Source organism: Prunus avium, chromosome 8 (assembly GCF_965620075.1).
Source record: "Prunus avium chromosome 8, drPruAviu1.hap1.1, whole genome shotgun sequence".
NCBI lineage: Eukaryota > Viridiplantae > Streptophyta > Magnoliopsida > Rosales > Rosaceae > Prunus > Prunus avium.
In genome coordinates, this window is record NC_142291.1 from 29,190,823 (window position 1) to 29,256,202 (window position 65,380).

The following is a 65,380-nucleotide window of genomic DNA, read 5'->3' on the forward strand; positions in this document are numbered from 1 at the left end:
GGTTATTTTTCTGAGCTAGATATATGTTTGCTTTTGTTCTGAGAATCAACAAACTTTTCATAACAAAACCAAACCTAAAAACTCAAACCCTAAAGAAAATAACCAAAAATTGCATCATACCTAAATTGCTTGATAAGTTTCTTTAACAAATAGAATCTGTCATGTAATTTATTTTTGATGGCACAAGATAACATGTAATTTGTGTAAGCTATAAGTAATCTCTTGCCACAAAGGTGTGATACTTAATTAAGGACGCTTGCATGTATTATTTGTTAGTTTTGTGAATGAAGTTAAACTGTTTCTCTTAACAAATTGAGAATCGGTTTCTAGGAAAGTAATATGTAATATGCTTTCGTTTGCAAATCCTTACAGTTATGAACACTCCCTCACTCCCTCGATCAATTTCTCGCGAAATTGAAACACTCACTAGTCAAACCTTCAAAAGATGGAAGTTTGATTTTAAGGATATTCTCGGAATGAATGAGATCAATTATGATTTCACTCATGTTTTGTTCGTTTATATATCTTGTAGAACAACTCCAAAAGTTTGGGAAAAAGGAGAAACATTTGGCTTTTGATAGGTGTCACTCGTGTCAACTTGTCACGAATGGTATTCTAGTAAAGAATTTAGTAGAGCTAATTAAGAAGCGGCACGAAGATGAGCTGGAGCGGAAAAGGGTTAAGGCGCAGTGAAATCGTCGACCATATGGAGGACCCATAAGGATATACACGGCTACAAAGGACAGTCTCAGAAGTCTTAGGATCGCCATGAAGCTTGGTGTATGCGCTTATGGGAGAGGAAGAAATATCAATAAGCTACTTCGATACAAGAATCTTCTAGTGCATTCAGTGAAACCTGCGCCCAACCTGAATCATATGTTGAGTTTTTTGATGCCACCACTAATAGGGAGATAGCGATACTTGACCCATTCCCTGCTAAGGAGAACAACACTTTCATGGCGGCGGCGGCACGTTGTGACAAGGAGGATTAGATAGCTGCATGTTGTTTTAATTGAATAGTTGATTAGGTGTAGTAGATTTATTTTAGAGTTGAATGATGCAGTTTATATACCCTAAATAAAGAGAAATTTATTTTCTATTTCAAGATTATTAAGACTTGGTTTTATTTTGGATTCAATTAAAAATGGTTTCATCTCAGAATTCAAGGACAATAAAGGAGGATTATATTGTCATAATTACAATAAAGATGGTGAAGTTTTAAATAGCTAAATCGAGTGAGAAAAGATTAGAAGTAAAGGAACATCCACTAGGTTATGGCATAGACATTTAGGGCACATTTCAAAAGAGAGAATGAAAATTCTGGTTAAGGAACAAATCTTGCCATCACTAACTTTTGGTGATGATGAAATTTGTATTGAATGTGTTAAAGGAAAGCTCACTAAGACTAAGAAGAAGGGTGCAACTCGTAGTAATGATCTCTTAGAAATCATCCACACAGTTTTTTGTGGACCGTTCCCTCATCAAACAATTGATGGAAATCATTATTTCATCACCTTTATAGATGATCATTCTCGTTTTGGTTATCTGTATCTCATAGCAGAAAAGTCTCAAGCTTTTGAGATGTTTAAGATTTTCCAAACTGAAGTAAAAGGCAGCTTGAGAAAAAGATAAAGATTGTGAGGTCGGACAGAGGGGGTGAATATTGTGGACGTTTTGATGAAGGAGGACGACTTGCTGCACTACAAGAAAAAACCTTTTCTGCGACCAAAGTTTTGGCGACCAACGTAACTTTGGTTGCCCAATAGAGTTATTAGCGAGGACATTTTGTAATTTTGTCGCCAAATATTTCGTGAGATTTAGGCATGGGTTAAGACTTCAACCAAGTAATTGGCGACAAAATATTTTCGAAGGGCGACCAAACTATTTTGACGCTGTTCAATGAATTTGCGACCAAATGCAATTTTGGTCGCCCCTTTTTCAATTTTTTTTACCCGCGAAATCTAAATTTAAATGCGACCAAAATATTTGGTCCCTAAGTTTACTTGGTTCGTCTGCAAATGAAAGTTGCCGCCCAAATATTTCGTCAGATTTAGCGACCAACAAATTGGTCGCTGATCATTGATCGGTAAGCATCTAAAGTATTAAAACTACATCGTTTTACTTGTTTGGCCTTTTGGTTGTTGTGGCTGATTTTTAGACTAAGTTCCCCAAACCCATCGATTCCCCCAATTCCTTTCTCTGGTACCCACTCTCTTCATCTCCCACACAACACAACCGACGCCTTCAAGTCAATCCATCGACGCTCGCAGCGCAATCCTTCGTCGTCGATGACCAATCACTCATATACCTACCCTCTCTTCCTCCTCTCTCCAGATTTCTCATGCCATGAGTTATTTCCCATTCTCTCTTCCCCTCCAAATTTCTCTTCTCCACTTACTGCTACATCAACACTCTCTGACTCACGCAAATACCAGAGATTCTCTACAATCTCTTCACCCACAGACCAACTCTGAATCAATGGTGTGTTCATTTAATTATTTTGTTTATTTAATCAATTTTCTGTAATTATTTGATTTTGATTCTATAAAAATACATCTGGTTTGTTTTTGTGATAATAACGAGGTCGTATACAGCCCCTCAATCACTGAGCTGGCGAAGTCCTCCTTCACCACTTCTTCATCTGCTGCTTCTATGTTAGGTATTGGTATGACAACTAGTTTCTCTGTTTTTAATTTTTTTAATTTTTTTAATTTTTTGAGTTGTGAGTTTTGTAACATGTTAATATTTATGAAATTTAATCAAGGGTCATTGAATTATCAAATAGCTCGAAACTGAAACAAGTTTTTTTTCTTTTTCTTTTCGTCCCTCTTGCTTCTGTCATCTCTCTTCATTTTAGTTTATGGTTCTTTGTATGTGGATAATATCAGTGACCAACTTAATAAATAGCACTTGCCTTTTATTTTTTATTTAATATTCTTAATTTGAAATGAGGAACCTGTACCTTTTACATAGGTGTCGATTTTTTCATGTTTTGTGTAAATTGTTGGGTTTATACATGTTGTTTTACCTCATTTTAAGATTTTTTGTGCTTCCCTTGTTTTAATACCTTTTACCTAAAAATAATTTCTTTCTACCTTTGGACTTGGGAGACACCACAACCCAGTTTTGGGCCATTTGGTTTTATCTTGGGGCTTTCTCTCGAATATTTGGTGCTTTTTGTGATTGGTTTTATTATGTTGTTGTTTTGGGTTAAATGAGCAAAAGAATAATGCTTTTGGCATTTGCTTGGATTATGATGATTAGTTAAACTTAGGAAGGCGGAGACATATACTATTTTGAGTTTGAAGTGTAATTTGATCTAAAGCTCTCTCAAATTAAGTGATTTGCTATGTTTATATTTTCTAAAATTAGTTTTCTTGGTTTAGACCGTGCATAAACATTCCCCTATAGATCCATTTCTTTTTGTTGGAGAGAGAGAGGAGATCTTATCTTATTTTTATTGTCTTTTTGAACAGAGAGAAATAAATTTGATTATACAAAGGGGGCACTTACAGCTGTTTAACAGGTTGTTGTTTTTTGTTTGTCAGTTTTAATCTTGTTTATGAGTAGTTCTCAAATTTTTAGGTTGGCAATATGTAGAAGGTTGAAGTTACTACTTACGTTATCTGGTAATGCATCCATGATTTTAAGACCAGAGGGCTACCTTTTGCAGCAGAATTCTGTAGTGAGTTTTCTTTTTCTTTTTCATTTTTTGATGTACTTCTTGCTTGTTTTATCCCCTGATTTTCTGTATGCTTAGACCTGCTAGTCAATGATGATAGCACAGGAGATGCATATTGTAGTACCATCAATGGAAGGAATATGAATTGCTATATCGGACTGCCACAAGGAATATGATTTAAGTCTACTTATTTATTATTAGGCACCAAAACTTTCACTGCTCTTTCTATCCTTATGGTTTTAACTTTCCTGTTTTTTACCTCCCAGACAGCCCTTTTCCTCCCAAAAATAATAAGGCTCAGATCACTGAAAGCAGGGCCAAAGATATGCAAGAGTAAGTTTTCTTTCTTCAGTTTAAGTTAAAGTGCATTAACTTATATGAGCTCAATTTTTATAAGGAAATTAGTCTGCTTTGAGTTTAAGTTTTTCTTTTCTTGATGGTATGTGTATGTAAGTTGGAGATTTTAAATTGGGCTTGTATGTACTTCTGCTCATCTGCATATATAGCAATAAAAGGATTGATGGTTCCAATGGAACAGATCAAAGATGTACCACATTAATACCAATTTGTCTTTTGTTCCAGTTTTGTTTTTTTTTGCAAGTAATGGTTGTATACCAATCTAAAATTAACTATAAAACATTAAGTGTGATTGTTTTACTTCACAGGTTTTCAATAGGTGATTTGAGCCCCTGCATACTCACTCAATAAATAGAGTTTTAGTGTGTATTCTTCTATATTGGTTTGGATGTTTATTGATTTGTATTTCTGGAATTTGACTTATTGTTTTTTGTTCTATTTTTTCAAGTTTTACTGCACGTTCTTGGATGATTACAAATGAGTATTCTCATTCTCACATGCCATCTTGATAATTCAATATATTGACTTTGAAGCCAACAGTCTTGGTGCAAAGTATAGTTGCTTGCTTTATGTTTTTATCAGTAAGCACAAATATAAGAATGGCCTTAATTGAAAATTAGTTTGGAAGCATTGACTGCTTGGTTTCATAATTGCAGAGCTGGGTTCTAGTTGTAAATCAGCATGACTGGAATTAGTTAGAATGAATTTATGTGGTTTGGTTTTGGTTATGTTTGTAGGTTGTGAATTTGACATGGCGTTTTGCTTGGTTTCATTTCAGAATATTGGCCTTGTTTTGGTTGGTTTGGCTTGAGCAGCTGCGAGAGTAAAAGGGATGATGTTTCATGTTGATTCAATAAGTAGATAGGTGTTTATTGTTTTCAAGTTGTTAATCCGCTCGGTATATATGGATGCATATGTTCCTCTTCCTTGTGAGGCAATGTTGCTGGTCGAAAGAGACTTGAAATGATTATGAAGTAGGTTTGTGTGTTTTTGGAAGAAAAAAGAGGTACATGTGTAATCTGTAAGTTTTATTTTTCTTTATAAGACATGACTTTGAACTTAGGTGCTATGATTATGGTGATTTGTTAATTATGGTATGTTACTATTTTGCCAAGAAGCCCTTTTCCTTTTCAAAAGAAAATTTCTGTGTAGTATGGTATGTTTTTATGGTGAATGTATGTTATGTACTTGTAAAAATGTTAGTTGGGTAAGTTATGCTATTTTTATTTGAGACATTTAGTAATTTTTTTAATTAAAACTATATGAATTTAAGAAGAAAAAAAAAAAAAAACATTCTCCGCGATGAAATAACTCGATATTGGCGACCAAGTAATTCAACTATTTTAGACAAAAACTTGGAACTAGGCAATCTTCCACGACCAAATTTTTATTTTGTCAAGGTCTGCTCATACCTTCTGCGACTAAAGTGGAGACCAAAACTCTAGGACACCAAAGGTTAATTGCGACCAAATTGTTTATTTGGTCGCGCATCCCTTGTAATTTCGCGCCAATGATTCAAGGGCTCAACGACGAAATTGGGAGACATTAGCGACAAGATTTATTGGTTGCTGATGAATATGAACGACCAAAGTTGTTTTTGGTCGCTGTTTCGAGTATCAACGACGTGCCTTCAGCGACGACTGGATTGCGACCAAAATTTGGTCGTCGATCGTCATGAGTGACCAAAAACGTACAATAGGCGACAAAATATTTTTTGTCGCTAAAAGGGTTTTTCCTTGTAGTGCTGGACCTTTTGCAAGGTATTTACAAAAAAAAAATGGAATAGTTGCTCAGTACACAACGCCAAGGATTCCGCAACAGAATGGCGTGGCTAAGAGAAGAAATCGAACTTTGAAGGACATGGTTCTTAGCGAGATTTCTAAATCTGATTTGCCTACATTTTTTAGAGAGGCGATCAAAACAACAAACTATAGAGTACCTAGTAACTCCGTATCTAAGACACTTTTTCGAAATTTGGACTACCAGAAAGCCTAGCCTAAGACATCTTCATGTATAGGGTTGCAAGGCTGAAGCTAGAATCTATAACCATCAAGAGAATGAGCTTGATCCTAAAACGATTAGCTGCCATTTTATAGGTTATCCCGCAAGGTCCAAGGGTTTTAGATTTTATTAACCAAATTATGGTGCCCGAATTGTTGAGACTGATTGTACAAGTTTTAAAATAGAGAATCAGAATGCAGACAAATGGAGGGAAGCGATGTTGAATGAACTTGAAAGCATGAAGAATAATCAAGTATGTGAATTAGTTGAACCTCATAAGAGCCAGAAATTGGTAGGCTCGAAATGGGTATTTAAGATAAAGAAGGATAAAGATGGAAGAATCGAAAGATTTAAGGCTAGATTGGTAGCCAAAGGATTTACCCAAAGGGAGGGAATTGACTACACTGAGACGTTTTCTCCAGTTTCCACAAAAGATTCTTTGCACATTATGACCTACTTTTGCATCAAAAGGATGTCAAAACTGGCTTCATGAATGGTGATCTCGAAGAAGAAATTATATGAGGCAACCTGAAAGGTTTGCAAAGGAGGGAAAAGAGCATATGTTTTGCAAACTTGGTAAGGCAATTTATGGACTAAAGCAAGCAAGCATGAGGTGGTATTTCAAAATTCACCAAACTGTTTCATCTTATGGTTTTGAAGAGAACATAGCTGACCAGTGCATTTATTTGAAGAAGTGTGGGAGCCGATTTATCTAGTGCTGTATGTCAACGACATACTCTTGGCTACAAATGACCACAATTTACTAAAGGACACCAAGGAGCTACTTTCAAATAATTTTGAGATGAAGGATTTGGGAGAAGCTGCTTTTGTGTTGGGCATTGAGATTCAGAGAGACCGAGCTCGAGGCCTTCTGGGACTATCACAGAAAACATACATTGAGAGGGTACTCAAGTGTTTTGACATGAGTATGTGTTCTGGACAGAAAGTTTCGTTAGCTAAAGGAGATTTAAAGAAAGAGCATTGCCCTAAGAATGAAGAAGAAGAAAATGAGATGAGGAACAAGCCATACGCTTCTCTAGTTGGAAGCATTATGTATGCACAAGTGTGTACAAGGCCAAACCTAGCCTTGTGCATTAGCAAGATGGGGAGATTTCAGTCAAATCCGGGAATGCAACATTGGATAGCTGGAAAGAAGGTTCTAAGGTACCTACAGAGAACAAAGGCTTATATGTTGATTTACAGACGCACAGAGAATTTAGAGCTTGTTGGTTATGCTGATGCAAATCTTGGAAAAGCAGAGGATGATTACATCTCTACTTCAGGTTTTCTTTTCAAGATGGCAGGAGCAGCTGTTGCTTGGAAGAGTGCTAAACAAGCTGGTGTTTCGAGTTCAACCATGTTTTCAGAATACATAGCTTGCTATGAAGCCACTTCTCATGCAGTATGGCTAAGGAATTTTATTAAAGACATTAAGGTGGTGGACTCGATCTCTAGACCAATATAGATATATAATGACAACACTGCGACTGTTTTTCATTGCATGAACAAAAGGATGTCGTCTGGACTTCAGCATATTGACAGGAAATATTTAATAGTGAGGGAGAAGGTGGCGGACAAACTAGTCAGGTTTGATCATATCAGAACTCAAGACATGATTGCAGATCCGTTCACAAAGTTTTTGCCTTCAGAAGCTTTTCTGAGACATGTTGAGAGTATGAGAATTTTTCCTAGCTTTGATGCTGCAATCTAGTGGGAGTCTTGTTCCCATTATGATATTTTACTAGTTTGTTTGTTGTTGTTCGTTTTGCTGTTTTCTGGATTGAGGGATTTGCATTTATGGTTGTTAATTTGGTTGACAGTTTTATTAAATTCTACCATTTTGACTATTTAGCTGTTTAAACTTATTATGCAATTTTGTTTATGCATGTGAGTTTAAGGTCTCTTTTGAGATACTGTTGTTTTAATTAACATTGCGGATTGACTCTTGCTAAGTCGTAAAGGGGTACTTGTACTGAAATTGCATAAAGATTCACATTAAAGATCAGTACATATTAAGGTTCACGTTGTAGGTGCTTCATGTGTTTTGAGATTGCATTATGTGATTATAGATGGGCTGTTTTTAATAAAGAGAACAGTGTTTGTCTATAGTTCGTTTTGTCTAATCACTCTTCACGGTAGCTTGAGGGGAAGGACTTAACTGTTTTAAACTCATGGCCAATAAAGATTATCAAACCTTTCGGAATACAGAAGCTTAGTATTCTAGTGCTTGATCTAGTGGGAGAATGTTATGTTTTCCTAATTAGATCGGTGCACTAGATACTAAGTCACATCAAGTTTGATAAGGGTTTAAATTAAGTTGTACCTTGAGGCCCAAAACCTTGTGAAATAAGGAAAGGTTTTAGGGCCTATTAAGGAGTCCTATTTTTGTTTCCTTTTTGCGTGAACCGATTAAGTGGGCTTGGAAGATTAGTCAAGTCGGCTCTCGGTGATGAGTAGAGACGACTTGACCTAGCCCTATATAAGCTTAAGGCCCTGCTCTCATCAGACACGTTCTCAAAACCTATTCTCATCATAAAGAGAGAGCTGAAACAGATTCTGAGAGAGAGCAGAAGTTCTTGAGCCGTCCTTGATAAATTGCTAGGATTGCTGCGCAACGGATAGGATGAGTTCAAAAGCTGTGTACTCAAGGAAGATGGCTCCAGGTATGTCTTCCATGTCTTTATACGTATTACATGTTTGTGTGAAAGATCGAGATTATTTACTAAAGAAATCTAACAGTAGGGTCATAGTGTAAAAGTTCAAATTTTCCCTACAACAATGGAGGAGTTGGGGCTTAAAGGCTTGGTGGGGGAGAGGGTTAAAGGTTTGTGGGAGGTGGAGATTGGGGATTTAGGTTTGAGGTTTAGGAAATGGGGGTTTTGGAGCTCTGAGGGTATGTCTGGTCGAAGAGGATCTGTTATACAATCTGTTTTTTTTTTTTTTCAAAGATTTGGACCAAAACGACGTCGTTTTGGCCAGGTTTTTTAAAAAAAAATTAGTTGCAGCTGGTCTAAAACGACGGCGTTTTGGCCAGCGCATTTTAAAAAAAAATTCGCTGGGCTTCTCCAAAACGACGCCGTTTTGGCGTCAGCGGTTTTAAAAAAAAAATTAGAAGCTGGGCCAAAACGACGCCGTTTTGGTCAGCTTCTTTTAAAAAAACAAAACAGATCCCCTGTTCAGCTTCTTCTTCCTCAGGTTCTGCAGCTTCCTCTTTCACCCATTCATGGGGTCACATACCATTTCAAAGGGACCTTCTACCTTGCGTTCATGGAGTCCATAGGGTCGTTTGACCCCATTGACCCCACTGTGGGTCCGTCCCTGCTTAGAGGTCCATTGGAGCTGCTGGTGCGACCTCTTGGAGCTGCACACCATATGGTCGACGAAATGTCTGAAAGAACGATGGGTAACAGGCTGAAGAAGAAGGCTGGCGCGCGCCAGTTTTTTTTCTTAAAACAACCTGACCAAAACGACGTCGTTTTGGGCCAGGTTTGAACAAATTGGAAAAGCCCAGCGTATCCTCTCCAGCCACTGCTTCTCCACAACACAACTTGACAGAATTTGTCCTCAAGCCAAAGTTCAAATGTATTTTACATATTCTTGGCCACACAGAAGACTTTGCTCCTAAGCCAAGAGTCGCCTACTGAGCCCGGAAAACGTAGTAGGTTGTGGTTTCATAAGGATGTTTACCATGTTTTAACAGAAAACACAGTAAGTAGAATATATAATTTAAAACATTTTATTTTTATTTCACAAAAAAATTGTCCTTTGCTAATAGTATTGCTTTTCATACTAGGGAACGGATAAGATCATAGGTATTATGGTGAAGTTGCCTGCTGGGCTTGAGTCAGATGAGGTATGTTTGAATGCTGAAAGCTTCTCAAAGATGAAAAATCTTCGACTTTTTATAAATCATAATGCGCGCTTGTCTGGAGAAGTTCATTATCTTCCCAATGAGTTGAGGCTCCTCAGCCACTGGTAGGTGACATTGGAGAATTGCGGCCTAATGGAGCAATGAAAATTGTTTACACCCAAAATAAACAGCTAATAAGAGCAAGACACGTGGAGAAAACTGGGCATGGTCAGAGGCGCCCTTGGCACTCTACCTACCGATCTCTCCATTAGGGCAACGCCCTCTCCTGGGACACGTGGCACGCTCCCAAGCGACGCCCACAGTTCCACATCGAAATTATCAACAAATGCACACCTCCCAAGACCTATAAAAGGAGGCCAACTATCCCAAAATAGAGGTAATCAGAACTTACGGCATACAAGCCTATTGATCTGTCAGTTGAACTTTCTATTCCCGAACTTACTTAAGCATCGGAGAGCCTTCGGCCGGTACCACACCGGTGCCCTAGGTCTTACCGTGCGTTTGCTCATATTGCAAATCGCGTAGACTACCGAGGCATCAAGGATACCGAAGGCATAAAATTACTAAGTTGACCCTCTAAGTCAAAGAACCACTTTTTGGCGTCAACAAAAATTATAGATAGGAAAAAGAATATATTTAAACTGTCTCAAGGTGAATATGTTGCTGTGGAAAACATTGAAAGCAAATACCTGCAATGCCCTCTTATCACATCGGTACGTTGCTTGTTACTACATCCAATAGAAGTAGAACTATTTCCATATATTTAGGACTCGCCTCTGTTTTCCTCCATTGACGAGTTTGTATTTTTGGTTTAATTTGTGAAAATTTCCTTTTGGTTGTTTTCCTGTTTTCTAAAGTTGTGGATATCTGAACTTTCCTCTGGTTTGCAGATTTGGGTTTATGGGAACAGCTTTGAGTCGTTTCTTGTTGCTGTGGTGGTCCCTGACAGAAAGGCATTGGAGGAGTGGGCAGCAGAGCATCATTTGACCGATGATTTTAAATCATTATGTCAAAACCTGAAGGCAAGAAAGTACATTTTGGATGAGCTCAATAGTGTTGGTCAGAAGCAGCAAGTATGTAGATAATTGTCTCAACTCACTGTTTCTAATTCGATGCTTTGTTAATGTCAACTCAATCTGACTTGGGTGACCTTCCTGCAGCTTCGAGGTTTTGAGCTGTTAAAAGCAGTTCACTTGGAACCAAATCCCTTTGACATGGAGAGGGATCTTATAACTCCAACATTCAAACTGATGAGACCACACCTACTTAAATATTACAAGGTAGGCCTCCTGCTCTCTCTTTCTAGTGTTTTCTTAAGTCTCCTCACTGTAACTCTGTGCCTTCCTTTTTCAAGCACCTGGTAAGTCTTCAGTTTGCCACTCACTAAATACCCTGCCTCCACCTGATCAATATCCCACGACCGATGACACCTAAAAGTATGTACTTTTTAAGGGTCAACCTACTTCGAGGTTTTGAGCTAGGGGTAGGCACGATACGGTATGGTACGGTATTAAGCTAGTACCGCTACCGATACTGGAAATTTAAATCGGTATGGTACGGTATGGGATTATCGTTTGTCAAAATTGGTACTGTACCATACCGTACCGTGTCGGTATCGGTACGGTATCGGTACCATTTCGGTACAAAAATGGCACAACTAAAAAATGAACCAATTCAATATTCAACATATTCATTTACCAAAATAAGTGATGCCTAAGTTACAAATTCAAAGATTCAACATATTCAATTATCAATATCCAAATCCTAATCAACATATTCAATATCCATTGAATATAACATATTCAATATCCATCAACATATTCAATATCCAAATCAACCAAATCCTAATCAACATATGCAATATCCATCAACATATTCAATAGAAAATTATATATCTGAATAGTATTCGGTACGGTACGGTATTGATCGGTACCAAATACTTGATACCGCTACCATACCATACTCTATTGGTACGGTACGGTACGGTACCGAATATTGATCGGTACCGAATGAAACGGTATGAAATCGGTATGGTACGGTTCGGTTAGGGTACGATTTCGGTATTTCGGTTTTAGATGCCCACCCCTATTTTGAGTTGTTAAAAGCAGTTCACTTGGACCCTAAACCTTTTAACAACCCAACCCAATCATAAATATTCATTTCATGATCATATAAATCCATAGTAAATTTCATGGTAATTTAATCAATGAGAATAATATTATTTTAAACCAACGATCGTTCACATGAGCATAAATTTCATAAAGATCCTTAAACAATTTAAATAAAAATCAACACTTGTTTTCACATAAATTCCATATTAAAAGAACTAAACACTCTTAAAGACAAACGTCCACTTAAATACTAATACTCAAAGCCGAGACCCTAGACTCGCTTTCAAAACCCATCCATCAAGTGTCTCATACTCAACCATTCCACCACTTCAATTATCAAACTAATAATCTAAAAATTCATACGATATTATAAAACCATCTCAAAAACCCGACATAGTCAACAAAACTCAAATAACAATTATGACTTGTATTATAAGGTTATCCTAATACTTTTCGAAAGATGAAACTACCGTGGAAGACTCAACCGGGCTCACGGGGCCCACGACCTCCATTTTATGATCCGAATGTTCCTATGGATTCCACAAGATTTAGAAAATACGTCCTGTAAGTTTCGTTCGGATCGGACGGTCGGATTGTTCGCAATCGCACAATCGGACGGTTATCATAAAACACAAACTTTAAGATATTGAATCGGAACATCCGGGGCTCCGATTCACGATCCGTCAAATCCTATACGATCCTAGAAATACGGGGAACAACATACGTTAAGCCATGTCTAGTTGCTATATGACGTTATTGTTATTACTTTTATCATTTGGTTATTTATCCATGTGGCATAATTAATCCATGTTATTATATGATTTTTATTTCATATGAAATCCTAGGGCAAATCTTTTTCTTTGGAGAATACAAAAAAGTTGTAAGTGAATCATAAGAAAATCATGTAATCACAATCTATTAAAATCATAAGTAAAATCTTGTAATTATCAAATCCTGCTGAAATCCATTACATTAAAATCATGTGATTGCAATCTATTAAAATCGCAATTGAATACACCTCCCTTAGGTTTTCTTTTTTCCTTCTTCGATTTCATTTCCTCTCTCTCTCTCAGTCTGAGCCGCCGAACCTCTCTGTCGCTCTACCTCTCTCTCAGCCATCCTCGTTCTCCTTCAGCCATCGCGCCGCCGAAGCTCTCTGTCAGCGGTCGCGCCGTCGTCATGCAAGCAGGTCCTATTCTGGCTCTCTCTCTTTTCTTTCCTTTTTTTTTTCTTTTCCCCCTTCGATTCTCTGTCTGACCATCTCTCTGTCCTCCAGCAGCAGTTCGTGCAGATCAGCAGGAAATTTTTGGAGCAGGTCGCAGCTTACAGCAGCAGCTCTCTCTCTCTCTCTCTCTCTCTCTCTCTCATTGTGAGCAATGAGTATATTTGGAATTTGATGTTTGCAACTGAAATTTGATGTTTTGCAACTGAATTTGATGTTCTGCTGAAATTCTGCAGATTTTTGACCGTGTATTGTTTGGTTACTACTGATTCCTTAATGCTTTGATTCACAGGTATTCAATCTGTTGGAATAAGGCTGGTTTGCATGAAGTCATTCTTGGAACCACTAGAAGAAAGCAAGGCACCGCTGCCAAAGGAGCACATTATCCGTCTACTGTGTCATCTTTATGCAAGTAGGGTGATAAGTATGCTCCAACTTTTATTTAGAAATGCATTTTATTACAATTTTGTCATATTGTTTTTATTGTTTGACAGAAAGCGGCTATTGCAGATTTTCTTGTCCCTAAGACATGAATGCCCCGCCAAAATCCCAGTCAATCAAGGTAGTCAATATTATGGATACTGATTTTGTAGACAACTTTTGGTCAAATTCTATTTATCCGTAAAGTTGTGATTTTGGTAGCTAATAAGGTAATTTTGGGATTTTGGTTTACAATGTGATGACTAGAGTTCATGACAGTAAATTATGCACCCGCAAAGTTGTGCAAGTGGTTTATATTTTGGAAGTATCTCTTTGTGCTTTGATTGACAAAAAGTACTTCAAACCATGTGTAGGGATTGTGGCTTATGTGTAAATGAAAGCTTTTTCGTTGCATTTTTTTTAGTACAATCAGTGTCTTGTGTAGTATCAGATATCTGTAGATTTAGCTTCTGTTTAGTATCTGCTGGTACAAAATTTATGGATTAGTTATGTAACTACTGGTTCTTACTAGTGGCAAGGTGTCAACTGGATATGACTTTTCATCTATTAGCTAATTTCACCTGGTTACCTTATGCATGAAATGGCGCAGGAATTCAATTTAACCTCAAAAATTCTAAAAAGAAGACCTCCCTTTAGTAATTGGCCTCTGACATTCCCACATTTTGAGGCATTCTCTGCCATGATATAGTGAGGCCAGTGGATGCTTAGAGTGAATACTCTGGTCTGTGCATATTATGATCTTCATTGTGAAATTAATATGGTAATCGAGGAATACTTTGCACTAATTATTCAGAGCTTTTCTATATCTATGTGGTTCGAGAAGGACGGTTCCGCCAGCTTCAAGAATGTAATATAAAGGGAAGGGTCTGTAATATAACAACATTTTGAGCAGGTCAGTAATATAATAACATTTTGGACAGGTCTGTAAAAAATTTATATAATAAAATTTTGGGCTTAGGCCCAAACTAGAAACCGCAAGAACCGAACTGGAATTGGACAGGTTCGGGTTGGTTTGGATTTACCTATGAATTTTTAGCAAAATTGGTGCAAACCGAACCGGTCTTCATTTTCGGTTCAGGCTACAATTGTTTTGAGAAAACCAGTCCAAACTGGACCGTGTCCACCCCTAAATTGTACAGTGAAAAGACTATGGAGAAAACCTTTTTACCATTGGTATGACAGCAATGTCGACCGGAAGCCACTGGAGAAAACCTTTTTACCACAATTTCCCAAAGATGTGACCACTTATAGTGGGCATTTGCTACCCACAAAGACTCTGGATTCGGATCTCCGTGAGTCTGTCCAAGTTAGTTTGTGTAAAAATAAAGATAATATGAAAAGTTCTGGTTTGAGAAACCATATATATATATATATATTGGTCCCAATGTCAGTTATTTGTGCTTGCAAATACACACAGAATTGCTATATTCATTCACTCTTTCAGTATGAATGTCAGATATCATATTTGACAAGAAATTATTTGCTTCCCAAACCATTTGTATGGAAGTTAAAGACGATAAAGAATTAATGGCTACTTTACTTCTGATCTCTCAGGTACCAATTGCTTGTATCTACATTGCTATAACCCCAAAATCAATGATTAACTGATTCTCAATAGATCTTGGTCTATGCAATGTAAAATAATCTTTTGTGGATTTCTTAGTTGTCTTTATCACCAACAAATCCACCCAAAAAGAAAAAGAAAAAGAAAAAGTTGCCAACAGGATCTCAGGTTTGAGCTCCCGCGATTCCTTGCTCGTGTGTGAGCAAAAACTCTGCTCCCTCTAGCTTAGATTATTGACTCTATTCAAAATAGAAAAACAAAAAGTTTAAAGTAGAATTAAAAGACAATATTGAAACACACCACCGACTACGCGTATGAGCTTTTGTCGTTTTGGACTTCTCCACTACCGTAATTGGACTGGAAAAGACGTTTGAAGTTTCAACGGAAGCACACTGGCCTTTCTGCTTTTCCTTTCCTTTCATCGTCTTCCCTTCACCTTCATAGATGATGGTCTTAAGAGAGGCTGATTTTTCAACTCCACAAAAACAGCCCACGCCAAAGAAACCCAAGGCGCCGAAAGCACAAGCAACTCTCCTATTTTCCTTCTCCTTTTCAGCCATCAATTTTTGACTATGCATGCGTATCCCATACATGCATCCGTGTGCTTTGTGAGGGAAAAATAACAGCGGCACATCTCGACTTCACACTAAGGAGGGATTTCCAACACACTAGCCCTTCCTCTTTCTTTGTTTCCTTTCCTTTCCTCGTCTTCCCTTCACCTTCATTGAGTTCGCAGTGTTCTCACAAAGGAGGTTGAAGCTCGCAGCTAACTTCCTCGCAGCTTCCCTCGCTCATAAGATGCTTTCTTATTAAAAGAAAAGAAACCCAGAGGCCATGCCCTTCCCAGCTCTTTGATCAGCCTGTTTACTTCTCCGGCACGCAATCAAACGACGGTCATTCAATGACATACGACGTCTTCCTGAGTTTCAGAGGCGAGGACACGCGATTCAACTTTACTGATCATCTGCACAGTAATTTGACTCGGAAGGGAATTAGAACCTTCATAGATGATGGTCTTAAGAGAGGGGAAGACATATCACCTGCCCTTCTCAGAGCGATCGAAGAGTCGAAGATTTCCATCATCGTGTTCTCCGAAAACTATGCATCTTCGAAGTGGTGCTTGGATGAACTCGTCAAGATCCTTGAGAGTAAAGAAACAAGGGAGCAAATAGTTTGGCCTGTTTTTTACAAGGTGGATCCGTCGGATGTACGGCATCAAAGGGGCAGTTTCGGTAAGGCACTTGCTAACTATGAATGCGAGTTCAAAGATGACATGGAGAAGGTGCAAAGATGGAGGAGAAGTCTTACGAAAGCAGCCAATCTGTCCGGATGGTGTTTGTGCAAAGATGGGTATATATTTACTTTCAACCACGCACCTTAGCTGCTTACTAAACTTGTTTATTTCTGATCTTTTAATAGAAATTGAAACTGTTAGAATAGGATCAGGACCGATATACAAAGGCATTGTTTTTAATGTCAAATGCTTTTGAACATCCAAGGTTTAAAGATGTGGCTTTTGTGTGTCCTTTGAACCTGATCCTTATACATACAAACTGTCTAGTTTTTCGATCCCCAAATTAAGAATTATCCCTGCAAAAAATTAGCAAAATCTGAAATCGTACCATTTGATTATCACCATGAACATCTTGTAGAGGAAAAGTTGTATTAATCTATTTGTTGCCGCATTTCTAGATGACTAAATATTTCGGATTTTGGTAATTTTTTATAAGTCCTTGAATAATGTCCTTAAATATAAATGGTTCATGTTATCCGAACTTGTGATCCATTTTTGTAAATAGTCAAAAGGGGATTCCTTTTAGAAGGGAGTTGTACACATACACACACACACACATATATATATAGGCTTTTTATCACAAATGGTCCTTCAGGTTTACGAAATTATCACCTTTCATACCTAACGTTTTTTTGTGACACTAATGGTCCTTTGGTTACCCTCCACACATCAAAATGGTCTCTACCGTTAGCTTCCATCAAATTTTTTGTTAAATTGCTGATGTGGCACATGTGTAGAGCCCACACATCCAATGGTATAGAGCCACGTAGTTTTAAATATAATATAATATATTTTTAATATTTTTAAAACTTAAAATTCATAAATAAAAAAATTAAAAGCAATTTAAATCTTTTTATACATTTTTAAATATATTTCATGCTTTGTTTTGAGAGAGAGAGAGAGAGAGAGAGAGAGAGAAGTGGGTATGCGAGGGGGGGAGGGAGAGAGGAGTGGGCTTGCGAGGGGAAATGGAAAGAGAACATGAGGAGAGGGAAGGAGAGGGAGAGAGAAATATATTTAAAAATATATTAAAAAAGATTTAACTTGCTTTTAATTTATTTTTTTTTATGGATTTTAAGTTTTAAAAATATGTTATATTATATTTAAATCCACGTGGCAATATACCATTGGATGTGTGGGCTTCACACATATGCCACGTCATCAATTTAATAGAAAAAATTTGACGGAAGCTAACAGCATGGACCATTAGTGTAAAAACAAACATTATTGACAAAATTTGATAATTTCGCAAACCTCAGGGACTATTTGTGATAAAAAAAACCTATATATATAATATTACAAAATGTTATTCATCGTTAATCTTTCGCATATTGTATAACCTTGCAGGCATGAATCAAAATTTATTGACAACATCGTTGAAACGATTTCATTACAAGTATTAAACGATGCGTATTTGGATGTAGCAAAGTACCCAGTTGGAATAGAGTCTCGTGTGCGCGAGATACATAAGCTTTTGGGCGTTGGAGGAAACGATGTTCGCATGGTAGGGATATGGGGCACTGGTGGAATAGGTAAGACAACAATTGCTAAAGCTGTTTATAATTCCATCGCCCGTATGTTTGGAGGGAGCTGTTTTCTAAAAGATGTTAGAGAAAGATCAATGCCGTGTGGAGGCTTAGTCGAACTACAAAGTATTCTTCTTTCTGAGATTCTAGGGGTGAAAGAAGTAAAGTTGACCAATGTTGACAAAGGAGTCAATGTGATAAAGAAAATGTTGAATGGTAAGAAGCTTCTCTTAATTCTTGACGATGTGAATCATTTGGACCAATTAAACAAATTAGTTGGAGGGTCTGATTGGTTTGGTTCAGGCAGCAGAATTGTTCTAACGACAAGAGATAAGCATTTGCTAATTGCTCATCAAGTCAATCTAATATATGAGGTTGAGAAGTTAGATCATAATGAGTCCTTAAAGCTCTTCACCAGTTGGAATTCATTTTCAAGAAATGGACACTTAGAAGATGATTATGTGAAACTTGCAAACGATGTAGTAGACTATGCTGACGGTCTTCCATTAGCTCTGATGGTTTTGGGTTCACAACTATGTGGTAGAAGTATTGATCAGTGGAAATATGCATTAGATGGTTACAGAAGAGTTCCTAACCGAGAGATTCAAGAAATTCTCAAAATAAGTTATAGTGCACTAGAAGATGCGGTGAAGGAAGTTTTCCTTGATATTGCATTTTTCTATAAAGGTCTAGGCGAGGATTATGTGATACAAATGCTAGAAGGTTGTGACCTCAACCCTAAGTATGATCTTGAAGTACTTGTGGAAAAGGCTCTTATAAATATTACGGAAGATGGCTGCATTTGGATGCATGACTTGATACAAGAAATGGGCAAAGAAGTAGTTCGCCAAGAGTCACCAACTGAGCCCGGAAAACGTAGTAGGTTGTGGTTTCACGAGGATGTTTACCATGTTTTAACAGAAAACACAGTAAGTAGAATATATAATTTAAAACATTTTATTTTTATTTCACAAAAAGATTGTCCTTTGCTAATAGTATTGCTTTTTCATACTAGGGAACGGATAAGATCAAAGGTATTATGGTGAAGTTGCCTGCTGGGCTTGAGTCAGAAGAGGTATGTTTGAATGCTGAAAGCTTCTCAAAGATGAAAAATCTTCGACTTTTTATAAATCATAATGCGCGCTTGTCTGGAAAAGTTGATAATCTTCCCAATGAGTTGAGGCTCCTTAGCTGGCCTGAATATCCGTCACAATCTTTGCCAGCCAATTTTAATCCAAAGAAACTTGTTGGTCTTACTTTGCCTCGCAGCCGCATTTTACGACTGGATTTGCAATTCAAGGTATTTGAAATGACTGGTATTTTCAAGAGTTCATTTTTTTCTCTCTCTTCTTAGCATGTTGTAAGTTTCTTTAAAGCTTCTGATGCGATCTTCTCTCTTTTTCTCCCTGTTTTGTGGGACAGAGTTTGAAATTTATAAATGTGGAGCACAGCGAATTCCTACGAAAAACCCCTGACTTCTCTAGAGTCCCAAACTTGGAGGAGTTGTATCTAAACTATTGTACAAGTTTAGTTGAGCTTCATCCTTCTGCTGGATTCCTTCATAAGCTTGTTAAGTTGAGTCTTACGGGATGCCGTAGTCTTACTCTGTTTCCAAGAATTGTGAACTTGAAATCTCTGCTGGAGTTGAATCTTGAAGGTTGCATAAGTCTTGAGAATTTTCCTGAAATTAAGGGGAAGATGGAATCTTTGAAATACCTGGATCTATCAAAGACTTCCATCAAAGAATTGCCTTCATCGTCAATTCGACATTTCACTCGTCTCGAGTATTTAATTTTAGCCGGATGTGAAAACCTTACAAATCTGCCATGCAGCATTTATGAGTTGAAGCACCTACTGAGAATTTCTGTCCATAAATGCTCAAAATTGGTTTCATTTCCTAAAATGGCGAAGTCTGAAGATTCAAGGAGTGCAGAATCACTTGTGACTGTTCATGGAGGCAATTTAGCGTTTCCCAAGCTATCTAGATTCTCTGTGGGGGGATCCAATCTTTCAGACATTACCGATTTCCTTCCGACTTTTGATTGCATGACCACATTAACTAAACTTGATCTATCAGGAAGCAATTTCGTTAGTCTTCCCGTATGCATTAATAACTTTGTCAACTTGGATGAACTTCGGTTGGATAGTTGCAAGAGACTTAGAGAAATTCCAGATCTTCCACAAGCATTGAAATTTTTAAATGTGAGTGATTGCTTATCATTGGAAAGAGTTTCAAAATTGTCCAACATTTTGGAAGGTGAAGAGTCTCAAATGTTCAGTGGAATGAGGTTGGCTAATTGTTGGAGACTGCGTAACAATCTGGTTCGAATTGCAAAGAAGAAAAATATGTTCATAAATCAAGTCAATCTCTTCTCTCTCTTTCTCTCGTCTCAGCGATCTGGTTTTGAGGTTGAATTTCCAGGAAGTGGAATTCCAAAGTGGTTCAGTTATCGTAAGGATTTGAAGGATCTTCAGGAATGTCAATTCTCTATTAAAATCCCTCAAAATTGGGAGAACAAAGGAATTTCTATGTGTGCTCTTTTAAAAAAGACCAAAAATAGTATAGTTCTTAAAGCTATACTCAGCATCAGGGAGTTTGCTATTGATATTTACCTCCAAGAAGTATGCCGTTATAAAATTCGTTCAGCAAGTAGAGGCTCGAGTGTAAGCATTTCTACGTGGCTGTTATATATCCCTTTCCATGAATTGATTGCTGTAAAGGAAAACTTGTGGGAGCGTGAACGCATGAAAGGAAATGTGAAAAGAACATGGGTGATGCCGCCTTATTTGCCTACAATCCGAGTTCATTTTGTGCCTATTAGCAAAGCTGTGAAAAGCTGCGGAGTCCACCTTGTAATGCCACCAGGATGAAGACCTCAGTATAGAGGCATGGGTATGTCCAGGAAGATACCAATCGATCAACCCTCCAAAGGGAAAGGACAGTAGCATTCAAATGTGATTGGGATGATAAGGATTTGCATCCTTCTTACAAGCTGACATTCTCAAGCCCGTGGGTAGAATTCAGTGATCTATATTTGTGATTGTTTGTGTTAATTCAACATGATTGGTTTCTTAGACTTCAATTGAGTTTTGAATGGTGGATGTTGGAATGGTGCAGTCTTGCTCTATGCAAGATGAGATAAGAGGAGAGGAGACTGGTTTGCACCCTATTGTTTCAGAGTAGATGATGTCCACTATGATATACCGTATAAAGTTGTACTTCCAGAGCACTACTGTTTACAGCTTAGCAGTTGTGCCATGGAACTCCGAGTTTGTGATCCCGTAGTGTTCTGGTGCTGCTATTCCTGGTGGCTCACATGGTCTTGCTTTTCTTTTCGGGCAGCTGCTCTAATGGTTTCCTGGCTGTCTTTACTTCTTTCTGCTTGGTTTTGTAAATGATTTGTTACTGGTGTGGTGATTCTACTGTCCTTCCTTCAGTTTGGGGTTGCTAGTATTGCAGTCAGAGCCGGTCCATTGATTTTGGAGGCCCTGTGCAAATATGGATGTCGAGGCCCTACGTATACAAGTAGAAAAAAAAAATCCATATAGAAACAAAATTTCCTGACACGGGAAGAACACCTTCAGAAGGAGCTTCCCAGAAATATTTCTTTAGTCCCTCTTCCAAATCACAGAGCTGATAAATTGATTTTCCAATTTCAATGGTTGGTGAATTCTCATGTGAATGAGGGAGGGAGAAAAGAACATTGATTTTGGGGAAAGGGCTAAAGCTTGGGTAGGGCTTTATTTTGATGGAGGATGTAGAAAAACTAAAAACCAACACCAGCAAACTCACAGACAAACAAACCAACCACCACAGCAAGCACGCAGATGAAACCCAAAGAAATTCAAGCAAGAAAACACTCACTCACACAGACACGAAAGAGAATAGAAGGAAGAAGACTAAAGCTAAAACTCATAAGCTTCGTACTATGAATTCAAACAACAACAACAGCACAAAATACGAATAGAGGCAACCCCTCTTTCAGAGAGAGAGACCTTTCAGCAGAAACAATAAAAACATTCTAGAGACAAGAGAGCACACTGCCGACAGCATGCCTAATACAAAATTAGCCACAGTAGCATCACTCCTTGAGCCAATAAACAAAACATATCCTACATAAAGCATGGGCATGCTTTTACAAAGTGAATAGAATATTAAATGTGGCTTTGAATTCGGTGGACTTGGTTTAAGTTAACTCTCAACACAGGAGAGTTTAATATGAGAGAGAGAGAGAGAGAGAGAGAGAGAGAGAGAGAGAGAGAGAGAGAGAGAGAGGAGAGATGCACACAACACGGCAGAATCAAGAAGGAACAAATATCTGACAGTTAGGAAATAATAATAATATTTTTGGAATAAAAAATACATAATATATTGCTGGGCTTCTAAAAACATTTGGGGGCCCCTAAATTTTGGGGACCCTGTGCAGTCGCACAGCCCGCACTCTGCACAGCCCGCACATGCTATGGGCCGACTCTGATTGCAGTCCCTATGGGTTGGTCTCCCCTTGGTGTGCCACCGTTTTTGGCTAGTTGCTCTTCACAGTTCCTGTCTTTTGACCTGCTTTTATGGTTAGTGCTGCCTTGCTGTATTATTAAAGAGTGTTGCTGGCTGTAGACTTTGTTCTTCCTGCGGCTGCGTTTTATAGCAGAACAGATTGCTGTTTGGCTCAGCCTTATTTTCTCCTTGGTGTTGCTGCATTAGTTCTCCTATTTGTTGTTGGTTAGGGCTTTGCATGTTGCCTCATGTTGGGGAGAGAAAGACGGAAATTAATGAAGCTGTTGTTCCAGAAGAAATTGAAAGCCTGTCCTTCATTCGATGTAGATACTAGTGGACTTAAAGAAAGGGGGTGCAGTCATCAACCCCAACAATGCTGTCCAAGTTCAGGAGTTGTTTTCGCACGTTTAAGAGGGGCTTTCACAAATGCAACTACTGCTAATGAGAGCTCCGGTCTTGGCCCCCTACCACACAGGCGAGACAATCCCTAGCGATTATTCCTGCCCCCGCATCACAAGCACCATCCAAGTCGATATTTTTCACTGATTCCTCTTGTAGGAGCAAAGTGCATTTATTTATGGGTTTCCTCAAGTCTTCTTCCGGCTTTGATTTAACCACTGATTCTTGTACTTCCAAAAAACTTTGTGGCTCCAGTTGAGGCTTGTGTTATGACAGGCATTGGATTCACTTGCAGACCTCAGAATACACTTTCAGAATGGCCTTCCAGATAGCCCAACACACACAGGAGATAATGGTCAGCTCTTTCTTCTCTGTTTGCCCCTGAATTTCCTGTGATGATATATAACTGTCAAGGCCATTGGTTAAACCTGGTCACCTCACCTGTGATTTAAGTAGTCCTGAATATAGCCTAGAAAACTATTTTAGCTATTTTAGCTAATTTTGAATATTTTATCGTTGCTCCAACAAGCTACCAAAGTACAGTTCTGTTTCATTTTTGGTACACTATTGTAGGGCGAGCTCAAGAATTTTTCCTAATAACCATTTTGCATAAGTTAATTTATCCATCAATTTAAAAAAGTTTATTCACATTACGTACTTGATCACTTCTTATGGACTCATTTGAGGATAATTCTAATCTCGTTCATGAAAGATAATGATGTTTTTAATGCAGATGACATTGGTCAGCCAGATAGGCAATGAAATCATGCAGAGGAAGAAGAATGAATCAAATTTAACTGTCTCAAGGTGAATATGTCGTGGATAGCATTGAATACAAACCCCTGCCCTCTCATCTCATCTCTATCTATTTGCCTCAGTACATGAGATTCTGTTTGTTGGGGTCTTAGCACTAATTTCCACTTGCTTTATTCGAATCTTCTGAAGTTTTGAATATGTTGATTTCCCAATTGGTTCACAGGTTTGGTATTTTGGAAACAACTTTGAGTCTTTTCTTATTGCTGCGGTGGTGCTTGACAGAGGCATTGGGGGACTTGGGACCAGAGCATGCTTCGACCTGTTATTATGTCTAAACCAAAAGCCAAGAAAAAAACATTTTTGATGAGCACAAAAGTAATGGTCAGAAACACCATACTCAATGCCCTTTTGCTAATTGCATGCTTGCTGATGGCTGATGTTTACTCGTCAGAATTCAGAAACACCATGGCTGAGCTTCGAATTTTCTAGATGTATAGGGTCTTCATTTGGAACCAAACAGTCCAAATCCCTTTGAGACGTTAAATTTCGAAACACATCAATAGCCGTGTCATCATCCTTGATAGTGCTCCCAGCTGGGGTGTTGCAACTTTGTGACTCGCATATGATTGGTTGGATGAACCTGTCTAATTGTCAGAGACTCCGTGACAATCTGGTCGGTGTGGCAAAGATGAAAAAGATTGTATTGTGTGTCTGATTGTTCTGTCCTCTGTTTCTCTCCCAACAATCTGTGTTTGAGGTTGTGTTTCCAGGAAATGAGGTTCCAAAGTGGTTCAGCTATTGTAGGGATTTGAAGGAGCGTAGTGAATGTGAAGTTTCTGTTGAAATCCCTCCCAATTTCAAATGGTCAAAAACAGGGTTGGCTCTCTGTGCTGCTGTTGAAATTAAGCAAAACAGTTCTGGCAATTGTTGCTTGATAGCCAGAGTTTACATGGATGAAGAATGTTCCCATGAACATGCGGTTGAAATTAAGCAAAACAGTTCTGGCAATTGTTGCTTGATAGCCAGAGTTTACATGGATGAAGAATGTTCCCATGAACATGCGGTTGAAATTAAGCAAAACAGTTCTGGCAATTGTTGCTTGATAGCCAGAGTTTACATGGATGAAGAATGTTCCCATGAACATGCGGTTTATTTCGAAAGAGAAGAGTCAGCTCACCTGTGGCTGTATTATATCCCATTCCATACAATGATAGCCAAGACAAGAAGTGGCTTGCCACCTTATAAGTGCAAAGTTAGTTTTGACCTTACCATCAAAGGTTCAGTCTTTTTTGAAAGCTGCGGAGTCCACCTAGTGATCAAGGATGATTTGCCAGTGCCCAAAACAAAGTTTTTCCCTAATCATTGCCTTCAAATGTAATGCTGGGTAAAGTCGCATTTGATTCTCTCCTTGTTTTTTGTCTTCCTTCTAATTAAGTTGTATTTCTTTCTTTTGTTGTTGAAGAAATGAGTCGATGTTTATTACATAAGATAATAAGAAAGGTCCTTCAAGAATCATTGAACAAATACTGAGCTCTCTACATCAATGAGAAATAAGTCTCTTGCACAAGGTTTCTGCTCACATTTTCATAAATACAAACTATAAGACTCGTATGTAAACACAACGAAAATACAAATTTTGTAGGGGTCTACATGAATTAAATACAAAAAAGGAATTTAACACAATGTCCAAATCACAGAAGACTCCATATGATGGCAAGAATGGTTGTAAAGTCTATAGGATGTCAAGCACCAATGCCCAAACAGGGTAGACGAACAGAATAACTATGCCAACGGTATTCGATACGCCATTGGCTTTTGTGAAAGCATTTCTGAACCCACCGGCTGCCCGGATGTGTTCTTGCAGCAAATAACCAGCGATGACGAGACATATTACAACGCCAATCCAGTCGCCCCTCGCGGTGTTTGCAATTAAACTAGGAGCAACGACTATAAGAAGAATCAATGCAGCCGGCAATTCAAGCCACTCTGGAGGTTACCATCATAACCAGTAAGCACAAACAGAAAACAAAGGATCAATTTCTAGGTAACATAATATGAATCAACTTCCCAAGCTAACATAAACATTATAACTCAGCACTGGGAATCAAATTTGCATTTTACCTGGGAAATGTTTAGGAAAGAAAATCCGTAAGATGACAGCAACTAAAGCAATCCATCTTCCAATCTGTCCCCTGTGAAATTAACCATTTAGAAGAGTTTAGAGGGAGAGAAAAGAATGAACAGATAATAGGAAATATGCAACTGATAATACACACAGTATAGAAAATAACCTGAAGAAGTTGAACAATATTGAAGGAAGGGTAAAGAAAATGTAGGGGATTAAGAGCCCTGTAAGGATGTTTGATTTCCAGTTTGTTCGATCCAAGACCAACAGATAGCTGCAGTAAGCACAGATAGAAATAGGTAAGGTCGTGCATATTTTCTCAAATCAAATCACTTTACATCAGAAAAAAGGTGATAAATTGACAATCTGTGCCACTGTCAATGACTGTGCACTCACTCAGAAGTCTATATATTCGCAATGATATTACTAACACCATTAAAACCACTCAAAAAGTTTGCATCACAAATCTGTAAAAGAAATAACTGACAAAAAAAATTCCACTTTAGCCATCCATCAAACATACAAATGAAAAATCTTAGTCACAGAGCAATCACAATCAAAACTTTGATAAACCAATGTCAGAATTTTTTTTCCTCATCCAAACGGAGGGTAAATGAGATGAAATCGAGGAGATTTACTAGGAATCTGATCCTTGATTTAGGGAGATATTCTTATCATAAATCGAGTTTAATTAACACAATTATTTGACCTAAGGAATCTTCCCCTATCCACGTGTCACCCTGTGATTAGATGCCAAAACTCATGTTCCTACAATTTAATAGATGCCAACTGGTTTTGAGTTGGAGATCGACAAAACTCTATAGAAAATCTGGTCCCATCTCTATCATCAAAATCAAGAGAATAAAAAAACACAACACATGGATGAAAGGAAAAGGTCATTGATAAACACCTTTGAACTCTGAAAGTTGCACAGACAGGCAACGCACTGGCATTTCTTTTCTCTTTTTCCTTTTGCTTGATCTTATTATTGCCTTCACTTCAAATTCACATCCACCTTGATCAAACGACATATATTATTCCCAACTCTTTCAGCCTATTATTACTTCTCCTTCTCAGGCATATATGCAACATAATCAAACGACATGGATCCAATGACCACTCAGATATTAGGAGCCTCTTCCTCCTCTTCTTTCAACCATTGTTGGACATACCATGTCTTTCTGAGTTTTAGAGGTGACGATACGCGCTACAATTTTACAGACCATTTGTACAGCAATTTGGTTCAGAAGGGAATTAAAACGTTCGTAGATGAGGAGGAGCTTAGACGAGGAGAAGAGATATCACCAGCCCTTCTTAAAGCAATTGAAGAGTCGAGGATTTGTATTATCATATTTTCCCAAAACTATGCATGGTCAAGGTGGTGCTTGGATGAGCTAGTTAAGATCTTGCAATGTAAAGAATCAAAAGGGCAAATGGTTTTTCCAATTTTTACAAAGTGGATCCTTCGGATGTGCGAAATCAGAAAGGTAATTTTGGTGAAGCACTTGCCAACCATGAAGGTCAGTTCAAGAATAACATAGAGAACGTGGCCAAGTGGAGGATAGCTCTTACAGAAGCAGCAAATTTGTCAGGCTGGGCTTTTTGGGAAGGGTATATTTCTAACCACTATAGCGGCTTACCAGCTTTTATTATAGGCTTGAGGGTTTTTTTACATTTATATTATTTTTTTTATAATAGTTGAAAATTAGTTTAGGTTCCAAAATCCTAATATCTATAAAATAGTGCTCAATGATTATCTAAAAAATGAATGACTTTGATCAGATGACATTGTAGTATGTGTAATGAAAGCTAGTAAGCCATAATATCTTAAGGGAAATTTAATGAAACTAGTATTGTAGGAATTTAAGGGGTGGTGTGATGTGTGTTGCTCTGATACCACTTGTTGGATTGTTAGGGGAAACAAAGTGATTTTATTAGATTGGAGGAGAATAGTACATAGGTGAGGTATAGGCTAATTGGCCTTCTTCATAGCTTATTGGCTTATTGGCCTCCTTAGTATTTTGGCTAATTGGCCATCACACTTGACTTAGAATAGTTTGGGCTATTTGGCCCTTACACTTTAATTGGTGAGCTTATTGGCTCCTCAACATTATGGCTTGGTTTGGGTAGCTCTTGGCTCCCACATAGTTTGGGAGTTTGCTTCTTTACTCCCACATGAATTGGGAGTTGATTGGTTCACTCCTTACCTATTCACTTGATTCATTACATTGGATGGCTTGATGCCTATTTATAATTGTTCCTAACCGACATGGCCCAAGTTCCACCGACTTGGCTTCTTCATTTACAGCCACTAGCATATACAACTTTCTAGACTTAACTATATTACTCTAGTATAATATCTAGTTAATGTAGTCTTGCTCTAGAGAATTCCTCCATAGATATTTATCCTTAGCCATATGAGTCTTGCAAGTTGCGGCCATGCTTTAGTCCCACCGATTTGCTCTCTTTTATCCAGCCACAAGTGTGGCTTCATCTAGAATATTCTTTGCATATTTATTTTTGTGTTGCCGACATTCCATCATCTAGTTTGTAGGTTCTTGAGTTTTCTAGAATTGTGTAGTTACATCTACACAAATATGCATTACTTTTTCAACACTCCTCCTTAATGCATATTTGTGTTTCTCCACGCATGCTCCTCATGAAGCTGATATTGATGAAGCTCTTGTTGATGCTGCAACTCCGTGCTTGTGTGGCACTTTCCTCGTTCGTAGGTAGCTTGGTAGTTTTTCGCCGACAATATTCTTCATTCTTCACAACGCCCAAGTTTTAGTTTCAACATTTGGGCTTCTTTTTTTCACACCCTACATGGAGGAAAGTTTTTCCTCTCATGTCATCTCTCTTTTATTTTCACTATCTCCTCCTCTAGAACTTTCTCTAGATTTCCTTCCCCTTCTCTAGATTTTTTGAAACCTTGAATTGAGTATTGATAGCACGTACCTTGCTTCCTTTGCTTCCTTAGAATTGGTCCATGCTCCCATAGTTGATCGAACACGGCTCTCGAGTCGGCCCTTATGCCCAAAGCGATCGAACCAGCTCTGACGCCCAATGCAATCGAACTAGCTCTGACGCCCATGTTAGTTTGTAGTGGGCGAAGTGTGTTGCTCTGATACCACTTGTTGGATTGTTAGGGGAAACAAAGTGATTTTATTAGATTGGAGGAGAATAGTACATAGGTGAGGTATAGGCTAATTGGCCTTCTTCATAGCTTATTGGCTTATTGGCCTCCTTAGTATTTTGGCTAATTGGCCATCACACTTAACTTAGAATAGTTTGGGCTATTTGGCCCTTACACTTTAATTGGTGAGCTTATTGGCTCCCCAACATGGCTTGATTTGGATAGCTCTTAGCTCCCACATAGTTTGGGAGTTTGCTTCTTTACTCCCACATGAATTGGGAGTTGATTGGTTCACTCCTTACCTATTCACTTGATTCATTACATTGGATGGCTTGATGCCTATTTATAATTGTTCCTAACCGACATGGCCCAAGTTCCACCGACTTGGCTTCTTCATTTACAGCCACTAGCATATACAACTTTCTATACTTAACTATATTACTCTAGTATAATATCTAGTTAATGTAGTCTTGCTCTAGAGAATTCCTCCATAGATATTTGTCTTTAGCCATATGTGTCTTGCAAGTTGCGGCCATGCTTTAGTCCCACCGATTTGTTCTCTTTTATCCAGCCACAAGTGTGGCTTCATCTAGAATATTCTTTGCATATTTATTTTTGTGTTGCCGACATTCACTACAAGAAAAACAAGTATTAGTGGCCACCCACTTGGTCACAGAAACTACCCTTTTTAGTCACTGAATGCAATAAGTGTCCAAATATTGGTGGTCACTGGGTGGTCACTAGAAGCTCGTCACAAATTCTACTTAGTGGCCAATATCAACTATTGGTCACTACAACACAAAGAATTAGTGGCTATCCCTGTCTGGTCACTAATAAAAACGCTATTAGGGACCACAACTTTGGTCACTAAAGGGCTTACAATTTGGTCACCAAAACATGCAATTTGGTCACTGAAACTGAGTCACGTGCCCACATTAGTGACCTGCTTGCTTGGTCACTAATGTATTTCAAAAAATTGGTAACTAATTAGGTTTACCTCTCCATGTTCTTTATTTATTGTATTACAATATGAAATCACTATTAATTTCTTTTAAACAGTGCTGTAGATAAAATTTATAGCATCAAATAATTCATTGCGTTCAAAAGCAATCCATATATCTAACATTCTTCCAACAAATTCACAAGATGTCTCAAAAACAAAATACTAGATGTTTAAGTTCAACATAAATGTCAAGTGATTCCCAAAAACAAATAACATAAGATTCATCACTAGTAGATTGTCTTCTACCCTTTATCCATCAGATCTGCATCAAACAAAGAATAATATCAGTTCTTACTTGGGATGCACTAAACTGGGAATTAAGTATATTGTGCAGTTTGCAAAATTATATTGTAGTAAGATGAGAGTTATAAGCTAACCTCATTGATGACGAAGTCGAGGATAACTGCTACAGCAATCTTTTTACTAGTTCATCCGTCTCATTTTGCCTTGTCTGTAAACCTGCTAACTGATACTTTTGTGCAGCAGAATTCTCCTTCATTTCTGTTAACTCATTTGCTAGAAGCATACATTGTTTCTCTGCATCATCAGCCCTTTTAGTTGCCTCATCTGCCCTTCTTTTAGCCTCCTCAACTGTTACATGACTGCATTGTCCAGCTTTAAATGTTTTGGGTTTCGAACCTGCTCCTAGGCCACGTATATAACCCGACTTAGGTGGACCAACAACTTTAGAAAGAACTGAGTCATATATTTCATCCTCATACATCAATACAATAGATTCCTCATCTGTTTGTGGCAGGTTCTTCAGCTTTTTCATCTCATCCTACATAGTACATTTACATCATGTTTATGTACAATAAAGCTCAAAGGATCTGAAAAAGTTCAAAAGCAATAAAGACTTACAAAAGCATTCTTGGCATCTTCGCCAACCCATGTTGTTTTCTTTGTGCTAAATCTGGTGAGCTGAAACAAGTCTATGCGGCTAGGTTCTTCTCCAGTTTCAGAATTTCTCTATTTCATGTAGTCATAGACCACCATCATGTTATTTAGAAGTTCCATAAATTATAACTAAAAAAATTCAATGTAAGAAGATTGGAAGGGTCAAATGAAGCTTACATTTTCATATCTAATACGACTAAAGGCCTTTGTCCCAGCACAATGTGTGATCTTCAATTTCTTTCTATTTTCCTTATTTTTTGCACTACTTTTCTGCAAAAATAAGTATTAAAAGTAATAAGGAGCATTAGATGTATAACTAAACTAAAAGTAATGAACACCAATAGGAGGAACTAGATACCTTCCACTCATCTTTTTGCCATAATTGAACTAGATAGTTCCAATCATCCTCTCCCACTGTTTGAGGTCGATTTTCAAGTGCCTCCTCGGATCCATATGCTAGAAATTTCTGATGCAAATTGTAACGCCAAGTGTAGTATCTTCTCTTCATGTGATCCTCAATAGCCATATTCACATGAGGTTCATTGCTCAAATTGAATTTCTCCTAAAATTTTAAAGTTAACCATAAAAAAAATTAAACATGATTTAGGAGCCAAATACCTCACAGAAAACATAAGCAATGGACAAACAAACAAACAAACAAAGTTATTATGAAACCCACCAGCAAGTTTAAACAGGCAAGTTAGCTTAAAAAATAGAGAATGTATAAATAGCAATTGCATACTTGTAGTGTTGATGTCCTCTTCCAAAGTAGGAAAGTGAGCTACTTGAGAAGACTCCGATAGTTCAGTATCCTGTGGAATCACTAACTTATCACGGTGGGAGGAAGATGACCCATACTGACTTGAAGTTGATGGCCTGGGACGTTTGCATAGAGGTGTAGGTGAAGATGGAGGCGTTGATCGACATGTATTTTGGTTAGGATTGATGTTTGCAAGTCGGGGAGACTTTCGCAATTGATGCAATACCTTCGTAGCTCGTCCTCTACCAGCCATAGCAATTTAAAACCTGTATAAATAAATAAAAATTAGAAACTGAAATATAAAAAGAAACTAAAATAAAACTGAAACTGAAATAGAAACTTAAACATAAACATAAACAAAACCATAGCAATCTAAAACCTGTATAAAAAAAAACTTAGAAACTGAAATATAAAAAGAAATGGAAACTGAAATAGAGACTTAAACATAAACATAAACAGAACCAATATCATTATCATTAGAATTGTTTTCATTTCAAAAAACCTACATAACAATATCATTATCACTATCACTAGCATAGCTTAAATCTTCCTCAATGTCCTCATTGCTATGGGCACCATCTTCTGCATCGCTTTCAACATGTTCAACAGGAATCATGTCCATGTCATCTCTATGTAACAACACCTCATCATCATTAACTTCCACAAAACTGACAAACTCATGTGACTCTTGCTGATATGGATCCTCGCCCTCTTCTACAACATAATTCACTTCCTTCTCTTCTACAAAATCATAATTCCCTCGAGGTTGTGACCTCTCTACAACTCGCCAACTATTACCAAGCTTTGTATCCTTTAAATAGAATATTTGTTGTACTTGGCATGCGAGAACAAATGGATCGTTCTCATACCAAGTCTTAGTGATATTAACACTTTGGAATTTGTATTCATCTATACGTATTCCCTTTTTCTCATTGAGGTCAAACCAATCACACTTGAAAATGATAACCTCGTTGCTCCCAAGGTAAGATAAGGCAATGATCTCTTTCAAAACACCATAGAAGTCAACATTCTTGCCTTGATGTTCTCCTTTAACAACCACTCCACAATTTTGAGTTCTATGATTCATCTCTCGATCTTGAGTGTGAAACCTAACCCCATTCATGACACAACTGCTGTATAGAGCTTCTAATTTTTTTAAAAAACAATACAGGTCATGCTTACCAGAGAAGCAGAGCATGTTTTGAATGCTCTGTATCTCTGGTTTTTTATTTTGGATCATTAATTGGTAAGACATCAAAGTGAAGGCTAATAAAAGCCAACTACATGCTACCAAATGTATCTCTTTTTTCACCCCTCTAAGACAAGGCACTACTAACGGTAATGTATAATATTCCAAGACCCAAAATCCTTCTTTGATACTTAATCTCAGAATCCTCAGAAACAAACATGAACACACCAAGAAGGAACTAACAGAACCCACTTTGACTCATATCTCCATTTTGATTGATGCCAAAAGAATGTTTCAATGAACTAGATCTAATTCCCTACATAAACTATGAAAACATTACTGAATTTCTGAAAGCATACAAGAGTAATGCAATAATATTTTCATCAAGTAAACACAAAACAAAATCATAGTTAGGAAAATTGATATCACAGTGGAACTCAAAATCACAGTGAATAGAGAATTAGGGAATAGAGAATAGAGAATCATAATCAGAGTCACAATCGTACTCAAATCAAACTCAAATGAATTCAAAACTTACATTGAAACCAAAGAGAAATAGAAAGCTCACTTGATATTGGGAGAAAACCTAGAAATCGAAACCACGGAGACGAAAAGGACGACGAAGAGACGCTCGCTCGACGAAGAAGATGGTCCCGCTCGCTATGAGCTCGCGCTGGTCTCCTTCAGATTTCGCTCGTCTCGCTCTGAGCCAGCCAGCGCGTTTTGAAAAATATAAATAAAGAAGTTTTAAAAAAGTTAATCGGTCTGATGTATTAAATGAGAGAAGTAAGGCTGCCTTGGCATATGTGTTCGTCACTAACTATATAATTTCAGTTGTTTTCAGTGACTAAATTAAATAAGGCTTTTTATCACAAATAGTCCTTTACGTTTACGAAATTATCACGAATGGTCCTTGAGATTTTTTTGTGACACTAATAGTCCTTAACGTTTGGGCTTTTTATCACAAATGGTCCCTGCCGTTATAAATTCTGTTAAGTGTGATGTGGAAGATAAGTGGAGCCCACATGTCCAATCACATTGTGACATGTGGACAAAAAAAAAATTAATTAAAAATGGAAAAATAATTATATATATTTTTAAAAGCTTAAATGTAAAAATGGCTGAGGGTTAAATGCAAAAAGCTAAGTTTTCCATTTTTAACATATTGGCCAATTTTAAAAACTTATCAGACAAAAATAAATTAAAATAAAACATTAGAGAAAGGAAAAAAACTTGAAAAAAAAGGATGGGGGTTGTCGGGGAGGGAAGGACCCAGCAACGGAGAGGTGGGAAAGAGGGGCATGGCCAAAGGGGAGAGATGGAGACAAAGAAGTGAGGTGACCCCTGAATGGGCAAAGCTTGGCTGGAATGGGGTAAATGGCTAGGGATAGTGGGGTAGGGGTTGTTCTTGTGAGAGGAAGAGAGAGATATATATTTAGGGGTGAGGTGGATCGGAGTTGGGGTGGTGGGGAGAAAGAGAAGAGAGAACAATGGTGGTTGGCAGTTGGGATTGGAGAGCAACTTTTTCTTGCAGGTGGCAGTGGGAAAGAAAAAAAGCAGAGGGAGAAGAGATGGAGAGTGTGGGCAGAGGGGGAGAGAGACTGAGTAAGGAAGGGAGATGAAAAGTTGCAGAAAAAAAAAAAAAAGAATTTTCATTAAAAAATTATTTAATTATTTTTTATCCACATGTCACAATATGATTGGACATGTGGGCTCCACTTATCTTCCATGTCACACTTAACAGAATTTATAACGGCAGGGACCATTTGTGATAAAAAGTCCAAACGTTAAGGACTATTAGTGTCACAAAAAAACCTCAAGGACCATTCGTGATAATTTCGTAAATGTGAAGGACCATTTGTGATAAAAAGTCTTTAAATAATGGTCAGAAAATTTGGTCATTAAAAATTAAAAAATAGGGGTAAATTATTTTAGTGACCACGTAGTATTATTAGTCATTAAATTCACTGTATTTGTGACCATTATTCATGTGGTCACAAGGAAATTGGTCACTACTGACCTTTTTTCTTGTAGTGATTCCATCATCTAGTTTGTAGGTTCTTGAGTTTTCTAGAATTGTGTAGTTACATCTATACAAATATGCATTACTTTTTCAACAAATATTAAGGGAAATTTAATGAAACTAGTATTAATTAAGGTGGTTTTTTTTGGTTAATCGTGCGAAATTCTCTTGTTTTTGTGTTTTATTTTAATTCAATGCCTTTCTTTTAAACATTCATGGAAATATACCCTTACATTAAAGGCTTCTTATGCTTCTAACATGCAGGCATGAATCAAAATTCATTCATGACGTGGTGGAAGAGATTTCAATGCGGCTATTAAATCGAACCTATTTGAATGTGGCGAAGTACCCAGTTGGAATCGAATCTCGTGTTCAAGAGATGGATAAGCTTTTAGATGTTGGGAGAAATATAGTTCGTATGGTAGGGATATGGGGAACTGGTGGAATAGGTAAGACAACACTTGCTAAAGCCGTTTATAACTCAATTTCCTATAAGTTCGAAGGTAGCTGTTTTTTAGCAAATGTTAGAGAAACCACAATGAGACATGGAGGTGTCGTCCAACTACAAAACGTTCTTCTTTCTGAGGTGATAGGGGGAACAGAATTGAAGGTGACTAATGTTGATAAAGGAATGAATGTGATAAAGCAAAGGTTGAGCCATAAAAGGGTTCTCTTAATTCTTGATGACGTGAATCATTTGGACCAGTTAAACAAATTAGCTGGAGGGTCTGATTGGTTTGGTTTGGGCAGTAGAATTATCATAACCACAAGGGATAAGCATTTGCTAGTTGCTCACCAAGTTAATCACATATACAAGGTCACAGAATTGGATCATCATGAAGCTTCGAAGCTCTTTACTTGGAATGCCTTCAGAGATAGACGTCTGGATGATAATTATGTGAAACTTGTAATGAGTGTAGTACAATATGCTCATGGCCTTCCATTAGCTTTGATTGTTTTAGGTTCACTTCTATGTGGTAGAAGTATACATCAGTGGCAAGCAGCATTAGATAATTACAGAAGAGTTCCTAACCAAGAGATTCAAGAAATTCTCAAAGTAAGTTATTATGCACTAGAAGATCCGGTGAAAGAAATTTTCCTTGATATTGCATGTTTTTATAAAGGTGAAAATAAGGACTATGTGATGCGAATACTGGAATGTTGTGAGCTGAACCCTAAGTATGGTATTGAAGTACTCATAGAGAAGGCTCTTATAAATATTGAGGGTGATCATATTGGGATGCATGACTTGCTAGAAGAAATGGGTAAAGAAATCGTTCGCCAAGAGTCACCAACTGAGCCTGGTAATCGTAGCAGATTGTGGTTTCACGAGGATATTTACCATGTTCTAACGGAAAACACAGTAAGTATGATTTATACACACTCAACACTTTTCTGATTCTACTCTGTGATTGATTTGAACATTTCCCTTTTCAGGTTTCCCTTGATGGATCATCCCAAGAGAAAAGAAAAGAAAAATCGAAATTTGTTTAGTGTTTTATTAATTTACTTGTCAGTTAGTGTTTGAATGCTTCTATATATGCGTACAGTGTTTATTCAATTCAATAAAGCAACAGCTTATGCAGGATATAGTTTTCTTGTTAAAATCCTTAATAGAATAAATTTGAACACTTGCATTCTTATTTGATGAACTTACTTTCTTCGGGCTATTGATTTTTCATACTAGGGAACAAGTAAAATTAAAGGAATCGTGGTAAAGTTGCCCGAGTCATATGAAATATGCTTGAATGCTCAAAGTTTTTCACAAATGAAGAATCTTCAAGTTTTTATCAACTGCAATGCTCGTTTTTCTGGAGATATCGATTATCTGCCCAATGAGCTAAGGTTCCTTGACTGGCCTGAATGTCCGTGTCAATCTCTGCCATCAAATTTTAATCCAAGGAAACTTGTTCAACTCAATATGCCTCGCAGCGGCCTGTTACGACTAGGGGAGGGATTCAAGGTATATAAAGCTTGTTCAACTCAATATGCTTTCTTTAAAGCTTATCATTTGATCCCATCTTTCTTTTTTGTGGTTGTTGTCTCACAGAGTTCGCAACATCTGAAATCTATAAATTTCGAAAGCTGTAAGTTCCTAACGAAAATTCCCAACTTCTCTCGAATCCCGAACTTAGAGGAATTGAATCTGAAGTACTGTGGAAGTTTAGTTGAGGTTGATCCTTCTGTTGGGTTCCTTGATAAACTTGTTCACTTGAGGCTTAATGGGTGCTATAACCTTAGAGTTTTTCCAAGAAGAATGAACTTGAAATCTCTGCGAAGGATGAATCTTGAAGGCTGCACAAGGCTTGAGAATTTCCCTGAAATAGAGGGGAATATGAAATCCTTAATATGGATGGATCTATCCCGAACTGCCATCAAACAATTGCCTTCGTCAATTGGAAATCTCATTGGTCTTGAAAAGTTATATATACATGGATGTGAGAACCTTACAAGTCTTCCATGCAGCATTTATCGGTTGCAGCATCTAAAGATGGTTTCCATCTATCAATGCCAAAAACTTGTTACATTTCCGAATAAGGTTAACCCTGAACCTTCATGCAGTGCAGAAGCACTTTCCTTAGTGCTTCCAACTAAGTCTTCAAACATTTCACGTGGAAAAAACGGCTCCTTAGCATTTCCCAAGCTCTGGAAATTCGATGTGGGAAGATGCAATTTATCAGAAAGTAATTTCCTGCAGACTCTCGATTGCGGGTCCACTTTAGAAGTACTTGATCTCTCAGGAAGCGATTTTGTTAATCTTCCCTTGTGCATTAGAAAATTTGTCAACTTGCGGATGCTTAACTTGCGTGGCTGTAAGAGGCTTGGAGAAATTCCCCAACTCCCATCCGGAATAGAACGAGTGGATGCAACTGATTGCATATCATTGGAAGAATTTTCGAACTTGTCAAACATTCTGGAAGGCAGAGACTCGCATATGATTGGTTGGATGAACTTGACTAATTGCCGGAGACTGTGTGACAATCTGGCCGGTGTGGCAAAGATGAAAAAGATTGTGCTGTGTCCGGTTGTTCTGTCCTCTCTGTTTCTCGCCCAACAATCTGTGGTTGAGGTTGTGTTTCCAGGAAGTGAGGTTCCAAAGTGGTTCAGCTGTTGTAGGGATTTGAAGGAGCGTCGTGAATGTGAAGTTTCTGTTGAAGTCCCTCCCAATTTCAAATGGTCAAAAACAGGGTTGGCTCTCTGTGCTGCTGTTGAAATCAAGCAACACAGTTTTGGCAATTGTGGCTTGATAGCCAGAGTTTACATGGATGAAGAATGTTCTCATGAACATGTGGTTTATTTCGATTCGAAAGAGATGGAGTCAGCTCATCTGTGGCTGTATTATATCCCATTCCATACAATGATAGCCAAGACAAGAACTGGCTCGCCACCTTATAAGTGCCAAGTTAGTTTTGACCTTACCAGTGAAGGTTCAGTGTTTTTCGAAAGCTGCGGAGTCCACCTAGTGATAAAAGATGATTTGCCAGTGCCCAAAACAAAGTTTCTCCCTAATTATTGCATTCAAATGTAATGCTGGATAAGTCGCATTTGATTTTCGCTCACTCCTTGTTTTTTGTCTTCCTTCTAATTAAGTTGTATTTCTTTCTTCTTTTGTTGTCGAAGAAAAGAGTTCCAGTAACATATGATGTTTATCACATAAGATAATAAGAAAAGGTCCTTCAAGAATCATTGAACAAATACTGAGCTCTCTCTACATCAAAGAAAAATAAGTCTCTTCCACAAGGTTTCTGCTCACATTTTCATAAATACAAACTAGACTCGTAGGTAAACACAACGAAAATATGAATTTTGTTGGTGTCTACATGAATTAAATACAAAAAAGGAATTTAACACAACGTCCAAACCACAGAAGACTCCACATGCTGGCAAGAATGGTTGTAAAGTCTATAGGATGTCAAGCACCAATGCCCAAACAGGGTAGACGAACAGAATAACTATGCCAACGGTATTCGATACGCCATTGGCTTTTGTGAAAGCATTTCTGAACCCACCGGCTGCCCGGATGTGTTCTTGCAGCAAATAACCAGCGATGACGAGACATATTACAACGCCAATCCAGTCGCCCCTCGCGGTGTTTGCAATTAAACTAGGAGCAACGACTATAAGAAGAATCAACGCAGCCGGCAATTCAAGCCACTCTGGAGGTTACCATCATAACCAGTAAGCACAAACAGAAAACAAAGGATCAACTTCTAGGTAACATAATATGAATCAACTTCCCAAGCTAACATAAACATTATAACTCAGCACTGGGAATAAAATTTGCATTTTACCTGGGAAATGTTTAGGAAAGAAAATCCGTAAGATGACAGCAACTAAAGCAATCCATCTTCCAATCTGTCCCCTGTGCAAATAACCATTTAGACAAGTTTAGAGGAAGAGAAAAGAATGAACAGATAATAGGAAATATGCAACTGATAATATATACAGTGACAGTATAGAAAATAACCTGAAGAAGTTGAACAATATTGAAGGAAGGGTAAAGAAAATGTAGGGGATTAAGAGCCCAGTAAGGATGTTTGATTTCCAGTTTGTTCGATCCAAGACCAACAGATAGCTGCAGTAAGCACAGATAGAAATAGGTAAGGTCGTGCATATTTTCTCAAATCAAATCACTTTACATCAGAAAAAAGGTGATAAATTGACAATCTGTGCCACTGTCAATGACTGTGCACTCACTCAGAAGTCTATATATTCGCAATGATATTACTAACACCATTAAAACCACTCAAAAAGTTTGCATCACAAATCTGTAAAAGAAATAACTGACAAAAAAAATTCCACTTTAGCCATCCATCAAACATACAAATGAAAAATCTTAGTTACAGAGCAATCACAATCAAAACTTTGAAAACCAAAGTAGAAATAAGCACGGAATTTTCAGTACAGAACAGATCGTGTATTTTGTAAGACAGACAGAGTCACATAATAGATCAAGTATATGAAATTAACATGATTAAACTATTACCCAGAAACACATATGAATCAATATCTGTTAAAAATTAAATTCATGACACAAAGATTAACCAAAAAATTCTCAATAATAAGGAGAGGAGCATACATTGCAGCAAAAGAAGCAACCCATTTGAGGAAAGAGGTGCCAAAGCCTAAGCTGCCCAGATGGATGGCATGGTTGGCAAGCTTTTTAGCAGCAGTGGCAAGGTCTTTGAGATCGGAGTGGATCAATTCATTTGCATCTGATTCAGTCATCATTTTCAAGTAGCTCTGTTTTGCCATCTCCAATTTCTCTCTAAATCTCTGTTCACAACCCCAACAAACAGAAAACAACCCTTTGACTGTTCAAAACACAGACAGAAACAGAGCACAGCGAAGTTTACTAGGGAGAAGGCAGAGAGTATAGTTGACGCTGGGTTTTCTTGCGTATATAAGGAAGGAAGTGGGTGGAAGATTTGAGAAAATATCTATAAAAAGAAATTATTGGCGCCACGTGGCAGTAAGTGGTGAGTTGCACCAGCTATATTGAGATTTGGACGTTCCTTCTTTGTCTTCTGGATTAATCACAAAGTTGGTCCCCTTCTCTTTATGATTTTGTTTATTTAATTATTTTTCTTGTAAGAACTAAGGGAGTTCTGCATTATTGAATTCAAGCTTATAAAGTAGATTATCTTGATTTATTTTTACTTTAATTTAATTTAATTATATATTTGAGGAAATTTTGTAGCTTGACACGTTGCCAATCCCACCCAAGCAAAATGAACTGAAAGACCCAACAGGGTATCAGATGAACAATCCAACGGTCCAAGTCCTTTTTCTTTGTGGGGTTTCTGGTGATTAGGTTTTTTTTTATTCTTTCGGTTGAAAAAGATGCTTTATTAGAATACCATAAGATTATACAACGACTGTGATTGGATTTGCCGTGTGCAATTTAACACTGTTTTCTTTGTTGTCGACCTTTAGCTTAATGTAGTTTTGCAATGAGGTCCTTGTAGTTGGGTTTCATTTACAATTCTGGACCCTAGTGTTTTTGTCTTGTCGGCCGACTCATTTGAACCCTTTCTCATAATAAGTATTTAATTTCTACAAATATGATGACTTGGAGTTTCTAGGCACCACATAGAATTTTGGCAGAGAAACCCACCGGTGCATGTGCAGCCTCTGTTGATGTTTACCATGCGCGCCCCACCTGACATTTTTGACAAAGGGATTTGTTTAATTACGAGTAATAAAAATGCTGATTTTTGACAAGGGATTGTTATTTTACCTTCAAGAATATGTGAAAAGATCATTTTATCCCTTTGTCTATACATATCCCGTTAGCCTAATGTCTTCTCTTGTCTTGTCAACCGACTCATCTTGATCCCTTCTTCATAATGAGTATTCAGTTCCACTAAAATATGATGACTCGGACTTTCTAGGCACCGCAAGTTTAACAGGAACTCGTGAAGAGAAGATCCTCAAATGTCAAGAGATGAAGCAACAAGTGGTTTATGCGCCTTATTTTACAAAGTGGATCCTTCAGATGTACAAAAGGGTAGTTTTTTGACGAGGCACTTATTATTCATGAATGCACATCATGGTATGGAGGTGTGGAGATGAAGGTTGGATCTTAAGCAACAAATTTATTAGAAAGATGATAGAATGCATTCATAATTCAAGCCTAAAGGCCGTCAGTTACAAATACAAATAACCATATAAGATAGAATTAATACAGATGCGGAAGCATGGTAAAAAGGGCAATAACAACATTATCATCATACACCAATTTTCTAATATATTTAGCGTTTTTACACTTAGTTCGGTTGGGTTGAACCAACCACTTTGAAATTTGAAACCGTAAACCAAACCAATATGGTTCGGTCGGTTTGGCAGATTAAATTCCCAGCCCTACCTCCATGGTAACTTAATTGTAGTTCTTTAATTACCTTATGATCAAAACTTAAAAAAAAGTAGATAAAAGTACGTAAAATTCTATGATAAAAGTATATGAAAGTATATTACTTACTCACAAAGTAAAAGTCATTCACTCACAAGAAATCTTTAAAGTTAGAAAGAAAAAAAAATTAAAAATTAGATTAGAAGTTGCACCGAAAGCAAACGTGGCTCTTTCTTTTCGTCTCGTTCTATTATTCCTTATTCATTCTTGACCGGTTGACTTCACATTCACAATGGAAGGAGCAGGCTGCTTCGTAAGTATGAGGCCAATCAATATACAAAGTCATCGACATGAGTTAGTAGTGCAAACTCTTTCAGACTGTTTATGGAATCAATTACCACTCATGGGGCTTCTTCCCCTTCTTCTTCCTCCCCCCATTCATGGACATACGATGTCTTTCTCAGTTTTAGAGGCGAGGATACACGCTACAATTTTACAGACCATTTGCATAGCAGTTTGGATCGGAAGGGGATCAACACCTTCATAGATAATGACGAGCTTGAAAGAGGAACAGATATATCACCAGCGCTTCTCAAAGCAATTCAAGGGTCAATGACTTCTCTCATCATATTCTCTGAAAACTATGCATCCTCTACGTAGTGCTTAGATGAACTCGCTCATATCATTCAATGTAGAGAATTAAAGCAACAAATGGTTTTTCCAATTTTTTACAAAGTGGATCCCTCCAATGTACGGCACCAGAGAGGTAGTTTTGGAGAGGCAATTGCTAACCATGAATGCAACTTCAAGAATGATATGAACAAGGTGCTGAGATGATCACAAAGCTTTTGATCTCTTCAGTGCGAATGCCTTTCCAGGAGAAAGACGACTTTCAGATGATTATAAGAAGCTCGCTAGTACTGTAGTGCAGTACGCTCGAGGCCTTCCCATAGCTCTGGTAGTTTTAGGTTCACTTCTATATGTTGTGGAAGTATTGAGGAACGGCTAGATGCTGCATTAGATGGTTGCAAAAAAAATTCCTAATCCAGACATTCAAGAAGCTCTTGAAATAAGTTATAATTCATTGGAAGATCTAGTGAAAGAAGTTTTCCTTGACATTGCATGTTTCTTTAAAGGTGAAGATAAGGACCATGTGATACAAATACTAGAAGGTTGCGGCCTCAACCCTATGTATGGTCTCAAAATACTCAAAGAAAAGGCCCTTATACATATTAATCAAGACAATAGTATTTGGATGCATGACTTGATAGAAGAAATGGGAAAAGAAATAGTTTGCCAAGAGGCACCATTTGAACCTAGAAAACGCAACAGTGTATCAGATGAACAATCCAACAGCCAATTTAACTGCATCCAAGTCCTTTTACTTTGTGGGGTTTCTGTTTGGGTTTTTTTGTTGTTGAAAGAAATGCTTTATACAGAGTCTATGATTGGGTTTGCCGTGTGCAATTTAACACTGTTTCCTTTGTTGTCGACCTGTAGGTTAATGTAGTTTTGCAATGAGGTCCTTATAGTTGGGTTTCATTTGCAATTCAGGACGTGTTTATAATTTGGTGATTCTTTTTAGGGCTTGTCCAATATAGGTCCCTACAATTTCTATTTCCTAGACATATACCCATCATCCTATAAATCTATGTGTAAAACCCAATTTCAAACTTAAATAACCAGTAGGATATAAGAGGTCATAGTATTCCTATGTTTTTACATCATTGCCATCAAACTTCATATTTAATTTATAATTTATTCCATGCATTTCATTACCTGCCATAATTGTAATTAAAACTCCCTATTAATAGCATATCAATCATCCCATTTCTTTTGGTTGCTATACCCTCTAACATATCACCCCCTAAAATTACAAACCAAAAATATATATATGTAAATTACATATCCAATAATGTACATATGAAAAAAAAAATATATATATAGGTATATTATTTACCAAAAAAACAAAAAAGAGGTCAGTTACTTTGTAATTGAAATTTCAGTACATTTTTCAAAAATTAAAAATAGGTACACAATAATTTATAGAAAATAGGTGCATTGTATAATTGAAATTTATGCACATTTTTGTATAAATTAAAAATAGGTACCTTATTTAGAAGAAAAAAATATGTTCATTATATTAGGTAAATTGTTTTACTAGGTATACATTATTAGAGAAAAAAAAATAGGTACATTATTTAGAGAGAAAAAATAGATACAAAATTTAGAGAAAAAAATAGGTTCATTATACTAGGTACATTATTAGAGAAAAAATAGGTTCATTTAAAAAAAATATTTTTCACAAAACAAATAATAAATAGATTATCAAATTATTTTTCAACATAATTAAAATTTACACTATTATTCATAAAAGTATAATAAAATAGATTACTAGTCGTATAATTCATAAAAGGAAAACAACATTAATTCCTAAATTTAATATTGAATGTAAATTACTAATAAGTTAAATAGATCACTAGTAGTAATTCATAAAAAACAACATTAATTCAAAAATAGATTACTAATACGTTAATGTTGAATTTAATATTTAATTTCAAATAAGTTTCTAAATTAATTCCTACATCCATTACAACCATTTGGTAATCTTTCCAAATTCAACGTGTGTCATTAGTTACACCCCCCATAACACATTAAGTCATAAATAGGGATAGTTTTGGAATCCGAAAAATACAATAAATCAGATTTTAAGTTATATTAGGTAACTTGCTTAGTTGGATCCTAGTTATCGGGTATTATTTGAAATTTTTGGGTATTTTAAATAGAAAACTAAAAGAAAGAGTTGTATGTGATTTAAAATGAATTTTATGGGTTTAAGCTCAATTTAAACAAAAAGTGTCATCGTGTAAGGCTGTCGTGGAAATATCAATATGTGAAAAGATCATTTTTATCCCCTTGTCGCAAAATATCCCCGTTACCCTAGTGTTTTGTCTTGTGAACCGACTCACTTTGATCCCTTCTTCATAATAAGTATTCAATTCTACTACAGTAAGATGACTTGGACTTTCTAGGCACCACATATAATTTTGGCAGAAAACCCCCATGTGCAGTGCAGCCTTTCTCGCAATGTTCCATGCGCACAAAATGAAGCTTTCGGTCTCGCAAAGCATCTGGGCCCCCCGGAAACAGCCAGCGAGTCGATAACTGAACAAGAGGAAGTAGAGCGTCTCACGACTCTATATGCTGTACCACATACTAAGCATCGCCTGACATTTTTGTCAAGGGGTTTGTTTAATTCAGAATAATGATATGCTGATTCTGCAATTTGATTGTTGTCTATCTTCAAGAATTTGCAACGTCGTATTCTCTAAAAAGTATGCATTTTTCAGAGTGGTGCTTGGAGGAAGGAACTCGTTAAGAGAAGATCATCAAATGTCAAGAGATGAAGCAACAAGTGGTTTATGGGCCATATTGTACAAAAGGGTAATTTTTTGACGAGGCACTTACTATTCATGAATGCACATCATCGTATGGAGGTGCGGAGATGAAGGTTGGATCTTAAGCAACAAATTTATTAGAAAGATGATAGAATGCATTCATAATTCAAACCTAAAGACTGTCAGTTACAAATACAAATAACCATATATGATAAAATTAATATAGATGCGGAAGCATGATAACAAGGGCGATAACAACATTATCATTAGACACCAATTTTCTAATATATTTAGAATTTTTACACTTAGTTCGGTTGGGTTGAACCAACCACTTTGAAATTTGAAACCGTAAACCAAACCAATATGGTCGGTCGGTTTGGCAGATTAAATTCCCAGCCCTACCTCCATGGTACCTTAATTGATGCCCTGATGGCTTTCCTGGGAAACTGCGGTTTGTATGGTTGTTGGGCCATATCAGCTGTAATTTGTCCTTAATATATATTGAACACCGCGTGCAACCACAAGTATATACCTTTAATTATTGTAGTTCTTTAATTACGTTATGATCAAAACTTACTAGAGGAATCTTAAGGGCTGGAAGTGGAGAGAGAGAGAGAGAGCAAACTTGCCTCTTTCTTTTCGTCTTGTTCTATTATTCCTTATTCATTCTTGACCGGTTGACTTCACATTCTGGGTTTTGTAGAGAATGTGGTACCAACCTTCGAACCCAGGACCACTAGGAGTCAGTGCAAGCGCACTTAACCACAAGGGCAGGTTGAAGGCCAGTCGGTTGACTTCACATTCACAATGGAAGGAGCAATGTCATCGACATGAGTTAGCAGTACAAACTCTTTCAGACTGTTTATGGATTCAATTACCATTCATGGGGCTTCTTCCTCTTCTTCTTCCCCCCATTCATGGACATACGATGTCTTTCTCAGTTTTAGAGGCGAGGATACACGCTACAATTTTACAGACCATTTGCATAGCAGTTTGGATCGGAAGGGGATCAACACCTTCATAGATAATGACGAGCTTGAAAGAGGAACAGATATATCGCCAGCGCTTCTCAAAGCAATTCAAGGGTCAATGATTTCTCTCATCATATTCTCTGAAAACTATGCATCCTCTACGTGGTGCTTGGATGAACTCGCTCATATCATTCAATGTAGAGAATTAAAGCAACAAATGGTTTTTCCAATTTATTACAAAGTGGATCCCTCCCATGTACGGCACCAGAGAGGTAGTTTTGGAGAGGCAATTGCTAACCATGAATGCAACTTCAAGAATGATATGAACAAGGTGCTGAGACGGAAAGCAGCTCTTGTAGAAGCAGCAAATTTGTCCGGGTGGCATTTCTTACACGGGTAAATTTTCTGAGCACTATACACTACAAGAACACTCATAACTAATAGGAGGTAACCTAATTTGCATTTATTACTTATTTTTCATGACTATTTTGCCCTTGAAGGTAAATAATGGAAATAAATTAAAAGTCCTTGATGTAAAGCATTGTCACTTTTAATCAAGCAGAATTGTCTTCTACTTTTCATGTTCTATCTTTTTTCCAAAAACAAATTTAACAAATGAAACTGCCATTCATCTATATGTTTCATATGCTTTTATTGGCAGGCATGAATCTAAATTTATTCATGACATCGTTGAAGAGATTTTGGTACGAGTTTTAAATAATACTGCCTTTAATGTGGCAGATCACCCAGTTGGAATCGAGTCTCGTGTAAGACATGTGGTTAAGCTTTTACGTGCTGGGGAAAATAATGTTTGTATGGTAGGGATATGGGGAATTGGTGGAATAGGGAAAACAACAATTGCTAGAGCTGTTTACAATACAATTGCCCATAAATTTGAAGGTAGCTGCTTTTTGGACAATGTTAGAGAAGAATCAATGCAACATGGAGGCCTAGTTAAACTACAAAACATTATTTTGTCTAAGATTCTAGGAGGGAAAGACTTGGAGCTGTCCAATGTTCATGAGGGAATGAATGTGATAAAGAAAAGGGTTCTCATAATTGTTGATGATGCGAACCAAGTAGACCAACTGAAGAAATTAGTTGGAAGGTCTGAATGGTTTGGTAACGGAAGTAGAATAATCATAACAACTAGAGATAAGCACTTGCTCACTGCTCATCAAGTTAATCTAATCTACAATGTCAAGGAATTAGATGATCATGAAGCTTTTGATCTCTTCAGTGCGAATGCCTTTCCAGGAGAAAGACGACTTTCGGATGATTATAAGAAGCTCGCTAGTACTGTAGTGCAGTATGCTCGAGGCCTTCCCCTAGCTCTGGTGGTTTTAGGTTCACTTCTATGTTGTGGAAGTATTGAGGAACGGCTAGATGCATTAGATGGTTGCAAAAAAATTCCTAATCCAGACATTCAAGAAGCTCTTAAAATAAGTTATAATTCATTGGAAGATCATGTGAAAGAAGTTTTCCTTGACATTGCATGTTTCTTTAAAGGTGAAGATAAGGACCATGTGATACAAATACTAGAAGGTTGCGGCCTCAACCCTAAGTATGGTGTCAAAGTACTCAAAGAAAAGGCCCTTATAAATGTTAATGAAATCTGTCAAAAATATAAATCTTAGAGGTTGCAGGATGCTCAATTATTTCCCTCAGACTCTGGAAAAGATGGAGTGCATAACATTCTTGGATCTATTGATGAGCACATAATGATTACAAGTTTTATCCCTAAATATATATTTGTTAGTGCTGTAATTTATTTGATTTTGAGCTATTTAGGCTAAAGATTGGTTTTTATAAATTTGGGCATTATGCTAATAAAAGTATTGGAAATTAAAATTACTACTTTTTCTTTGTGGGTTCTTGGTGAGATTTGCAGCAAGTTAATAATAGGTGCAGCAATTACTATTGGATTTTGAAAAGATGAGTGAAGTGCCGCACCAAAACATAAAGGAAAGGACAAGAAGAAATGAATGCACCAGTCAAAGGAAATGAAGGGTGGCTGCTGCAAATGGAAAGAAAGTTTGTGTTTTACTAGCATATGGTGTCATGGCATACGCAACTCATTTGTTGAAAGAACAAATAAACAAATGAAAGCTAATAGGTAAATGGCAGCAAGAAGATCAGCACTTGCCAAAGAAGATTTATCAAAGGAAGAAGTGGTGATGGCATTGATATTAATAAAACAAAAGCATTGAAGTGTGGCAGCCAAACTAATAAGGATGAAGATTTGGAGGGTGCTGCCAGCACTAGAGTGAATAAACAAGGTAAGTGGAGCATCAATTGAAGAATTAAAGAAGAGGAAGGCTACGGCAGTGGCATGATAGGATAATAGTTTAATCAAGTATGTTGCAATCGGATTACAACCTGAGCAGCCCCCATTCCTATAAATAGATCATTGATGCAGCTTCAAAGGAGACACCAAGCTCCTCAAACTCTTTGAGCTCCCTCCTTCCTCCACTTCTTTTATAGTTTTAATTTCTGTTTTTAGTTTTATCTTATTATGGGGAACTAATTCCCTAGCTAAGGCTAGGGAGAAAGCTTTTAATATAAGTGTGTAATTTTTATTAGTTTGATCCAAACTTAAGCTTTAATGTGAATTTGTAGTTTTTGTTCAAATAGAATTTGTAGTTTTCTTTTTAATTAATTGATGAATGTTTGATAATCTATTTCATGGGTTCAATCATGTTTTTCCCATTGTGTAGTAAAAACTTTCATGCTTTTAAAAGAGAAGATAATTACTAAAGATTAATAGAATTTCGATGAAGTTTATTTTTTTTGATAGTTTGTTGCCAATGGTACAAGTTATGCTTAGAATACTTCTAAAGGAAATTACAAAGAGCTTTAATTATTTTGAACAACTACATTGGAAAATATTTTGTGGATCAAATTAGTAAGAGTTGCATGCTTATATTAAAAGTGGAAACCCAATGCCTTAGTGTTTTAATCAATTGAATTTTCTTGAAATCAAATCTTGTATAAATCTACTTTTCAATCATAATTGTTCTTTTCAGCTCTGCTATCTTTACACCGCTCTCTGTGGATACGACACTCGGACTTCCGAGCTACACTGCTATACGACACCTCCCTTGGGTTTTGCAAAGTGGTGCGAACAAATATCTCACTCTGCCATCACAGATTTGCCTTCGTCAATTGGATATCTCATTAGCCTCGAAGTGTTAACTTTAGCAGAGTGTCAAAACCTTACAAATCTGTCATGCAGCATTTACGAGCTGCAACATCTAACGAGTGTTAATCTCTTTAGATGCCAAAATCTTGTTAAGTTTCCAAAATGGAGTGCAGATTCACTTCCTACAAACTCAAATATATCACCTGACTTGCTATCTTAACCTGAGTGGTTGCAAGAGCCTTAAAGAAGTTCCTGAGCTTCCACCAAAAGTGGAACGGGTAAATGCTGCTGATTGTGTTTCATTGGAACGATTCGCAAAACTGTCAAGCATCTTGGAGCATAAAGAGGAACAAATGATCGAATGTGTCACATTGTTTGATTGTCAGAAACTATGTGACAATCTGGCTCATGAAGCGTCAAATATAGAATATATTTCATTGAATAAGGTCAGCCTCTGCTCTGTCTCTCTCCTCTAAGCAATCTCAATTCGCCGTTGTATTTCCCGGATGCGAAGTTCCAAATTGGTTCAGCCATCGTGAAGATTTGTATGAGCTAAGTGATAAATATGAGTTTTCTTTAAAAATCCCTCGGAATTTCAAACTGGAGAACAGCGGATTGGCTGTCTGTGCTGCTGTTGAAATTAACAAGGAATTGAAAGAAACCATGCAAAGTAAGTTTGGTGTTGAAACGAGCCAAAAAGAGAAAGACAATTCACAAAGTAATTTGGCCGTTGCTCGTTTACAACCAGAATTGACATACAGAAAGTGTTGCGGCACATTCGATTTTCTTTTAACAAACATATTTGGAATCAGCTCATGTCTGGCTGCTCAAAACAGAGACAGAAACAGAGTACAACGAAGTTTACTAGGAGAAGGCGGAGAGTAGATTTGACGTTGGGTTTTCTGTGTATATAAGAGCATCTCCAACCGAAGTGTTAAAAGTGCCACATAGACATTTAATGGCTAGAAATAACATCTCACATCACTCCAACCGATGTGTCAAAGCTGATGTGGAATGAAGGCATGAGGTTGAGATATTATTTTGACATCCCAAAAGCAAGATGTCAAATGAATATTTTATTATTTATTATTTTATTTTTAATTAAAAATAAATCAGCATTAAAATGTAATAAAATAATAGTTTAATTTGACATATGTGTAAAGCTGTGTAAGATGTCAAATTGCCACATCAGCCATCAAATTTAAATTTGATGTTTGGTATTTGACATCTCCCTTAGAGCATCTCTAAGGGAGAAAAGGAAGTGAGTGGAAGATTTGAGAAAATATCTATAAAAAGAAATTATTAGTGCCACGTGGCAATGTCGGGCAAGTGGTGAATTTGGCTGCTCAAAACATAGACAGAAACAGAGTACAACGAAGTTTACTAGGAGAAGGCGGAGAGTAGATTTGACGTTGGGTTTTCTATGTATATAAGAGTATCTGCAACCGAAGTGTCAAAAGTGTCACATAGACATTTAATGGCTAGAAATAACATCTCACATCACTCGAACCGATGTGTCAAAGCTGATGTGGAATGAAGATTGGAGGTTGAGATATTATTTTTGACATCTCAAAAGCAAAATGTCAAATGAATATTTTATTATTTATTATTTTATTTTTAATTAAAAATAAATCAGCACTAAAATGTAATAAAATAATAGTTTAATTTGACATATGTGTAAAGCTGTATAAGATGTCAAATTGCCATATTAGCCATCAAATTTAAATTTGATGTTTGGTATTTGACATCTCCCTTGGAGATGCTCTAAGAAAGAAAAGGAAGTGAGTGGAAGATTTGAGAAAATATCTATAAAAAGAAATTATTAGTGCCACGTGGCAGTGTTGGGCAAGTGGTGAATTGCACCAGCTACTCCTTTGTCTTTTGGATTAATCACAAAGTTGGACCCTTGTTAGTTGTCTCTTTCTGATTTTGTTTATTTAATTATTTTTCTTGTAAGAACTAAGGAAGTCATGCATTATTGAATTTAAGCTTATAAAGTAGATTATTTATATTTAAATATTTGAGAAAAATTGCCAAAAACCTATTTGTGTAGTAGTTTGGAGCAATTGCCCCCAAGAAAAGGAGAAATTTAGGATTCGAGTCTTAGCATCTATGTAGTCTGTGTATGGATCTCAAGCCTCTACATTTACTCTTTGTGCATTTACCCGCATTTCAAAATGGAGGCCCAGAAAAGTGGAACTATAGTGGTTAGAAATTTACCCGTCCATGAAATGCCACCCAGACAGGGTTGCTGCTTCTTTGAGAGCTGCCTTCCATCTTACCAGCTGCACCGGATCATCCTTGAAGGAGCATTCATGGTTAGCAAATGCCGTCTTAAAAACACCTGTCTGGTGTCGTATATCTGAGGGATCCACTTTGTAAAAAACTGGAAAAACCAATTGCTGCTTTGAATTTTTACATTGCATGATATGAACGAGTTCATCCAAGCACCAGCTTGAGAATGGATAGCCTTGAGAGAATATGACGACAGAAATCATTGACCCTTCAATTGCTTCGAGAAGCGCCTTGGATATTCCTTCTCCTCTTTGAAGCTCATTATCTATGAAGGTGCGGATTCCCATCCGATTCAAACTCCTATGCAAATGGCCTGTAAAATTGTGGCGTGTGTCCTCACCTCTAAAACTAAGAAAGACGTCGTATGTCCATGAATGGGTGACAGAAGAAGAGGAAGAAGCCTCTTCAGTGGTAATTGAATCCATAAACAGGGCAGGAACAGAAAAAGAAGAAGAGGAAGAAGCCTCTTCAGTGGTAATTAATTCCATGTTGTTGAAAAGTTAGTGGAGACCAAGCCCACATGTTGGAAAGAAGCATCATGATGCCTCCCTGCACACTCACGGGTGTGATTTACTTTGCCTATGAATAGGCATCCTCACTACTTGCAAAGACAGAGAAAACCAACGGAGAAGAGAGCTCAGGCAGAGTGGAAGAAAAAAACAAAGAAGAGTGAGAGGAGAGAAAAGAGAGCAGAGAGAAATTCTCCGAGAGAGAAAAATCAGTGAGCATAGAGATTGTAAACACTAAAGTTGCAGCGCTATTATTTTGGAAAATGTTAGAGAAGAATCAATGCAATATGGAGGCCTAGTCAAACTACAAAATTGTCTTTTGTCGAAGATAATGGGCGTGAATTTGGAGATGACTAGTGTTCATGAAGGAATCAATGTGATAAAGAAAAGGTTAAGCAAGAAAAGGGTTCTCATAGTTGTTGATGATGTGAACCAAGTAGACCAACTAAAGAAATTAGTTGGAAGGTGTGACTGGTTTGATTTCGGCAGTAGAATTATCATAACGACAAGAGATAAGCACTTGCTCACTGCTCATCAAGTTAATCTAATCTACAATGTCAAGGAATTGGATGATCACGAAGCTCTTGGTCTCTTCAGTGCGAATGCCTTTCCAGGAGAAAGACGACTTTCAGATCATTATGTGAAGCTTGCTAGAACTGTAGTGCAGTATGCTCGAGGCCTTCCCTTAGTTCTGGTAGTTTTAGGTTCACTTCTATGCGGTGCAAGTGTGGAGGAATGGCAAGACGCATTAGATGGTTACACAAAAATTCCTAATGCAGACATTCAAGAAACTCTTAAAATAAGTTATAATTCATTGGAAGATCCCGTGAAAGAAGTTTTCCTTGACATCGCATGTTTCTTTAAAGGTGAAAATATAGACCATGTGATACAAATACTAGAAGCTTGTGGCCTCAACCCTAAGTATGGTATTAAAGTACTCAAAGAAAAGGCCCTCATAAATGTAAATGAAGAAAATTTTATTTGGATGCATGACTTGCTAGAAGAAATGGGAAAAGAAATAGTTCGCCAAGAGTCACCAGCTGAACCTGGAAAACGTAGCAGGTTGTGGTTTCACGAGGATGTTGATCAAGTTCTAACAAAAGGCCTAGTAAGTGGAATATTTTTTTTTATTTGCTGAAATAATATCATGAAGGTTCAAAAATAGAATTTTGAAAACTTTTTTTTTTTTTTTTTAAATGTGACAAATAGCTTTCTGTGCTAATACTATTTATTTTTCACGTTAGGGAACAAATAAAATCAAGGGCATCATGGTAAAGTCGTCTCCACGAGATGGCAATGCTTTAAGCTTCTCAAAGATGATAAACCTTAAACTTTTAATAGTCAGTAATGCACGCTTTTCTGGAGAGGCTGGTTTTCTGCCCAATGAGTTAAGGTTTGTTGATTGGCCTGAATTTTCATCCTCCAAATACTTACCATTCGATTCTAATCCGAAGAGGCTTCTTAAGCTGAATATGCCTCGCAGCTACATGTCAGGACTTGGGGTGGGATTCAAGGTATTTTTAATTATTCTTATCCATTGTGGTATATTGTCAAGAGAGTTCATTTTTTTGAAGCTAAATTGTAAAATGACAAAAAGTCTTTTGTTATTATTGTTTTGCCTTACAGAGTTTGAAAAACTTGATATCTATCAATTTGGAAAGCTGTATTTTCCTAAGAGAATTCCCCGACGCCTCTGGATTCCCTTACTTGAAGGATTTGAATCTAAAGTACTGCGGAAGTTTAGTTCAGGTTCATCATTCGGTTGGATTTCTTGAGAAGCTTGTTGCCTTGAGTCTTGAAGGATGCGGCAACCTTACTTTGTTTCCAACGAGAATCGCCTTGAAATCTGTGAAAGATATAAATCTTAGGGGTTGCAGAAGGCTCAAGTATTTCCCTGAGATTGTGGATAAGATGGAGTGCATAATATTCTTGGATCTATCCCAGACTGCAATCACCGAGTTGCCCTCGTCAATTGGATATCTCATTAGCCTCGAAGTGTTAACTTTAGAAGAATGTGAGAACCTTACAAATCTGCCATGCAGCATTTATGAGTTGCAACATCTAATGAGTATTAATCTCTTGGGATGCCGAAATCTAGTTAGTTTTCCAAAGTGGAGTGCAGAGTCACTTCCAACTAACTCAAATGTTTCACCTGACTTATGGTATCTTAACCTGGGTGGTTGCAAAAGCCTTGAAGAAATTCCTGAACTTCCACCAAAAATGGAACGGGTAAATGCTGCCGACTGTGTTTCATTGGAACGATTTGCAAAATTGTCAAACATCTTGGAGCAGACAGGGGAACAAATGATCGAATGTGTCACATTGTTTAATTGTCAGAAACTGTGTGACAATCTGGCTGGTGACCTGTCAAAGAATCAAAATATTTCACTGGATGAGGTCAGTCTCTGCTCCGTCATTTTCTCATCTGTGCAAACTCTATTTGACGTTGTATTTCCCGGAAGCGAAGTTCCAAAGTGGTTCAGCCATCGTGAAGATTTGTCTCATCAACGTGATAAATCTGAGTTTTCTTTTGAAATCCCTCCACATTTGAACCTGGAAAACATAGGATTGGCTATCTGTGCTGTTGCTGAAATTAGTCAAAAGGGAAAAGAAATTAGCCAAAAGGAAAAGGAAATTGGCCAAAAGGAAAAAGAAGAGGAAATTAGCCAGGAAATTGGCCAAAAGGAAAAAGACATTAGCCAAAAGGGAAAGGAAGTTGGCCAAAAGGAAAAGGAAGAGGAAATTAGCCAAAAGGAAGAGGAAATTGGCCAAATGGAAAAAGAAGAGGAAATTATCCAAAAGGAAAAAGAAGAGGGAACTGAGCAAAAGGAAAAAGAAATTAGCCAAAAGGTAAAGGAAATTGGCCAAAAGGCAATAAAAATTACGCAAAGTGATTTTGGTCATTATTGCTATTTCACAAGCAGAGTTGACATCAATGGAGTAATGATTACCACACATTCGGTTTATTTCGACGCAAAATATATTGAGTCAGCTCATGTGTGGCTGCTCTATATTCCATTTCTTAAGATTGTGAACTGTCTAGTGAGGCCTTTTACGCATCAAGTTACTACTTGTGTGGTTAGTTTGGAACATATTAGCGTAGGTTCAGTGTTCTGTAAGAGCTACGGGGTCCACCTGGTAATGCCACAAGATGAAGAAGACTTGAAAGATGAAGATGATGAAAATGATGGAGATGAGGAAACTAGTGAAGCCTTGGAAGATGAGTACTTTAGCTGTGAAGATGGTGAAAATTTGGAAAGATGAGTAGTACTTCTGTTATGAAGGTGATGAAGATCCATTCTACAAGGAAGACTTTACAGGTACTGTAAATTGGGAAATATTCCAATTACAGGGAAGACTTTGCCAAAATTTCGATAGGAGTCGAATTGTCTTCAAGTTTAACTCAGGGCTTAAAGCGCTTCTTAGTAAAGAGGGTCCGACATCAGGTGGATGCCGGACGAGCAGTAGGGTTCGTCATGAATTCCAAGGGGGAATCCGGGGCTGTTCCTCTCATTACTAGTTCTAAATATCTATTGTAACTTGTTATCCGTTGGTCAATTCCTTGATACATTTAATGTTTCTGTTACTTTCTATCCTACACATTGCTCTTTCCAGGATCTTAAGGCTCACGAGATGATTGGGCATGGTAAACAAATAGGGTGTTATATTATTTGACATTACAGGCTGATCAATGCATAATTGTATATCATTTTATAGCACTCTAGCTTCTTCTTTTTTGCTTATGTTTTAAAGTAAAACTTGTGCTTTTAATTTATTTTGTATTTTTCATTCAAATCATTGAGCTCTAGATACCATTAGAGACATTTCAAGTAAAATGGTTCAAAAAAGTGCAAAAATTGGAGACCGAGCTAGAAATTCATTTCAGCCTTAACTTCTTCACCCGACCTTGGGTTGGCTCAAAGTACATGTGGTTAGAAAGATGACATTCTGAACTTCAAGATGGAGGGCTCAAAGCTGTCATTTACTAGAGGGAAGCGCAATTCATGAGCCCGTGAAGTTGTTGGTCATTCTAAGCTAAGCATGAGCTAATTGTTGCTTGGTCATGATGAGCTTTGCATGAGCTAATGTTTCTGGTGGCATTTGTTAGTGAAGTGCAACAGCCAAATAAGAAAAGAAACTGATTTTCAATTGCATTGATGTGTTAGGTGAGGTGGGTGTTGTTGGTAGAAACCATATTCAATTCAGATTTCCCTTTTGATTCTCCTTATAAATACCACTTTCATTCCACACCAAAGAGAGGAACCAAATCCTGGGATTCCCAGCAAGCCTCTCATACACTTCTCTCACAAATCACCCCATCCTCCACATTCCCATCATTTCCCAAACACAATCTATACAATCCACACTATCTACACCACTCTTTATTTTGGCTAAAAGCATACATGGTGGAAGCTGTGAGGAGCTCTTTAACAACATAAGTCATTCTTCACGGGTTTTTCTTACACTCTCTATGTTTATTATGATTCAAATGTTGTTGCTTCAATTAATGGGGTGTAACTAAATACCATAGCTAGGGTTTCAATGTAGCCTAACAAGACAGTTTCATGTTTTCAAGTTAATTTTACTCTTTGTTGATTAATTCTAGTTTTCTGGTCTCATTCACTTGTTCTGTGTTGAATCTTTATGCTTGTTTAAATAGCTGGCCACTACTAACACTTGCATGTTGGTTATCTAGTTTTAAGTTTGCATAAACACCATATGACACTTGAACTGATTAGTGAATGAGTGGGTATGCATTTAGAACAAACACCATGTTTAAATGTTTACTTGGTTCCTTAGTGTTCTTCTTAAGCTTAATGGATTCAGATTCATAGTTTAGACTAAACACCATAGCTAAATTGTGTATTTTGAGTACTTGATTAAAACCAAACACCAAATGGATAATCATATATAAGAAAGAACGAACCCCTAGTGCTTGTTTCATTGTCTCTAAATTCTTCTAGAACATCTACTTGTTGCCGCTATCGGGCTATCGGGAACTTGATTAAGAGTCTTGTTACTATTGCTTACTTTCTTTAGTTTTTCTTTGTTTTCAGGTATTGCATGTTGAGCAAACCATTGCTTGAACAAGTTGTATCAGTGGTTAAGAAACACTCTCAATCTGGAACCATTAGGATCCAACCAATCTGTGGTACACAACAACCATATTTTGTTGAACTTGAAGAAAGGCATGTTGAAGCAAGGGAGGCAGCCATTGAATTTATTCTCAATTTCCCGGAAGCCAAAAACTCCAATTGATTAAGCTCAGAAGAGTACTCTGAGTTCAACATCTTTAACTCAGATCAAGAAGAAGAAGAAGAAGAAGAGATGGCAGCCAATGACCAGCGTGCTTTGGAGGATTATGCTCAACCAATCATACCAAATTCACCTTCATGCATCTTGCAGTCCACAAAAGCTAGAAACTATGAGCTTAAATCTTCTAATTTTCAAATTCTTCCTTCTTTTTATGGTTTACTTAACGAAGATCCTTTGGTTCACATTAAAGAATTTTATAATGTTGTTGGTACTTTCCCTTTAAAGGATGTGTCAGAAGCAAATATGAGAATGAGGGTTTTCCCTTACACTTTGAAAGACAGAGCAAAGACTTGGTTGATGTCTTTAACCCCTGGATCACTAACCACTTGGGATGCTGTAGCTAAGAAGTTCTTGGAGAAGTTTTTCTCCACCCAAAAGACAGCTACCTTGAGGGCACAAATTTTCAACTTCTCGCAACATGATGGCGAGCCATTCAATGACTGTTGGAAGCGTTTCAAAGGAACTCTGATTCAATTTCCACATCATGGGTTGCCTCTATACTTACAAATGCAATTTTTTTATGATGGATTGACCCAAACTTGTCAATCTACTGTCTATAATGTTGCAGGTGGATCTTTAAAGAAAAAGAATGCTCAAGAGGTCATATGACATATTTGAGATATTGGGATCCAATGCTCAACACAAAGATACAAGAGGTAAAAGTGCTGGTATCTTTGAGATTAGTCTTAACAATGAGCTTGCATTACAAGTTGCTGGTTTACAAAGGAAGCTTGACGTTGTGCTAAATATGGTACCTAAAGTTCCTTAAGTCAAAGTTTGTGTTATTTGCAATGTTCAAGGACACTCTGTAACATCCAGACCCAAAATTTGATTTATTCGATAATTTAATTTAATTAATTAATTAGTTAATTTTGGAGTTACAATTTTGCCCCCGAGGGTAGGGGTATTTGGTCACTTTGGAATTCGGAAGCATTTTGGGGAAGTGACTGGTACTATTACATAGATTGTACCGAGATGAGTCCGTAAACACGTAATGGGCTTGAATCAGAGTTGTAACGAAGAAGTTACGATCAAAACAAACTCAATGGCACAACCGTAATTATTTCAAAATTGATTTTCAAATATCTGAAAACTCTCTCTCTCTCTCTCTCTCTCTCTCTCTCCGAAACAGCCCTCCTCTCTCTCGCGCGCGCACAGTCACGCGCGCCTCTTCCCGGCCAATTTCCGGCGCCATCTGGCAGCGGCTGGCGGCGCTGTCTTCACAGAAGTTGTTCTCCTCCTCCCCCTCAACAAAACTCATATGATATCTACCCTTGAAAACCTCAGATTTCTCCAGATTTTGGATTCAAAGATCAACCAAAAACTGCAAATTTCGCCGAATTTTACGTAAACTTTTCGACGTTCGTTCCGGCGATTCCGGCCACCAAATTTGTCGATCCATGTATGCTTTCTCATCCTTTCAACGTGTTCTAGCTGCTAGTTGGGTTGTTTAGGATTAAATTATGCGTTTTGGTTCTCAATTAAGCGATCAAAGTTTTGGCCGGTTTCGACCCTTCATTCCGATCACTTTTTGGGGTTGGTCCAAGAACAAAAGTTGCTCCACTCAATGTCCTGATCATGTAGGTATAGGTCTTGATCGACGGTTTGAAGATTTTTTGGTGACTGAAATTTCTCTAGACACCGACGCACACGTGTGGCGGCCTGTGGGCACTGTTTGGGTGTCCCTCTTAGTCCTAAAATGATCCCCATGTCGTCCCAAGCACGACGGTATGCTCGGATTTGAATTTGGTTATCGTTTAATCATCGATCGGATATCATATTAGGCATTATCCTGGTTCGATATGTTCGGACCGTTGGATCGACTTTATTTCAATATATGTTGATCTAGGCATCTCTAGGATCATATAGGAATTCACGAATTGTGAATCGGAGCCCCGGATGTTCCGATTCAATAACATAAAGTTTGCGTCAAACGATAACCGTCCAATCGTGTAATCGCGAGCGATCCAATTGTTCGATTCAGACCAAACTTGCAGGGCATGTATGATAAACCTTGTTGAACTCGTGGAAACTTTCGGCTCGGAAATCGGAGATTGTGGGCCCCGCGGGCCCGGTTAATCAAATTTGGTCAGTTTGACACCTCGGTTGACCGTGAGTCTTCCGGGGTAGTTTCACCCTTCGAGAAGTACTAAAATGACCTTATTAACGAGTCTTGACTGTTATTTGAGTTATGTTGACTATGTTGGGATATTGTGATTGTTTTATAGTATCGTATGAAATTCTTGGATTATTAGTTTGATAATTTAAGTTATGGAATGGATGAACATGAGATGTTTGATCGATGGGTTATGAAAGTGAGCCTTGGGCTTGGCTATAATTATTAGGAAACGAGTGGACGTTTGTGTTTAAGTATACCTTGTTCTTCTATTATGGAAATTTCTTGCTTAAACAAGTTTTCATTGAAAATTGATTTAATTTGGGTTAATGAGGATATGGGATCTCGAAGGGTTATTATTTATCATTAATTATTATTATTATGATTATTATTAAAGTATATAGATTGGGTGATATCAGGCTATTTACGAAAGTCTATTATTTTAATTGTGAAATATAGTATCTTATGGAAATTAAGTGTAAACAAGTTCTTATTACTATTTGAATTATTTTTGGGTTTTTTTGGAATATATGTTTGAGAGTTTCTTTCCTATACTATGGATAAATATTTGGGAAGATTCAATTAAGGAAGGGAATATTATTTTATAATAGTTATATAAGGGTTATAAACCTCACCATCGTATGTACCCTCCCTGATCACTATACCCACACGTGGCGTTGGACTTTCCAGTGTGTGGGCTTCCTTGGTTATTGATTCTGAAATTGATGGATACTTGGAAATTGTGGATATGTTATGAATATGTCGGAACCCGGGCACCCTTGACGGGGTGTTACCGTAGACCCTTAGCGGGGTAGTCTGCGCGCGTAGGACTTGTCATAGGCACACGAGTATTGAGGATTCTACTGTGCGTGCTGGTGAGCCTAGTCCCCTAATTGAACTGCTCGTTCCTGGCCACATGGTTGTTGAAGAGTCGTCCATGTGGTTCAGCCAAACGATTCCCGCGATGGATTGTTTTCCCCGATACATAATGTATACTATCTTATGTACCTCCCCTTAAATACTAATACTTGGAAACAGTGGACATGGATACTTGGATACATGGAAATGGATAGTTAGTTAGTCTGCGCGAGTAGGACTTGTCACAGACGCACGAGTATTAAGGATTCTGCTGTGCGTGCTGGTTAGCCCAGTCCCCCGGTTAGACGACTCATCCCGGGCCACATGGTTGTTGAGGATTTCTCCATGTGGTCTAGTCAAACGATCCCTGGATTGGATTGTTTTCCCCTGGTACATGATGATGGTGAGAGGTGAGTGTATATATATGTGGATTCATTTCCGGGTAGAGACTCTTGAGATTGTGCTTCGTGAGTACTCTGCACAGGTATGAATGTTTAAGTCATGGATTGGAAAGTGTTGTTCAGCAACAGACGCTTTGGATAGGGTATGGTTGCCGGGATGAACTTACATAAGGGAAGGAATTCATAATGTGTTCAATGTGTGTTTTGTTGGTTTTGAAGTTGTAGATGAATCTAAAATTAATCGTTGGTTTTACTTTAAATAATTGTAGATCATCTGAAAACGTGATTGTCGACATAAGAACTACATGTGGCTTGATCCCTCGCCGAGGGGTACGTAGGTAGCCTGGGGTCTCACCTAGGTGCAGCCGCGAAATAAACTATATTTAAAAGGTTTGACTGATTCTGAGTATGTGAATGGATTTTGATATGGTTATTGGATTTGAACCCTATTTATTATTACTATTGGGTTCGGTTTTGAATATGTTAGTACGCCTGAAGCCCGATTTAAACTTGAGCGAGATTAAATGCTTGTTTATTTCTCAGTTATCACTTGATTATTGGATTCTTAATAAATAGTGTATGTGGTTCTGACAGGTCTGAAATCCATTTCGAAATAAATGATTGATTTTAAGTTTGATTATATTGTATAACAGGCCCGAGGACCTTAGAACTGCTGGTGATAGTTCATAGACGGTAGTTGGTTCATGCTGAAAATTTGGGAAGTTATTTTATGTTGATTACAGTGGTATTCGTAAAATAATTTGAGTTCATTAATTGCATGTTAATATATTATTTGACTTAAGAGCATTGCTAGTGGTTCTGCCATAAATTTGTGAAGAATGGAAGCCTATTCTGTAAATTGTGTGTTATTGCATTGTGTGTGCTGGGAGTTGGTTTCTTAAACTGTTATTTTTTTTACAGGTGAAACAATTTGGTATATGTCCGTTTTTCAGGGGAGACTCTGTCGAAATTTTGGCAGAAAGTCTCGTCCCTCTTTTCCTTGTTTTGGAAAAGAGGCTATATCGTTAGTAAGTGGGTCCGACATCGGGGTGATGTCGGAATTTCCACAGGATTCATCCAGGGTTCAGAGGAATTTGGGGCGGGTCTTGTCAACTTGGTATCAGAGCATTAGGTTCAAATTCCTGTGAACTCTGCACCTCGTGTGCATCCTTAGTATGTGGGTGGTGTAGTGAGTCCAGACGCGGAATGAGACATCCTTGACGTGGATGACCTCATTAGACGTTTTAGGTACGTCTTGCAAATTGTTTCCTTTGTTTCTCGATGAATTCTGACTTCTGAGTTTTAAGGCTGCTTGAATTGGTTTGAATCTTAGTTGACTCAATTCTCGATTCAGGATGTTTTAGGGGAAATTCAAAAAGGGATAAAGAAAAAGAATCAGAGAAAAGGGTTTAGCTTAATAAGTTTGGAATGTTACCCTTCTGTAGCATCATGGGAGAAATAAGTAGTCGTGGGTATCTCAAGTCCGAGAGCCCAGGGAGTCTTAGCATGACGTTAGTGCAATCAAGAGATTTCCTTCGAGGTGAGTGTTGTAGTAAACACAGTGAGGTGGTATATCGTTTGTAGAGGGGCAAGGACAAGGCTTTGTCACAAGGGAAGTGCTCGAGTCGGCAAGGCCGACAAAGGGAGTTGAATAATCAAGGTAGCAAAGTTAGTGAGTGTTGAGTTGCGTGTCGATCGGGTTGGACCAATGAGAGTTCATATTGGTTGTGGTACCCTGAAACAATGAATTCGTTGTTTGATTTAATTAAGGTAAGCAAATCACATGGAAATTTGTATTTTTTGAGACATTTAATTGCACTTCTATGTCATGGAGAGAGTGTTTCGGGGTCTCACCTCATATGCGCACGTTTGAGCAGGAATCTTTCATCAGAATCAAAAGTGGGTCATGGTAGGGAGATATGGATCGAACACCGCAATAGCGCCCAAGAGATAGTGCGAGTTGGAAAATGAGACTTTTCATTCTCTGCTTGTCTAGCTCGAGCATTTGGCTCTGCTCGCAACACAACTTCTCTCAAATCTTAAGGTTCTTTAAGGCCCAAACATAAGAGTTGTTTGTCACACTTGAGTGAGTTGGAGAGGAGTTGTTTGTCACACTTGAGTGAGTTGGAGAGGAGAGGGTACTTGGTGTTGCTTGGTGTTGATGTGTATGAGATGAACCTTCATCCCGCTCTGCAATGGAGGAAATTTGATGTCATCATCTTCAACTTCCCTCATGCAGGCTATTCCCCCTGGCTACGAGAAAGAAACCCTCAACTCATTCAGCGTACAGCATTTCAGTTGCTTATAATCACGATGAACGGGTGTACTTGGAATTATCTCCTTGGAAGGTGTGATGAGTTTCGGGAAACGTGGGAAGTGAAGTCCCAGTCAGGTCAAGTCATTGAGAAGCTACTTGGGAACCCGAGGCGCAGGTGCGGGCCAAGTACCCTTATCACCTCATTTGATAGGTATGTAACTTTCAAGGACGAAATGTTTATAAGGGGGTAGGTTATAACATCTGTTGTATTTGTTAATCGACACAAATTAATGTGCTAATCATCCAATTAAAAATATTCGCAAGTGCACGAATCTATTGAGGTATAGATTATGTAAGTACGGGGTCGATCCCACGAGGAACTGTCGGCTTACTACAAGTTCTAGTATGAGTACGTAAAGAACACTTATTCAACACAACACAAAAGCACAATACAAATTGGAAACTAAAAATGAGTAAAGAATGGTAAAAGAAAGGGAATAGAACAAAAAACTAAAGATAAACACAAACAGCAAATTCTTTCGCCTATTTATCACCTGTGAACAGTGACAATGAACAGTGACGGCCGGTCTTTTTTGGCATATTGGCTAGCGACCGGTCTTTGAACAATAACGACTGGCCATTTTTTGGCAAGTTCGTTTCTCTGTTTTTCAGTTTCGACCTCTGTCCAGTTTTTGACCTATAACTTTCCAACCATTTGTCTAAATTTCATGTTCTTTATACGGTTGGATTCAGAACAGAAAAAGGAAGAACATAGCATGGACCAAAAGTCAAAAACAATTACGAAAACAACCAAAATCCAGTGAAGAAAACACACAAAGTTTCAAACAACACAACCACACAACAAATGGGGGGGGTTTTATTCAAGTGACCTAATTCTAATGCTTGAAAGTAATCTAACTTTAATTTTAATAAGAATGACATGAATGAAAATCAAAATGTGAAAATAAAATGTAACAAACACTAGGGTTTCAGAATCCACCCTAAACAATTATACCCATGTTCATGGACACTCAAGTGATGAACTCTAAATGTGTTGATGAAGCTGTTCGCAATCAAGACTGGGTCTAGTGGCTCAAGACGCATTGATTCTCTCTAATATAAGTAGAGTGCAGGGCTAGTGCTACAATACTCATGCCTTCCCTATAACCAATCTAGGTGTGCTTAGTACTTCGATTTAATTACAAGAAAAACTCATTAAGTTCAAAGAGAATATGAACATCACAAGAACCCTAATAGTATGATGTTTACATTAGGCATTTAAGAAACCAATTCACATGGATGATTCTTACTTCATCCATTTGTTGCTTAGGGAAACATGAGGATACACATAATCCCAACAACCTCAAGAAGCATGCTTTCAAAGATGATCAATCAAAGAAAAACATACATCAAGGATAGATTATTTTAGTGAATGGGAATTCATCAACAATATCTAGGAATTCATGGGAATTCATCAACAATATCTATAAATTCATACACTCAAGCATCAAAACAATAGAGTATTCATGTTTAGGGCTTCAACCTAAGCCTTAGCTATGGAGTTTAGTTCCTCAAACTTATTTCAAACACAAATTCAAAACAAAACTAGAAAGAGTTTACAGATTTTGTGAAAGTGATGGAAGCTCAAGGTCTTCAATGGTAGAAATCTTCTTCCACTTCTTGCTTGCCTGCACCTTGTCTTCCTCCTTGAGCTATCTAGCTCCAAAATCTGGTCCAATTCTCTGCAAAAGGAATTATTTTTGTTCAATGAATGGCTGATGCCTTTCTCCTTTGCTCATCCTTCCCTCTCCTCCTTTCCAACTCACCCATCAATAACATATTCATTCTTTTCTTATGTCATGATGGGCTTTTTGGTTCTTGTCTTCACAAAGATGCTCTTTGTCTCATAAATTTGCACTTCATCAAAGTAAGTTCTTGTTACCAAATGGTATGGTAACAAGAAGAATCAAAATGACATCATGGAGGTAAAAACTGGCCCAAGACAAATCTCTAGAGCTATGGTAAAATTTTGGATAAGTTGGGTAGGCTATACTTGTTCAATGGAGCTCAAATTCGGATATGTTGTAGTCAACATCCATTGGAACAAGTTTCATGAAGATCTTCAACTCATCCGAGTACCGGAGCATGCTGATCCAAGGCCAAGAAGTTGACCTACGAAAATGAACAAAAACAGAATTTATAACCAATCATGCATTTTTGGCACATTTTCATCTTAACCAAGGTAAAACCTATGAAAACACAAAAAGGAAGTAAAAAGCTATAAAATGTCAAGAACTAACTCAACACGTAGTGGGCTCGAATCGGAGTTGTAATGAAGAAGTTACGATCAAAACAAACTCAGTGGCACAACCGTAATTATTTCGAAATTAGTTTTTAAATATCTGAAAACTC

The 65,380-nt window shown here is 37.5% G+C and overlaps 4 protein-coding genes, 3 long non-coding RNA genes and 2 pseudogenes across 10 annotated transcripts; 7 read left to right on the top strand and 2 right to left on the bottom strand.

Moving 5' to 3' along the window:
• Positions 1–2,132: 2,132 nt before the first annotated feature.
• LOC148292491 (uncharacterized) lies at positions 2,133–5,128 on the top strand. 2 transcript variants are annotated; one of them, XR_015826289.1, is made up of 4 exons: positions 2,133–2,481; positions 2,584–2,665; positions 3,949–4,015; positions 4,818–5,128. It is a non-coding gene; the product is annotated as an uncharacterized LOC148292491 (long non-coding RNA). The 2 variants fall into 2 exon arrangements; XR_015826288.1 differs by having other exon boundaries at positions 2,134–2,481; positions 2,584–2,659.
• A 1,714-nt stretch (positions 5,129–6,842) lies between these two features.
• LOC148292492 (secreted RxLR effector protein 161 pseudogene) lies at positions 6,843–7,505 on the top strand (annotated as a pseudogene).
• A 3,009-nt stretch (positions 7,506–10,514) lies between these two features.
• LOC148292493 (uncharacterized) lies at positions 10,515–11,192 on the top strand. Its single transcript, XR_015826290.1, has 3 exons — positions 10,515–10,624; positions 10,802–10,984; positions 11,072–11,192. It is a non-coding gene; the product is annotated as an uncharacterized LOC148292493 (long non-coding RNA).
• A 1,868-nt stretch (positions 11,193–13,060) lies between these two features.
• Positions 13,061–14,121, top strand: LOC148292494 (uncharacterized). Its single transcript, XR_015826292.1, has 4 exons — positions 13,061–13,211; positions 13,302–13,391; positions 13,537–13,656; positions 13,739–14,121. It is a non-coding gene; the product is annotated as an uncharacterized LOC148292494 (long non-coding RNA).
• Positions 14,122–15,668: 1,547 nt separating this feature from the next.
• Positions 15,669–25,167, top strand: LOC110746215 (TMV resistance protein N-like). 2 transcript variants are annotated; one of them, XR_015826286.1, is made up of 7 exons: positions 15,669–16,599; positions 17,891–18,998; positions 19,085–19,369; positions 19,492–21,079; positions 22,795–23,318; positions 23,697–23,770; positions 23,943–25,167. XR_015826286.1 is itself a non-coding variant. In XM_088245432.1 (4 exons), exons 1-4 carry the CDS (start codon positions 16,151–16,153, stop codon positions 20,938–20,940), a joined length of 3,291 nt encoding a protein of 1,096 aa, XP_088101558.1. In that variant the 5' UTR covers positions 15,669–16,150; the 3' UTR covers positions 20,941–21,123. The 2 variants fall into 2 exon arrangements, 1 of the variants encoding a protein (XP_088101558.1); XM_088245432.1 differs by lacking the exons at positions 22,795–23,318; positions 23,697–23,770; positions 23,943–25,167 and having other exon boundaries at positions 19,492–21,123.
• A 183-nt stretch (positions 25,168–25,350) lies between these two features.
• On the bottom strand, positions 25,351–40,271 carry LOC110773641 (cold-regulated 413 plasma membrane protein 1-like). Of its 2 annotated transcripts, none has more exons than XM_088245436.1 (4): positions 39,933–40,271; positions 26,011–26,118; positions 25,841–25,911; positions 25,351–25,705 (listed from the first exon to the last, which is right to left on the bottom strand). In XM_088245436.1, exons 1-4 carry the CDS (start codon positions 40,106–40,108, stop codon positions 25,452–25,454), a joined length of 609 nt encoding a protein of 202 aa, XP_088101562.1. In that variant the 5' UTR covers positions 40,109–40,271; the 3' UTR covers positions 25,351–25,451. The 2 variants fall into 2 exon arrangements, with proteins under 2 accessions (XP_088101562.1, XP_088101561.1); XM_088245435.1 differs by lacking the exons at positions 25,351–25,705; positions 25,841–25,911; positions 26,011–26,118 and adding exons at positions 38,540–39,009; positions 39,145–39,215; positions 39,321–39,428 and having other exon boundaries at positions 39,933–40,269.
• LOC110744706 (TMV resistance protein N-like) lies at positions 26,981–38,381 on the top strand. Its single transcript, XM_088245317.1, has 5 exons — positions 26,981–27,174; positions 27,302–27,455; positions 35,117–36,215; positions 36,540–36,815; positions 36,903–38,381. The coding sequence occupies exons 1-5, from the start codon at positions 27,114–27,116 to the stop codon at positions 38,379–38,381; spliced, it is 3,069 nt and encodes a 1,022-aa protein (XP_088101443.1). The 5' UTR covers positions 26,981–27,113.
• On the bottom strand, positions 28,684–31,893 carry LOC110757273 (uncharacterized; annotated as a pseudogene).
• Positions 40,272–45,541: 5,270 nt separating the features above from the next.
• Positions 45,542–55,634, top strand: LOC110744951 (disease resistance protein Roq1-like). Its single transcript, XM_088245934.1, has 6 exons — positions 45,542–46,470; positions 46,519–46,521; positions 46,736–47,090; positions 52,370–53,128; positions 53,265–53,534; positions 53,647–55,634. The coding sequence occupies exons 1-6, from the start codon at positions 45,968–45,970 to the stop codon at positions 55,282–55,284; spliced, it is 3,528 nt and encodes a 1,175-aa protein (XP_088102060.1). The 5' UTR covers positions 45,542–45,967; the 3' UTR covers positions 55,285–55,634.
• The last annotated feature ends 9,746 nt before the right edge of the window (positions 55,635–65,380 follow it).

Excerpts from the sequence above, each read along its gene's own strand:
- LOC110746215 (XM_088245432.1), top strand. The coding sequence starts at position 16,151 with ATGACATACGACGTCTTCCTGAGTTTCAGAGGCGAGGACACGCGATTC. Across the intron at positions 16,600-17,890 it reads TGGTGTTTGTGCAAAGATGG|GCATGAATCAAAATTTATTG; the intron begins GTATATATTTAC and ends ATAACCTTGCAG. Across the intron at positions 19,370-19,491 it reads GACTGGATTTGCAATTCAAG|AGTTTGAAATTTATAAATGT; the intron begins GTATTTGAAATG and ends TTTGTGGGACAG.
- LOC110744706 (XM_088245317.1), top strand. The coding sequence starts at position 27,114 with ATGAGGAGGAGCTTAGACGAGGAGAAGAGATATCACCAGCCCTTCTTA. Across the intron at positions 27,175-27,301 it reads CTTCTTAAAGCAATTGAAGA|TGGATCCTTCGGATGTGCGA; the intron begins GTCGAGGATTTG and ends ATTTTTACAAAG. Across the intron at positions 27,456-35,116 it reads GGCTGGGCTTTTTGGGAAGG|GCATGAATCAAAATTCATTC; the intron begins GTATATTTCTAA and ends TCTAACATGCAG.
- LOC110773641 (XM_088245436.1), bottom strand. The coding sequence starts at position 40,108 with ATGGCAAAACAGAGCTACTTGAAAATGATGACTGAATCAGATGCAAAT. Across the intron at positions 26,119-39,932 it reads GTTGCTTCTTTTGCTGCAAT|CTATCTGTTGGTCTTGGATC; the intron begins GTATGCTCCTCT and ends TGCTTACTGCAG. Across the intron at positions 25,912-26,010 it reads ATATTGTTCAACTTCTTCAG|GGGACAGATTGGAAGATGGA; the intron begins GTTATTTTCTAT and ends TTAATTTCACAG.
- LOC110744951 (XM_088245934.1), top strand. The coding sequence starts at position 45,968 with ATGGATTCAATTACCATTCATGGGGCTTCTTCCTCTTCTTCTTCCCCC. Across the intron at positions 47,091-52,369 it reads AAGACTTGGAGCTGTCCAAT|ATGACTAGTGTTCATGAAGG; the intron begins GTTCATGAGGGA and ends GTGAATTTGGAG. Across the intron at positions 53,535-53,646 it reads GACTTGGGGTGGGATTCAAG|AGTTTGAAAAACTTGATATC; the intron begins GTATTTTTAATT and ends TTTGCCTTACAG.